Source organism: Phaenicophaeus curvirostris, chromosome 21 (assembly GCF_032191515.1).
Source record: "Phaenicophaeus curvirostris isolate KB17595 chromosome 21, BPBGC_Pcur_1.0, whole genome shotgun sequence".
Lineage (NCBI taxonomy): Eukaryota > Metazoa > Chordata > Aves > Cuculiformes > Cuculidae > Phaenicophaeus > Phaenicophaeus curvirostris.
The window spans coordinates 6,645,496-6,707,049 of NC_091412.1; the positions used below are offsets into that span (position 1 = coordinate 6,645,496).

General features: G+C 53.3%; 2 protein-coding genes across 3 annotated transcripts; both read left to right on the forward strand.

The window, feature by feature from the left end:
- Positions 1-13,015: 13,015 nt before the first annotated feature.
- HNF1B (HNF1 homeobox B) lies at positions 13,016-37,454 on the forward strand. Of its 2 annotated transcripts, none has more exons than XM_069874409.1 (9): positions 13,016-13,392; positions 18,599-18,798; positions 20,119-20,383; positions 20,816-21,057; positions 29,167-29,330; positions 32,509-32,641; positions 32,769-32,960; positions 33,679-33,797; positions 36,567-37,454. In XM_069874409.1, the coding sequence occupies exons 1-9, from the start codon at positions 13,055-13,057 to the stop codon at positions 36,585-36,587; spliced, it is 1,674 nt and encodes a 557-aa protein (XP_069730510.1). In that variant the 5' UTR covers positions 13,016-13,054; the 3' UTR covers positions 36,588-37,454. The 2 variants fall into 2 exon arrangements, with proteins under 2 accessions (XP_069730510.1, XP_069730511.1); XM_069874410.1 differs by having other exon boundaries at positions 20,197-20,383.
- Positions 37,455-47,809: 10,355 nt separating this feature from the next.
- DDX52 (DExD-box helicase 52) lies at positions 47,810-56,858 on the forward strand. Its single transcript, XM_069873892.1, has 15 exons — positions 47,810-47,904; positions 48,783-49,008; positions 49,867-49,991; positions 50,173-50,358; positions 50,608-50,751; positions 51,404-51,515; positions 51,796-51,868; positions 52,020-52,223; positions 52,599-52,689; positions 53,127-53,249; positions 53,468-53,618; positions 53,995-54,070; positions 54,893-54,964; positions 55,615-55,707; positions 56,268-56,858. The coding sequence occupies exons 1-15, from the start codon at positions 47,818-47,820 to the stop codon at positions 56,353-56,355; spliced, it is 1,851 nt and encodes a 616-aa protein (XP_069729993.1). The 5' UTR covers positions 47,810-47,817; the 3' UTR covers positions 56,356-56,858.
- The last annotated feature ends 4,696 nt before the right edge of the window (positions 56,859-61,554 follow it).

Here is a 61,554-nt window from a genome sequence, read left to right on the forward strand (position 1 = left end):
CTCTGTATCCAACGTGTGGTTGAGCAGCAGACACCGGGTGTACCCTTGCTGAGCGTTCCAGCAGCCGGCACCCAGTGTCAGGCTGTTCCGAATGGAGAAATCACTAGCTTTTTGCACCCCAAGATGCAGATGGGAGCTGCTGGGATTCTCAATAGTGCATGGCAATCCTTTTGTTTGTTTTAATAAAAAACTTTGTGAAGTCTCACCTAGCTCCTGAAACACCAAATGGCTTTTGAGGAAACGTGGACTTGTGCTCTGAGCAGCACTGAGTGCGCAGTGGAGGCAAACAGAGCTCAGGTGGTGGAATAAAACAGAACCAGGTGTCCCCACTAAGCTTGGTAACAGCCTGCCCGCTTGGCGTTTGAACCTTTCTAAATGACCACATCCAGTACTTCAGCCTGTGTAGGGGAACCTGCAGTGTCTCTCAGGCAGGAACGTGGAATTTTTTGTCTTTGGGAGCAAAAGTAGTTTCTTGGTAGCCTTGGCAGATGGCAATGTAAGTGGTGTTCTCTGTGAGCCCAGCTCGTAACCAGATGCTAAAGCAGAAGGTGTTCAGCACCTTCTGATCTGCTGAGCTTCTTCCACGATCTGGCTACTTTCCTTCCCTCGAGACCAGACAAGAATAGGACAATGTGTCTGAATGCCAGATAGAGTTGTGTTTATCTGCAGAGGGACTGAATTAGCTCTGAGTCAGGTTTTGTTGCTCCCTTCTGTAGTTTTCCCTGTGGACACTCACAGACTCCGAGTGTCTCAGGTGTTCATGTGACCCATCACCACATTACAGCAATAAGCACTGAAATGCCGGTTTGCTTAGAGTCTGGATTTTGTAGCCTCACCTCACACACACAGAATCACTAGGTTGGAAAAGACCCACTGGATCATTGAGTCCAACCATTCCTATCAAACACTAAACCATGTCCCTCAGCACCTCGTCCACCCGTCTTCAAACCCCTCCAGGGAAGGTGACTCAACCCCCTCCCTGCGCAGCCTGTTCCAGTGCCCAATGACCCTTCCCGTGAAAAATTTTTCCTGATATCAAGCTTGAACCTCCCCTGGTGGAGCTTGAGGCCATTCCCTCTCATCCTGACCCTTGTCACTGGGGAGAAGAGCCCAGCTCCCTCCTCTCCACAACCTCCTTTCAGGTAGTTGTAGAGAGCAACGTTACAAACCGTCTGCCTGCCAAGAGGAGAACCTGAGATGGGTCTTGTACTGATGCCAGCCTTTCATTCTCTTGTAGGAAGATTCTTCCCCCTGGCTTCTGGGAACCCTGATCCTCTGGGGAAAAAGTGTGTGCACAGAAGATAGTGGACAGGTGGAAGCTGGTTTTCGCTTTGGCTGGTGGTACTCCATCCAGCATCTTCTGAAGGCAAGATAAATGCAACATCAAGCAGTGCTGGACCCATTATAGGAGGGTGGAGGGAGCAGCTACCAAGCTTCAGGCCTCATTTCTGTGGGCAACAATTAACAAGGTGGTAGGTGGGGACCCAGGTTAGTCATGGGACGCAGCTGTGCCTGGCCCCAGCCCTGCCGGCTATTTCTGCTGCAGCTGATGGCAGCTCTAGGGTTGCTGGAGCAGAGCTGGGATGGGTTCTCCTACCTTATACCAAGGTCAGTGATGGTTTGATATGTTCCTTGAGTGTCGGATGTTCATTTTTGGTGCCTGGTGGAGCAGTGTGGGCAACAAGAGCAGTGGGGGAGATGCAGCCTCCATCCTTGGTCAGGGACTGGTGAAGTATGAGGTGTTTGAGGCCAGTGAAAGGCAGCACCTTCCCCACCCCGGCCAAGGTTTTATTATCCTGCCTCTTTAGCGTGGTGTTTACAAGCCAGGCGCTTTATAGGTTTTCCTATGAATAGTTTCAAGGCGAAGGTAATTACCTTATCACACGCAGGATGATTTATAGCCGAGGTGGCAAGGGACATTCAGGCTCCACACCGGCTCCGTTTGAAAGACAATCTGCCCCTTCTTCTTCACGGGGGTCACTGGGTGGGGGGAAAACAAAAGGCCTTTAGTGCCCGGGTTGTCCCATCCCAGCCCTGGGATGTCTCCAGCTGCCGAACCCCGCAGGGAGCTCTTCCCTGGGCAGCCCCATGGGGTTCGATGGGCACAACGCAGCCTGGAGCAGCCCAGGGAGGCCGAAGCTGAGCTTGGAGCTCAAGTTGGATGGTTCTTGGTTAATCGCGTCGCCCGCATCGATGATGCTTGAGGGTTTGTGTGGCCTCGCTCGGCACCAACGTGTCCCCCGGTGGGCCTGCGCTGCCCTGGGCGGGGGGTGTCTTTGGGAACCCAACAGGCTCATTTTGTTGCTTTTTCTGGGCAAAACTCCTCTCTGATGGCCGCAGACCCCACTGGGGGGAGGGAGTTGGGGGGCAATGGCCCGTCTCCGCTTGCCTTCGCGTAGAGATCGGTGTTTTCCTTCCAATCCTCCCCCAGCTCCCCTCACAGCCCGGCCTGGGGGCCTGGGTCACCCCGGTCTGGGACCCCGGGGCTGGGGGGGGGGCGAGGGGGACCGAGCTGAGGCCCCGACGGCCGCCAGGGGGCGCCCAGACCCCGGGGACAGGGGGGCTGAGGGGGTGCGGTCTCCCTTGTGGGACATGGGGGGGGAACCCCCTTGTGGGGTGCATAGGGGTCAGGGGGGGTGGGGATCCTCCTTGTGGGGTGCATAGGGGTCATGGGGGCTGGGGGTCTCCCTTGTGGGGCACGTGGGGGTCATGGGGGAGGTGGGGGTCTCCCCTGTGGGGTGCATGAGGGATGTGGGTGTCCCTTTTGTGGGGTGGATGGGGGTCATGGGAGGAGTGTGGGCCCCCCTTGTGGGGTGCGTGGGTGTAATGGGGAATGGGGGTCCCCCTTGTGGGGCACGTGGGGGGGTGGGGGGCATGGGGGCATGGGGGTCATGGAGGAGGTGGTGGTCTCCCTTGTGGGGTGCATGGGGGTAATGGGGAGTAGGGGTCCCCCTTGTGGGGTGTGTGGGGTTCATAGGGTCTGTAGGGGTCCCCCTTGTGGGGTGCATGGGGGTAATGGGGAGTGGGGGTCCCCCTTGTGGGGCACATGGAGGGGTGGGAGTCTCCCTTGTGGGGCACGTGGGGGTCATGGAGGAGGTGGAGGGTCTCCCTTGTGAGGCATGTGAGGGTCATGGGGGTCCCCCTTACCGGGTGCATGGGGGTCATGGGGGAAGTGGGGGTCTCCCTTGTGGTGTTCATGGGGGTTGGAGGGGGTTCTGGTTGTAGGATGCAGAGGGTTCCCCCTTGATGGCTGCTTAAGTGTCGCGAGGCTCCCCGCTGGACGGTGCCCAGGGGTTTTAGGGGTCCTATATGGAGGGTGCCTGGGGGTTGTGGGGGTTCCCCTTCCAGAAAGCCCAGAGGTCGTGGGGGTCCCACCTGTATGGTGCATGGGGATCCCCCTTGCAGGGTGCCTGGGAGTGATAAAGGTCGTGAGGCTCACCCTCAGAGGGTGCCCAGGGGTTGTGGGGTCCCACTTGGAGGGTGCCTGGGGGTGATGGGGCTCCCCCTTGCAGGGTATGTGGGTGTCTGTGTTACACGGTGCCTGGGGATCGTGGAGCTCTCACTTGTGGGGTGCATGTGGGTTTTGGAGGTCCCTCTTGTGGGGTTCGCAGGGGTTGTGTGTTCCCACTTGTAAGGTATTTGGGGCTCCCTCTTGCAGACCATGGATATCTCCTGCCTGCGCTGCCACTGCGGGTCCCGCAGGGCTCCAGCACCCAGAGCCCACACCGAGAGCTGCCCTCCAGCATCCAAGAGGGGCGCGCAGGCGTGTTCATCCATAAAATGAACCTTTCTTCTGCTGGCACACAGCTCCGGGTGGAGCCGATGGTTATCGTCCCAGCTCTGCTGGGTGACGGGAGGGCTGCTGGGAGGATGCCCCTCAGGATGTGGGTGCTCTGGGCAGCCCCAACCTGCACGCGGTCGCTGCTGCCCACCTCCCTGAGCAAGGGGACGAGGGATTTCTCACCTGGTCCCTCCATGGGACGAGGGATTTCTCACCTGGCCCCTCCACGGGACCAGAGTGGTGGGGGCGGCAGTAGCACACGGGTCTGTGAGCAATGGGGTGGCGATGGCAGGGGTGACTTCCAGTGGCTGGGTCAGAGAGGAGAGGATGATCCTCAGTTCATGCCTGCTGTCTCTCGCATAAAAAATGGCTCTGTGCTATCTCGCAGGCCGTCCCTCCCTAGGACCCGCTAATTCGGTGATTTTTATCCCCTCTGTTTTCCTTTTCTCCCCTCCGCAACCTTCTGCCGCTCCTCCTCGGGGCGGCTCTGGGGTCAGGCTGATGGATGGCCCCCGGCAGTGCCCGCGTGGAGGAGGCGATGGCCAGCGAGGGGGCTTCCAGCGCAGCGCGACCCCCTCCAGTGGGTCTGACCCGGGCGTTGGACCAACCTCTGCACCCGGGAGATGCTTTTCCCTGGGGCTGGAAGCCGGTTGTGGGAAGGATCAGAGCAGGCAAGGTGGAGGGAATGGGGGAAGGAGAGCAGAAGGAAACCATGAGGTGCCCCTGGCATGGGCTGTGCCAAGTGGGGATGAGGATGGAGAGGACACAAGAGGTTTGTCGAGATGTGGGGAGAGGGGGGACATCCCTGGAGTCACTTCTCCCTGTGCCACCCCAGGGGAAAAGGAGTCCACATTGCCCTGGGGGGTCCTCCCACTCTCCCGGAGCCCAGACTGGTATTTCAGTCTAGACGCGCTGGTATTTTTTCAGTCCAGCAAATTTCCTTGATGGCCCAGTGGTGAAGCACGAGCACGCTTGGCGTGCTGGCGTGTGGGGCAGAGGCTGGGCATGAGCTCTGCTGCAGCCGCGGGGGACCAGGAGCCACTGAGGAGGCGACCAATGCTCCCGACACCCACTCCCAGGGAGGCAGAAGAAACATTTGTCCTGCAAGGGGAGGGAAAACTATGCAAAACTTGAAATTCCCTCATAAAACCGGGCTTGCGGGGTGGAAAACTTGCTGTATCTTGCTCGAGCGTTGGCCCGGGCTGCAGAGGGCTGCAACGGGCTTGTGTGAAAAGCTTTATTCAAGAGCGGCAACGGTCCTGTACGCATGGCAGGGTTGGGCTGGGTAAATACTTTGGGGAGCACGACCGACTCCGTGCCGCCGGAAACGTCGCGGTGACTCGAGGGTCAGTCTCGTCCCTCGATGCTGCGGGCACCAGGCTGATGCTTTTACCAGCCTGCCTGCCCCGTGATGGTCCTCGGCGTCCCAAGGGACCACAGGGATGGACAAAGGTGGCTTTCAGGACCCCGGAGGGAGCGGCCGTGCTTGGGCGGCCTCTGGGATGTGTGAAATTCAGCTTTCGCCCGGCTCCTTCCTGGAGCGGAACTGTTCTCAGCGAAACCGTCCCCGCCACCCGCTCTAATGGCTTTTCTATGTGCGCTTGCATTAATGAACGCGAGGCCCAACCTAATCGGAGGGAAGCCATGCAAGTAATTGCTTGAATTTTTAATTCGGGGTTATGATAGGGGAATCAAAGTCACACGGCAGCCGCTGAGGCTGCCTGCGGCTCCGCACCATTGACTCCCGCAATTTTGCTTTTGATTTTTGCCCTCCCAGCTCCCCCCATGTCCCAGCACAGACACCGTCGGGGGCTGGACCCTCCCGGGGAGGGCATCCAGTGGAGAAATGAATTTGGGGTAGGGGTCCCACCTGCAGCAGGGGCTGGGTGTGCTTGGCTGTGCCCTTCCCGCAGGTGTGAAGCCTTTTCCAAACCTCCTGCGGCCTTTGCTTCCCTCCAAAATCCCTCTCCCAGCGACAGCCACAGCTTCACCCGATGGCTCTGCCTGTGGAGAGCTGGGGTTCGGTTTTCTTTTTCCATTGTGGCAGCTCTCGCCCTCAGCCCAGGGAGCCTGGTGACTTCTGGCTGGATGCACAGTCATAGAATCATGGAATCACCAGGTTGGAAAAGACCCACTGGGTCATTGAGTCCAACCATTCCTATCATTCTTATCAAAGGGTTGAGTGATGCACGATGGGCACCTTTAACCGTGGGGTGAGACACCAGACTGGCCAGGGGTGGGATTGGGGTACCCGAGCCCTGCGGTGTGGCTGGAGCTCACCCCAAATCTTCCCCAAGGGATGGGACTCCTGCTCAGGGGGCAGCTCCTCCCGCCCCGAGCATCTCCAGGGCCACAACGCGCCGCCACGCTGCTTTTGTTTTCCCAGAAAACAACCCCACCTCCCGCGCTGGTTCCAGCTCGCTTCCCTTCCTCTTGGCCTTACAAACTAATCAAAAGTCAGAGAAACAGGCGGCTGCTCGGTAAAGCAGAATGGCATCTGCGAAATGCCAGCCTCGCGTGGGGAGATGGGGCAGCGGGAGAAGCCGTGCCGCGTTGGAGCCGTGCTCCGCCGTTGGCACCACCGTGCATGGAATGGATGGGGCAGCCCAGCTCCTCTCGGGGAGCCGCTGGCTGGCGGGTTCTGCCCCGTGACCTCGTGTTTGGGGTTTGGGCCGCTGTTGTGGTGTTCTTTGTGCCGCGATTCCTGGGCAGATAGCATTGTTTGCCCTGACACGTAAGCTAGTGACAACCTGCAAGAGCTCTGGCATGGATTCCGGCTGCGGCTCCCAGCCTGCCCCGCTTCCAGGGCCTTTTTATAGCCCAGTAGAACTTGTTTTGCTGTGGCAGTGATGCAGAACCCGAGTGTGGGCTGGGAGCCGCAGGGGGACACGCGTGTGGCTCGCGGTGGGTGCTGGGTCACGTTTGCAGCCTCCCTACCCCCAAACGCTCCCTGTGGCAGGACCCCGCTCCCTCATGGTCACTTGGCTGCGGTGCTTGAGACTTTGGGGGCTTCTCTTGACCTCCCTGGCTCTGAAAATGGAGGTCTGGGGTTTGGCAGGGATCTCGGAGAAGGTTGGAAACGTGCTGCCAGGGAGGGGACGCAGTGGCCAGGCCACCAGCACAGAAGGACATGCTACCATGGCCATGGGGACACGCAGAGCCCTGCCACCTGTCCCCCTGGCAGAGAGAGCTGGAGGGGTCCTGCCCGTGAGCGAGGGGCCGCCAGCACCCCTGTGCCCCCCCTGCCCAGAGCAGAGCCCCAGCAAAGGACGGGAGGTGAAGCTGGATTATGAAAGTGTTTCTTTGCTTTGCTTTTGAGAAAGGAAAACTTCAAAGGAGCCATTTATCACCAGACAAAGAGAGTCGCGAGTTATTTACAAAGTGTAAGGGAGAAGCATTAATTATCGGAGTGACAGACAAACGCTGCCGCCGGTGTCCTCCTGCCCCCCCCATCCCTGCAGCTCCCAGCAAGCCTCAGGTGGCACCGGTGCTGCTGTCCCTATTGCCGTGCAGTCCCCAATTCCTGCCTGCCTCCCCTCCGTCTGGGTCCCAGCATGCTGGCTGGCACCACAGCACCCACGTCCCAGCCCAGCTCGGGGTGGTGGGACTAATCTGAGGGGTGAGAGCAACCACACGTCTGCTGCAGCTGGAGAGACAACGCGGGGAGGTTCCCCGTCATGTCCCCGGGGCTGATGCTCTGCTGGAAGGCTGGGAGCAGGACTGCCAGCAGAGCCCACCTGGTGCCCTAGCCCTGCCCAGGTGCTCCTGTCGGGTGAGAAACCAGACAGGGAGAAATGTGGCAACTCAGAAGCAGCTGAGCAGCCTGGGAGCATCTCTCCTCATGGCAGCCCGGCTCATCCCAGCTGTCTGGGAAGGCCAGGTTTGCTCAGGATTTGCTTGGAGCTGGGGAACACATAGGTTTGAGAAGAGTTGTCTCTGACTGTCTCGCTCTGTGACCCCTTGGGCGCTTCCTTTCCCTCAGAGCCCGTGTACTGAGGGGGATGTTGGTACTGGTGGGGTCTCCGTGCTGGGAGCCAACAGCCAGGAGCTGGGCCACCAGAACCCTGCAACTGAGCCTCTGTCCCCAAAACTCTGCAGGAGGAGAGCGTTGGCTCTGTCCATCGTCTGGGCGGGACAAGACAAGAAGCAAGAGCATTTACATCCAAAACCAAAGCGTGTGGTTTAGTGATTGATAGGAACGGTTGGACTCGATGACCCGGTGGGTCCTTTCCAACCTTGTGATTCTGTGAAAGCGCCAACATCCCAGCCACCCTTGGGGAGTGGAAGTGACATCAACCCCACCGTCCCCACCACTTCTGCAGATATTGGGGTGACCAGGACCTGAGGGCTCCCTGCAGCCCTGCAGAGAGAGCTCCGTGCAGGGCGGGCAGCTCTCCCTTTCATGTCTGATCTCTCCCGAAACCACAGCTTCCCTTCGCCCCGCACGGGGATCAACCGCGGGTCATATTTAATAAAGGTGGGGATGGGAGAAGGCTTCAAAACATTACGTCACCTTGGTGTGGGAGAGGCGGAGGCAGGCAGGGAATGCGAAAATCTCAGCGCAAGTGGGGGCAGAGGAGAAAATATATCAGCGAGGGGATTTAATGGCCCTGTTTTGGTGGGAACTCTCTTGCCCACTGCCTACGAGGTCAGAGGCGGTGTGTCTGCACGCGCTCAGGCGTTAAATGAAACTGCAGAAAAAAATGAGACGCATATACAAAATGTGTAAGTGTGTCCGTGGCAGAAATCCCCCGGTGCCGTGTGAGTCACGGCTCTGTGTCCAGCTTGCCCACTGTGGTGGCTCCGGGGGGAGAAATCCCCACCGGGTCCCCAGGTCCCTCGGCTTCTCCATTTGTGCCCTGCCTGGAGTGAGGGTGTGCGCAAGGCTGTGCTGGCAGGGAAGTGGGGCGCCTGGCAGGGTGCCCCCACCTGCCTTAAGGCTTCCTTCTGCTCGAGACGCAGCCGCACGGTGCCAGGAGCAAAGTCTCCAGTGCCGCAGCCTTGCCCGTACTTGACCCCGTGGGGCTGGCCAAGGGACTGTGTGCAGGACGGGCAGCGGTGCCGCCAGTTCCTCCGCGGGTGATGCAGGAGATTGTGGCTGCAGGCAAGGGATTGTCTTGCCAAGGCAGCTGTGCCAGCATGGTTATTGCCTTTTGCTGACGTGATGGGCTTCTAGTTTTGTATTGGGGAGCTTCTCTGGTGCTGCGAGTGATGAGGGAGCAGCAGGCAAGGATGCCTCCAGCCTTGGGAACTGGTGGACAACCCCGGGTACCCAGACCCTCCTGCAACACGCGCGGGCTGGCTGCAAACAGTTTGGCTTTGGAGGTCTGGGGGGCAGAGCAGAGCACATTCGGCTTAAAAAGATCCCACCCTGTGCAGCTGTCCTGCGTTCCCAGCCACAGTCACATCCTGGTAAAAATTCAGGCTGATGCTCACACCGGGCTGGTGCCTTCCCCAGGCTGGGAAACTATGTGCTCCCAGCCCTGCAGGGCACCTATCGGCCCCCTGAGCTGTAATGACCACACTCTTCTGCTCGAGGAGTTAATGAGCTGTGCCGGACAACGATGGGAAAAGGCCGATTGCAGTGAGGCTCCTGACACCGCTCAGAGAATCTGAGCAAGGAGGAAGGGGGAAGAGCAATAGGGTGAGAGAGATGGACCAGAAAACGATATCCACTTCATTAGCCAGGTGGCTCCAAATGTGTGGAAACAGGACAAGGTCCAGGTCACCCACTGTGACAGAACATTATTATCATGCGATGCCATGAAGCCCGTGCAAAGACCAAGTCAAAGCTCACCAGCCCACTTGAAAGGGAGACGGGACCTTCTCGGAGCAAGAGCCAGGCTGTTCCCAGGCTTGTGACGGGGTGGGGGTTATCTGCAAGCAGGCACAGCCTGTGCCGGGGCGTCTGGGCACTCAGCCTGGATCCTGCTCGCCCCGAGCACCTATGGAGCTTTCCCCAAGCTCTGTCCTGGGCAGGATTCTGTGGAGGGGCAGTTGTGGGAGGACAGCCCAGGGGCACGGCAGGTGTAAGCCCCCGTCCTGGTGGCAGCGAGTTGTTGCTTAGGGATGGCAGCAGCTCTGCGTGGTCCCCTGGTGCCAAAGGCAGGTGGGTGGCTTGGCATCTCGCTCAGCCCCTGGGATATGGGGAGTTTCAGGGTTATCAGAGATCTGCTGTGGAGTGAAGGATGAGGGCACCTCTGAGTTCGAGGGACGCGGTGGGCACGTACTGCTCACTTGTCCTCGCGGCTGGGAAAGCCGGGCACAGGCGAGACGCTTGCCCGAGCACCCTGGTCCCTGTACCCTGTAGACACAGGGAGGCTGGTCCATTTGGGCTCCAAACTCCTTTGGGGCTGACCTGAGCAGGTCTGGCATTAGGAGAGGATCAAACCACTGGTGCCGGGCTCAGCAGAGCCTGGGAGCCTCCTAGCCCTCACCACAGGTACAAGCAGAGCAGGAGCTGACCCGGTGCAGGATGAGTGCAAAGGGGCCTTCGTCTCCACGGCTGTGCAGCCCCAAGCATGCAGAAACAGAGCTGGGGAAGATGCTTAGCTGGGCTGGGGGCTCCAGGATGGGAGCTAGGGGGAGAATTTGGAGGGTTTTTCAGTCCTCTCTTCTGTAGGTTGTGCTCAGCGTGCCATGAGCCTGTGAAGAGTCACACACGGCCATCACGTATTCATCCATAAACTCCCTTCCAAGCACACAGAGAGTTTCCTGCTCCCTTTGGGATACCTGCAGCCCTGCTCCACACAGCAGGAATGGTTTAATGTGATTCCACACCAGCTCCTGTGCCGCTCCTAACATGCTCGCTCCAGCAGATGGATGCAGCCTGTTCCCAGCTGGGTTGTGGGGCTTTTCCCTTCCCTCTCTCTGGCTCTGCTGGAAGCATTTTGCTGGGAGAGGGACCCACAGCAGCAGAGACCTGCAGCCGGGCTCCTGTGGGGCTCCACGGCTGCACCGCAAAGTGCTTGAGGTTTGCTATGGATGCAGGTGGCTACCGGGGTTTCCTGGGGGGTTGTGAGATGGGCAGTCAGCTACAACTCGGGGTAACCCTGTAAAAGCACAAATCTGGGCTGGAAATTCTAGGTTTAGAGCTGTCATCCTCTGCCAGGGCTGGTGTCTGGGTAGCAGCCAAAACCAGCAAGGGACTGGGCTTAAATCAAACCTGGCTTGAATATGAGAGGGGCACCACCACACTCCCAGGCTCCTCCACTTGTGCTGCGAGTGCGGTGGTGCCCCTCTCATCATCAAGCCAGCTTTGATTTAAGTGTATTTGTTGATTTTTTTGGGGGGGGACTCAGTGCATCTTCCACATCGGGAAAAGCAATTTGTGCTTGGATCCCAGAGTTCAGTGTGGATGTCTTTTGCTGCTGCTTCCAACCCCATTCGCTGCTCCCACCTCTAACGGCTGCTAGCCTCGATGGGGTGTTCGGGGAACACCCTGTGGGGTGTTCGGGGGACACAAAGCCCCCATCGAGGCTGCAGGGTCCCCTTTGCTGGCTTGCTGAGAGTCCTTCCACGTCACGCACAAGATCCCATTGGAAACCCCTGGCTTGGGATGCTCTCCTGGAGCCTCACCCGCTGTGTGCCAGGCAGTGGGACACCGCACTGTGGGGGATGCCGAGGGGAGAAATCTCCCCTGTGAGGCCTGGGGGAAAGTTTTCTCAGCTTGACCCCCTTCCAGTACTGGGGATGGTCCCAGAGGGAGCTGGACCCACGGCAGGGTGTGGGCAGAGGGTGCCTGTTACCACCCCAGGGCGGCTGGAGCAGGTGATGCTGGAGGGGAGAGCACATCCCCATCCCCAGGAGGGCAGGCAGAGGGATGCTCCTTGGCATCTTGGGGCTGTCGGGGCCAGTGATGCCCGTGATGCCAAAGGAAAGAGTGATTCCCCATCCCCGGGAGCGCGGGCAGAGGGATACATCCATCCCCATCCCTGGGGGTGCGGGCACAGCGGTGTCGATGCCATCCTAGGGGTTTTGGGGTAGGTGGTGCCTGTAATTCCAGAGGGGAGAGCATGTCCCCATCCCCGGGGGTGCAGGCAGAAGGGTGCACGTTGTCACCCCCGGGGATGTCAATGCCTGCGATGCTAGAAGTGACAGAACATCCCATTCCCCGGGGGTGCGGATAGAGGGATCTCCGTTTCCATCCTGGGGCTGTCGATGCCTGTGGTGCTGGAGGGGGCAGAACATCCCCATCCCTGGGGGTGCGGACAGAGGGGACGGAACATCCCCATCCCTAGGAGTGTGGGCAGAGGAGAGAGTGTGTCCCCATCCCCGGGGGTGCAGGTAGAGGGGGGAGCGTGTCCCCATCTCCGGGGGTGCGGACAGAGGGGGGAGCGTGTCCCCATCCTCAGGGGTGCGGACAGAGGGGGTGATGCCCGTGATGCCGGAGGGGAGAGCGTGTCCCCATCCCCGGGGGTGCAGGTAGAGGGGAGAGCGTGTCCCCCTCTCCGGGGGTGCAGGTAGAGGGGGGAGCGTTGTCCCCCTCTCCGGGGGTGCAGGTAGAGGAGAGAGTGTGTCCCCATCCCCGGGGGTGCAGGTAGAGGGGACAGCGTGTCCCCATCTCTGGGGGTGCAGGTAGAGGGGAGAGCGTGTCCCCATCTCCGGGGGTGCAGGTAGAGGGGAGAGTGTGTCCCCATCTCCGGGGGTGCGGACAGAGGGGGCAGCGTGTCCCCATCCTCAGGGGTGTGGACAGAGGGGGTGATGCCCGTGATGCCGGAGGGGAGAGCAGGTCCCCATCTCCGGGGATGCAGGTAGAGGGGAGAGCGTGTCCCCATCTCCGGGGGTGCAGGTAGAGGGGTCAGCGTGTCCCCATCTCCGGGGGTGCAGGTAGAGGGGAGAGCAGGTCCCCATCTCCGGGGGTGCGGGCAGAGGAGAGAGAACATCCCCATCTCCCGGGGTGCAGGTAGAGGGGGCAGCGTGTCCCCATCCCCGGGGGCGCGGACAGAGGGGTGATGCCCGTGATGCCGGAGGGCACAGCACGTCCCCATCCCCGAGTAGGCGAACGGAGGAGCCCGAGCATCCCCGAGGGCGCGGGCAGGCGGCTGCGGTGCCGTCGGGAGAGCCCGGAGCGGGTCCGCGCCGCCGCTCCTCCCGCGGGCAAAGTCCGTCCCCGGGCGGGCGCTAAGGGCCGGGCCGGGGCGGGGGCCCGGAGGAGAGGCTTGGGCCGCGCTGATTTGCATGAGATAATATATGGCCCTAATGGAGGCGGCGATGGGTTGTTAGCGAGGGCGGAGCGGCCGGGGCCGCGGGGAGGCGCGGGCCGAGGGGACCATGGTGTCCCAGCTGAGCGCCCTGCAACGGGAGCTGCTGGGCGCCCTGCTCAGCTCCGGGGCCACCAAGGAAGGGCTGATCCGAGCCCTGGAGGACATGGTGCCGCCCGCGGGCTTCGGGGTCAAGCTGGAGAACCTGCCGCTCTCGCCCGGCGGGGCCCCCGACGGCAAAAACGCCTTCCCGGCGCTCGCCAACGGGCACGGCAAGGGCAAGCTGTCCGGGGACGAGGGCTCCGAGGACGGCGACGACTTCGACACGCCGCAAATCCTCCGCGAGCTGCAGGCGCTCAACACGGAGGAGGCCGTGGAGCAGCGGGCGGAGGTGGACAGGATGATCAGGTACCGCTCGGGCCCCGCCGGGGACGGGCACGGGCACGGGCTGTGCCCCCCGGGGCTCCCTGCCCTCCCGGTGGCCATTCCCGGGGCTCCCTGCCCGGTGTGTCCCTCCCGGTGCAGAATCCCGGGGCTCCCTGCCCGGTGTGTCCCACCTGGAGCGGCTCCCGGGGCTCCCTGCCCGCCCCGTGGCTACTGCCGGTGCCCGGTGGCCGGTCCCGGGGCTCCCTGCCCGCTGTGTCCCACCCGGTGCCGGCTCCCTCCCTGCCCCGTGCAGACTCTCGGTGCTCCCTGCCCGGTGCTCTGTACCCTCTGTCGGTTCCCAATGCTCCCTGCCTGCCCCGTGATTTGTCCCGGTGGTCCCTACCCCGGTGCTCCCTGCCCGGTGGAGGGTCCCGGTGCTCCCTATCCCACCGTTCCCTATCCCGGTGGCAGGTCCCGGTGCTCCGTGCCCACCACACAGTGACTCCCGGTGCTGAATCCCGGTGTCCCCTGCCCGGTGGCGGCTCCCGGGGCTCCCAGCCCCGTGTCCCCTGCCCTCGGTGCCCTCGCCGGTGGCGGGGACCGGGCAGGGATGGAGCCCCCGGCTGCCTCCCCCCCGCCCCGTCGGGTCCCTCCGCACCGAGAGAGGAAACATAAACTGCAACACGTGGAGCCCGGGCTGTTATTAATTTATTTCTATAAATCATCAACAGAAAGATACACAAAGGGCCGCGCTGAGGGCGAGCGGGGTGGTGGGTTAGTCGTTGCCGGGGCTATAAACGGGACGGGGAAGGAGGAAAAACCCCGACGGCGGCGGCGAGCTGGGCTGCTGCCCATGCCGGGGACGCGGAGCCGGGCTGTGCCGCTGCCGGGGCTGCCGTCGGGGCTCGGAGGAGCAGCCCCGGGCTCCGCGGTGCCCGTCCCGTCGAGGCACAACCGGCTCCCGTGCGAGGTCGATTGTGGTTCCCCCGGGATGGAATAAGGATCCTCGAGGGAACGTCCCTGTGTGGGGCAGGGGTGCTGCTGTGTCCCCTGCTTCTCACGCTGCAGTTTTCCGATCTTGTCCTGATGCCTGGAGCTCCTGATCTGGAGCACGGCACCCATCCTGCCTGCTGGGCTCAGCCCCCCAAGCTGAGCCGGCCCCGGCTTTTGCTCCGGAACAGCCCCCGTGCCAGGGCCCAGCTGAGGATGGGGACACACCACGGTGGGTGCGGTGCACCCAGCTCCGAGCTGGCCCCGGTGCTGTCGGAGCAGACCGAGACGGTGCCTTTTGCAGACACCTGTGCCTCCCGTGGGGCTGGGGCACACTGGGGGCCCAAGGAAAAGGTCATTGGGCACTGGCAGAGGCTGCCCAGGGAGGTGGTTGAGTCACCTTCCCTGGAGGAGTTTAAGGGACGGGTGGACGAGGTGCTGAGGGACATGGGTTAGTGTTTGATGGGAATGGTTGGACTCGATGATCCAGTGGGTCTTTTCCAACCTGGTGATTCTGTGATTCTGTGTGAAGGAGAAATCATTGCAGGCCTTTTCCTATTCCCACCCCTCCCGCGTAGCACCTCTGGGTGCTCCTGCCTGTCCCCCTCCCCGGCTGCTGCAGCCACCCCCGGGGGGGCATTGGGGGTGCAGAGGAGGCTCAGCCCCGGCATCGCTGCGCTCCCACAGGTGTTTCTGTGCAAAGTTTGCCTTTGGTGCAAACAAGAGCAGGCACATGTCCCCGAGGAGCCTTTGCAAAGAGCTCGTGTTTGCTCTAAGAGAGGCCTTTGTACTTGGAGAGGGAGCCAGGTAGGGCAGTTGGGAACCATTTATTGCAGCCACACACTGGGGCTAAACCCCCTCTGCTCCCACTCCCCCGGCGTCTGCGTCCTGACTGTAGGACTGGCTTGGTCTCAGGATATTCCTGCGTCCCTGGAGTTGAATTTTTTTTTTTTGGATGGCACAGGCTAGAGTTGCCCATCTCAGTGCTGTGGTCCCAAGCAGTTTGCCCTGGCTGTGTTCTCCTGGGGCCTGTTCCTGGCTCCCAAAGGGTTTTCCTTGGTGTGGGTGGGAGAGGGGCTGCGTGCTGCCCCGCGAACGGAGCTGCTCTGGGTGCTGGCGCCGCTGCTTCTTGCCCAGCCTGGCCAGAGGGGTGCCAGCAGCACACAGAGCCCCACGCCGGGGCGAGACGCCCCACGGCTCCCTCCCTGCCCCGATCCACCCAGACCCCGCTCGGGGAAATAACATATCCTGCGATCAACCCGATTCTGGGGACCACAGGAAAGCCACCAGCCCCTGGGGACCCAGCTGGATGCTCCAACGCTGCCCCGAAAGGGGAGCGGTGGGTGCAGCAAAGCTCCCCGCGCCGATTCCCTGTGTGCACAGGGAGATGTAGATTAGATAGATCATTTCTGTAGGGAGCCCGGTTTATAATCCATCTGTATAAATTCTTGGCATATTTCTCGGAGGATGTGGAGTGTATTTACCTGTTTTCAAGGCTGACAAAGGGGGTGAGAGGGTCCAGGGATCCCTGGGGAGAGGGACAGGCTTTGTCCCTCGCTTGGGCATGAGGCTGGGGTGGGAAATGCGTCTTTCTTACTCAGTGTTGGCAGCTGAGCTTCATTGGGGTTGATTTTGTGCAAGAAAAACCCACTTTTCCTTGATCTTGGTGGAGAACGACCGCGGACCCAGGGCTTTAAACTGGTTTTCCAGTATTACAAAGCACTCTGGGGTTGGGTTTGTTTTTTTTTTGTTTTTTCGCATGTAAAATCCTGGTGAAGATTGGACAATTAATGTGGGTTTTTTTTATTTTGGTGACAGAATAAAAAAAAATGAGCTTGTGTTGAATCAAAAAGTTTTCCTCTGGCTTTTTAGGTTAACCAAAAAAAGAACAAAAAAAAGAGGCCAAACAAACACTCAAAGGTTTCATTTTGGGTCAAGTCCAAACATTTTGTTTAACATGAAACAAAATGTTTGGGTTTGGTTTCAGGTTGTTTAACCCTTTTGAATACGGTCAAGTTGATTTGTAAAGAAAAATCGCGGCTGAGAAATATAGAGCCAAATAATCATTTTGAAAGTGTAAGTGCAAAACATGCTGGAAATATCGAGATGAAACCTTCCTTAAAATAATAAAATGGAGGAAAATTTTGGATTTTTTTTCCCCAATTCTCATATATTTTTTTTTACCCAATTTGTGTATTTTTTTTCCACCTAAACCACTTCCAAATTGTATATAAATTCAGCAATCATGCCTGTTAGCCCCAAGTTATTCTTTTGGTGTTTTTAAAGTGCGCTCTGTTGCACTTGCTCAGGATTTAACTCTGGGAAAATGGTGCTCTTGGCTTAGTTGTGAACCAAACTGCTATTAGAAATGATAAAGAGCTCTGTCCTATTAACTTATTACTTATCAGTAATTAGTAGGATCAGTTAGGTGGCGTGAACTGCTCATGACAAAGATCCGTGCGAGCCCCTCGGCTTGGGTGCAGCAGCCAGTGGGCTCTGCTCTGCTTCACCTTCCTGGCCAGGAAGAAGCGTGTGGAGAGCAGCTGTGATGGAAGGACATTTTCTTCACATCCTTCTTCTTGGCTCCCACCTTCTCCTTGGGGCAGGACGAAGAGCCAGAGCCCCAAATCCCCCTGTGCCGTCGCCATTCCTGCCGATTCCCGGTGCCGACCGGCTTCCCCGCGCCGGGAGAAGTGCCCCTGCCTGCTATCAGCACCAACATTTGCCGCGGGGGCTGCAGATCCGATGGCTTCACCACATGGTTTTGGGTCAGGAATGAGCTTTGCACCTTGCTTATGCCAGTCAGGGGTCTGGGCTGCTGGGAAAACTGGCGTTGGCGTGTGTCCGTGCGGGTCTGTGCAACCATCGCCGCATAGAGGACCCCATATGCGCAGTGCGGTTCCTCTGCCTGGAGGATACAGGATTTGGTGCATGGACAACATCTCTGGAATGGCTCCATGCTCCTTCCCAGGGTCTGACCAAGCCCCTGGCCCCGGTCGGGTACTTTTTCTTTGGATCCAACCAGCTTTGTTTTCACGCTGCATTCAGGACAAAAAGTAAGAAATCTACTTGTTGGGGTTTTTTTTTCTCCCATGACAAGTTGAAGGATCCAAAATAAGTAATGAATTGGGAAAGCAGTCGGACGGTTATTCCAAGTGCAACATTAGAGTATCACATTATTTGAGTGCATGACTGTGACCAAGTTCAGGCTCCACATAGATTTTTCAGAGTTAAAGCCCTTCCTTTTTGTCCAGCGTCCTTCTGTAGTGCAGGATAAACCCAGGGGTCTCAAATACAGCACGGGTGTATCGCCCTGTTCCTCTGCCGTCGCGTTGCGCTTTCGTTGGAGCTAAAAAACAGACAACATTTTGTTTTTTGTCTGTAATTTTATTTATTCCCTAGACCGGCGTTAGCTACCCCAAGGACACCAAAGTAACGCAGATTTAGGAAATACTCATTTTACACCTGGATCCTGCCAGAGACAAATTCAAGTGTTAATAGAAATATTCAAGAATGACTTAAAATTATCAGAAGGGAGGTTGGATTTTAGTTTTCCAATTGGGGAGTTGCCTGGGTTTGTGTGCCTGGTTTGACCTTCGCTTCTCAGCCTTTCGCATATGGCCCGTATGCTTTGCTGTCATGGAGCGTGGAAATAGGGTCTCTTTTAAATTCATATCGAGGTTTTTAGATAATTATCCCTGTGGGACTGGAAAGGAGGAGATAAAGCAGCAAGCGTAGTGGGTGACGATCAGTGGCCGTGCAGGAGTCTTTGCTGGCCAGGGGCACGGTGTCGGTACCACATCTGGGAATGGGGCACAAAAAGCATCTCCACCACCTCCAAACTATGAGTTTTTATTTCTTCAGAGAAATATCCATAGGGTCTTCCTATATCCAAACATACGTGTGCATTTTTGCATCCCATCGTGTGTGAGTATCTTCAGAGAAATTGCAGCGAGTGTAAACCAGCAGCAATTAACGGATGGGCTGCGTTTCTCCTTGAGGGATCTGGAGGTGCTTTACCACTATTAATAAGACCTCCATGTGCCCCGTAAGGACACTGTGATCCTCTTTACTTCTCCTGGTGGACGATTCTGGGGGTCTGGGATGGCAGTTTGGGAAGGATCTACAACCAAGGGATCTTGTGTCCTTCTGAAACAGATACAATAATAATAATAATGGATTTCTGTCATGGGAAGAAGTGAATACTGGCTGCTTTTACCCACCAGGAGAGAGTAACCTTTCGTTTCTCTCCACACAGTGAGGACCCGTGGCGGGCGGCGAAGATGATCAAGGGGTACATGCAGCAGCACAACATCCCCCAGCGCGAGGTGGTGGATGTCACCGGCCTCAACCAGTCGCACCTCTCCCAGCACCTCAACAAGGGCACCCCCATGAAGACACAGAAGAGAGCCGCCCTCTACACGTGGTACGTCCGCAAGCAGCGGGAGATCCTCCGGCGTAAGTACCCGTGCCGGCGCTCGCCCCTCGGGGCTGTCGGGGGGAGCTGGGGTTCCCGCATCCCGGGTCTGCCTGAGGGTACCCACCGTGTCCAGAGCCAAGCAAGAAGCAGCTCCCTGCCCTCTTCCCCCAGCAGAGCCTCCGGAATCGTGGCTGCCCGGAATCTTCTCCAAAACAGTTTTACGAATCAAATTAATTTAAGGCACAAGAAAACAGGGCGAGAGCCCCTCTTGGTCCCAATAGCACTGTGTGAGTTTCCCTAAGCCTATCAGCACAGCTGATTTTTTGTATATTTATATTCATTAGACCTGGAAAGGCAATTAATGATTACACACAGTTAGATGCCTTTTCCACCTCTGCCCCCTTTTCCTCTCTCTGTTTCTCGAGACTGCTCATTTTCTGCAACGACTTGCAAAAAAAGTTGAGAGACAGAAAAAAAAAAAAAAATGAATTGCTCCTATCTGTATTATTGCCTTGGGCTGTTTAAACTGCAGATGATTTTTACCAAATGCACAGACCATTGCTTCTGTGCACCTCTCCCACCCACCACTGGTGCCCTGTGGCTCAAAGCAGCCCTGTTTTCGTCTGAGCTGCAGGTTGGGGCACTGACACCCCCTTAAAAGGGCTCTGCCCCCCTTCTCCTAAAGGATGCGACATCCAGCAGATGGGAAGTGCAGAAAAGGGTTTAGCACCAAATACCATTGCTTTGAAAACACACCTTGAGATGTTAGAGCAAACAGAGCCTGCTCCAGCCTTGCCCTGCGTCACAGGGGGAAAAGCTATCATAAAAGGAGGGAGAATTCCCCTGCAAAACTGAGAATAATAAAACCCTCCCATTAATCTCCTTTTACTGCTGTGGTGACAAGCAGCGGGTCTGAGGCGAGGTGGGGAAGGTCACCTCTGGTGCCTGCCCGGGTACGGGGCTGGCATCCCACCGCGGAGCTCTGGGCGAGCAAAGAGACCTCTCGGGGGGCTTTGAAGTTGTCCTGCATGGCTCCTAGCTTGCAAAAATCCTCCCGAAACAAGTGCACGCCAGCAGAGACCCTGGCCATGAATATGCATGCCCTGCACATGCCTCCCCATTAAACACCATCCCTGAGGGGTGGTAATAATTCCAGCGCCAGTGTGCAAGCTGGCCCCTTCCCTGGTGTCACACAGCTCCCGGGAGGCAAGGAGCCAGCATTGGGGTGCACCGAGCCCCCAGAAAAGTTGCCATGGGCTCAAGGTGCTGCGGGAGGGGGCACGGGGTCACCTCTGCGCGGGACGGTGACTCCGAGCCGCGGCTACAGGCCAGCTCACGTCTGCTCCTTTCTCTTTCAGAATTCAACCAGACAGTCCAGGGTTGTGGAAATATGACAGACAAAAGCAGTCAGGATCAGCTGCTGTTTCTCTTTCCAGAGTTCAATCAGCAGAACCAGGGGGCTGCCCAGCTCGACGACGCCTGCTCCGAAACCCCTAGCAAGAAGATGCGTCGCAATCGCTTCAAGTGGGGGCCGGCCTCCCAGCAAATCTTGTACCAAGCCTACGACCGCCAAAAGAACCCCAGCAAGGAGGAGCGCGAGGCTCTGGTGGAGGAATGCAACAGGTAAATACGGTGCCTGCCACCTTCTCGCCTGCACTGCAGCCTTTCTTCCAAAAATTGCATGCAATGCCAGGCTCCTGGCTCACAGCTCTGGCTGCCAGCTTGTGGTGTGGCTTTGCTGAGCTGCTTGGCTTCTTTTTACCAGCTTGTGGTGTGGCTTTGCTGAGCTGCTTGGCTTCTTTTTGCCTTGTTTGCCCCATGGGGCCAGGCAAGCTCCATGCTGGGGCAGGAATGCCGCGGGGATACTGCAGGGATGCTGCAGTGTTGCAGCAGTGTCAAAGCGGGGATGGCTTTTGCAGTACAGTTGTGGTTGGAAAGAGCAGGCAGGCTTGTAGGAAGGACTTAAACGTCCTCAAATTCATGCATCCTCTTGCTGGTGTTGCTGAGGCTCCCCCAGCAGCACCCTTGTTCCAACGTGTCCCCTTGCACGCGCAGGGCCGAGTGTCTGCAGCGAGGGGTGTCTCCGTCCAAGGCGCACGGGCTCGGCTCCAACCTGGTGACGGAGGTCCGCGTCTACAACTGGTTTGCCAACCGGCGGAAGGAGGAGGCTTTCCGCCAGAAGCTGGCCATGGACGCCTACAGCTCGGGCCAGCCCCCGCACAGCATGAACCTGCTGCTGTCCCACGGCTCCCCGCACCACAACCAGCCCAGCGCCTCGCCTCCCAGCAAAATGCCAGGTAAGCACTCGTGGAAGGTGCTCAGGCAGTGACGTTGGAGCAGTTACAGCTACCTATTCTGCTGGGAAAGGGGTGCTGAGCCCTCAGGACCGTGTATAAGAAGCCTTGGGTGGGAAGGTGATCACCCCAGTCCTTGCTGCCCCTTCGAGGTGTTGGAGATGCGGAGAGGAGCAAGCACTGTGGCTGCAGTGCTGTGGTCAGACAAGCTGCACGGTGAGGGCTGGGTTTCTGTCTTGCTGAGGATAAATTGGCATTTGCTTGGTTGGTTGAATTCGCCGGAGTCCCCGTGCAGGATAGATGGGTAGGGGAAGGCTGTATCTGGCAGGAGAGCCTGCTTTGTGTGTGGGTCTTGGGATGCAGCCCACAGAGAGCGCTGGTTTTGGAGCAGGGATGCACAGGTGATGTTGCAAAGCTCAGAGAAAGATGTGGCAGCGTATCCTGGCCTGGCTGCAGGGCTGGAGCTGGCCCGGGCTGGGTGCGTGGGGCTGCATCATCCCCTTGCTGGAGCAGGTGGAGGTGGATGAAGAAAGCTGATCAGGGGAGGTAGAGCTCAATGCGACCTCTGCTTCTCCACACCGTAGTCCAACCCTGTTGTGTATATAGCAACGAGCCGGCTGGGGGAGAGCAAACCTACTGAAAACTCCTGGGGGATTTAAGCAGGAGATAACGCCACTGCGGAGAGGGCTGCGCACCCGGAGAGGCTAATCAGGGTGGTCGGAGGTGGCATAGGTTGAGAAGCATTGTTGGGAGAACAATCTCCATTGTCCCCTTACCCCTGCAGCCAAAGCATTAGCCCCCAGAAGACAAGAGTGGGGTCAACATGAGGGTTGTGTCCCTGTCACTCTGCTTACCCCACCTCAGCTGTGGCACCAGCACAGCCCAGACAGAGAGGCTAAAACCAACCACCTCTTGGAAATGACCCTGCCTGGCTTGTTACACACACCCAGCTCATTATAGAAGTAAATTAAAAGAAACTCATGTGGCAGAGAGTCCCTGCGGGAAGGGCAAGGTGCCTGGGGAAAGGAGGCTGAGAGCTGGGGATGGTGCCAGCCTGTGGCTGGATATTGATCCTTGGGTGACAGCAGGCGAGGGCATCCCCCAGAGCGGTACCCAGGGGATGCACCAGCGCTGGGTGGGTGCGCAGCATCCGACCTGCGCTCACCCGCAGGAAGGACACGCAGCGTCCGACCCAGCTCCCGGGTGCTGCTCTTCCCATAGGGCCAGCCAGCGGTGACCAAAATGTGACCCTGCCCCAGGAATGCCCCACACAATGGTGGGACGGGGAGGACGTTTGCCCTCCTGTCACCGGCTGATTGCTTACAAGGTGCCCTACAAGCACATTGTCAGCAAAATCAGCTGTTTTCAGTGTCGGCCGGCGGGCTTTACAATACCCCACCAGCATGCAGCCCCGCGTTGTCATGGCGTTGTCTCCCCGTGCATGCTTAATTGACAATTAAGCCAGGGCTTTGAACGAACCCCGCTGCCTTTGATGTGTCCCCGTCCTGCCAGCGCGCATGCAGGCACCCCACGAGAGCCTTTGTTTTCTTCTATTAGGGGACTGCAATTACTGTAACCGCGGGCATTTATCTTGGGGTTGGAGGGCTGTTAAGCCCCAACCTTTATTTTCCCCATCGGAGCAGTGGCCAGCAGGAGCCGGCCATTGCTATAGGGCCGATGACAGCCTATTTGGAGGGGCTTTTGAGCAGGGCAGGAGTGATGGCCGCGGCGGCGAAGGGCCCCTCCGGAGGGGTCAGAAGGGCTTGGCCACGGGAATTTGTTGGTGGCCGGTGCTCGTATCCATTGGCTTGGCCAAGGAGGAGGAGATGGGCACGGTGAGGGGCATCACGAGGGTGTAGGGCTGGCTTGGGGATGATGGGCAGGGGCAGAGCCCAGCCATGACTTCATAGAATCATAGAATAGCCAGGCTGGAAGAGACCCACCAGCTCATCAAGTCCAACGATTCCTATCAATCACTAAACCATGTCCCTCAGCGCCTCGTCCACCCGTCCCTTAAACACCTCCAGGGAAGGTGACTCAACCCCCTCCCTGGGCAGCCTCTGCCAGGGACCAATGACCCTTTCTGTGAAAAATTTTTTCCTAATGTCCAGCCTAAACTACCCCTGGCGGAGCTTGAGGCCATTCCCTCTTGTCCTGTCCCCTGTCACTGGGGAGAAGAAGCCAGCTCCCTCCTCTCCACAACCTCCTTTCAGGTTGACTTGCTTCAGAGTCACTTGAACTAAGCTGGGTCTGGCGGGCTTGCGGCTCTTGAAACATTGCTGGGTCTGTTGCTGCTAAAACCTCCTCCAAGAGATATCTGGGGACCCGTTGCTTCATCAGGGCGTGGGGCAGCGCTGGTGGGACTGGTCCCGCTGCCTGGCTGACTCCATCTGGGGCTGGACGTGCTGGGATTTGAACTGCCCTTGCACCGTGCGCGGCAGCGTCTGGAGTGCTCAATGCCTTAACAGCTTAATGACGGCGCTGGGCTGCTGCCCGTGTCCTACCCCCTCACTGCCCCATCCCCCGTGATGTCCCCCAGCAGGAAACGATGGGGCTGGCAGCATGGGGTAGCTGCAAAATCGCTCCTGTGCCCTCAGACAAAGAGGAATCGCCTGCTCCTCAGGACGTCAATGGGGTCTTGCGAAAGGGCATAATGACAGCCGGGCAGGGATAAGAGCTGTAAAAGTCAAACATCCTCATGGCCTCTTCTTGGGGACCCATCTGTCAAGCCTCAAGCCATAGTTTTTAACTATTTGGAGGTAAATACTTAAAGCCTGTCTATCTAGGAGGCTTCTCTCAGACTCTGGACTTTTCCCTTCCTATGGGGTATTATCAGCAATCTTGGTTCCCTGTTTGATTTGAAGGTCACTCGAGGCTTTATCTTGGTGCTGTAGACTCTGGCTTATGCCATTTTTATCTTCAAGAGCCCTGAAGACAATCAGCGCATTGATGAGATTAGGTGACGCACCGCCCCGCTCGCCAGCCGCCCCCCACCTCCCGCCCTGCATACAAAGGGCTGGTCGGCGCCCCTCGGACCCCACAGAGCCCCGTCCCCACTGCTGGGGGTCCCAGGATCACCTCCAGCCCCAGGGAGCAGCAGGGATCCTGCCCCAAGAAGTAGTCAGTACATCCATCCATCTATCCATCCATCCATCTATCCATCCATCCATCCATCCACCCACTCATCCATCCATCCATCCTGCTCTGCAAATATCAGAGTAGCAGAGTGATATCAGAGCAATCATGTGTGTGTATATATATATATATACACACATATATGAATGTACATTATTTATATATATTCTTAGATATCTCTATAGCCATAGATAACAAACATAATAACTCAGTACCACCCCTGAGATTCCTCCTGGACCTAAAGGGCGATTTAAGTGTTCTAACTTTTTCTTAAAGAAGAGCCCTTCAATAAACCCTTGGTCCAGAGGTTCTGCAGTTTATATCTGGATCCTACACATTGTTTCCTTGGAGTATGTGCTGGTTCTGGTTGTGGATGCGGTGCCAGCGGTTGTAATATTTTACTGTTGGGTGCATTGTGGGGCTCTGTGGGTACAGTGCGCTGTTAGGAGCTTTTCCCGGTTTTATGGGGGGTAATTAGGACTTTATGACAGCAGCGAAATGGGAGGGTCCAGTCCCCATAAACAGGTTTATAATGGATATAAACTATGCACCTCTGTAACTCAGCAAGATTAACACTTTAGGGACAATTTGAGTGGCAGCCCAAAAATCAGAGCTGCCCTCGGTGCTGCCTTTGGGAGGATGAAACAGTCCATAACTGACGCAGATGCTTTCATGATGCCAGCAGGTGCAGCAGCATCACCGAGACCAGTGTGACCACAAAAACTGCCCCAGTGCTTTGCCTTTCTCCCCTTGCCGCTCGGCTCCTGGTCCATGCTGGTGGCTGCATCCTTACGGCCGGGTAGAGCGGAGGCTAAATCTTTGTCGCCGCCGGAGTCAGTGGGGATCTGGCTGTGTTTTGGGGTTGGGCGTCGTCTGATTTGCAGGATGTTTGCAAAACTCCAACCAAAAGCACAGCCTGGTCCTGGGATGCTGCTGCTGGAGGAGGTCGGGGTGTGCTGTGTGGTGGCGGCAGGGGCTCCTGCTGCATGGGAAATACTTAAAGTATAGTGAGTTTATTTGTAAAAAATCATATCAATATGACTTAAGGCAGAGGAGACCCAAAGGGCTTTCATTGCCAAAGACGCAAGGCTGGTGTGTACCTAGAAAATGGCACAAACCTGTGATGAAAACAGATATTGATTGCTGCCCTAACTGCACCCCAAGAGCCAGGTTGGGGAATGGGTCTGGCACCTCTGAGAAGCCGGGGGGTGTTGGGGCTGGCTGCAGAAAGCCCTGGGTGCACGGGACCCTCTGTGCCCGGGGGGCTGGCACGTCGCCTGCCCCCATCGGCTGAGAAGTGGGGTTAAGGCTACGGGAGCCAGACCCCGCGGCTTGTCTGGAAACATGGGAAAGCAGTAAAGCATTTCACGGGCGGTGCAGCTCGGGGCCCGCACAATGGCCGGGTCCCATAAACAGACTTTTATGTTATGGCTGTAGCTCCAGTAAAAAAAAAAAAAAAAAAAATCCTTAACAAGGGCAGGCTCAGCGGCCAGGGCCATTCCCTGTGATCCCCGTCCAGGCTCCTCTCTCGGGCAGCCACAGGGAGAGGCTGAGGAGGAATAAATCTCTTCGCATGGGAGCCGCTTCCAGCTGCGGAGGCGCAGGAGAGCAGCAGGAGAACAGTCACGTCGGGCTTCAATGTCTGTCTGAGCCCCTGCTCGTAAACCCTGGGGCTGCAGAGCCCCCCACTCGCTCATGCTGGGAGGAAAACTTCACGTCCTGGTGCTTTCAGCGCTTGGCCCCACCTGGCAGAGAGTGCTGAGGAGGGTTTGGTGGGAAGCCCAGGCGTGGGTTAGCTGCACGTGGCATCCCAAGATAGAATCATAGAAGCACTAGGTTGCAAAAGACCCACTTGGTCATCGAGTCCAATTATTCCTATCAAACGTTCAAGATGTTCAAGACCAGGCTGGATGAGGCTATTCGCAACCTGATCCAGTGGGAAGTGTCCCTGCCCATGGCAGGGGAGTTGGAACTGGATGGGTTTTGAGGTCCCTTCCAAGCCAAACCATTCTATGATCCTGGTGCTGTGCAGAACACAGACCTGCTGCTGTGACAGAGCCCAAAACCAGGACAACGGTGGCCAGCAAAGTGGCTGGGGAGGAACGTGCACTTGGGGAAGAAGCCTAGGTGGCTGTCACCCAGGTAGATACTTTAGGCTGGGCTGGAGCTTGATGTGTTCGCTGGGATTAGGGTGCCAGGAGGAAAGGTACCCACCATCATCGAGGAGCTCTGTATATTATAGCAGCGACAACAGCAACAGCGATAATGCCTTGTGCTAGTTTCCAATATTTATTATCTAATCTACCCAAATCCAACCCAGCTCTGAGAGTGCATAAGTAACAATAATACCCATCCCATTCTAGGAATGGTAAAAACTCAGCCCAGGATAGTTGGTGGCTTCCTAAAGGGCTACAAGGTAACTATGACAGGAGGCTTTTATCAAGCAGTTTCTGGGCTTTGGGGATGCAGGACTCCCTGCCAGCGCAGCCCCTGCCTCTGCAGGAGCAAGGTTCTCAGCAGGACTGGCCGGTGGCACCGCTGCCACCATCCCCAGAGCCTGGCCTTGCCCTCCTCGGGAGAGTTTATCTCCATCAAGACTCAGAGTCTTCAGTGGTTTTATCTAGAGACCCAAAATCTCAGTCACCAGACTATCTGAAAATCTCAGCATTGGTTATTGTTTCTCAAACAATAAAAGTCTTGTCCTTGGGATTGCAGGGAAAAGCTTGCTTTTAACCTCTCATATGTTTTCAAAGACACTTTCATGACTCTGGGCATCTTGGCTAGTGAGTTACAAGCATCCTCGTTGGGTAAAGTGTGATTTGGGGATTAAAATGAGGTTTTTTTCCTTCCTGAAAGCCTCACCGAACCCAAAAGAGATTGGAGATTGAGCAGAAACTCTGATTTTCTTTCCAATAGGAGCCGCCTGTGCTCCTCGTCTATCTTTAAGATCATACTCAGAAGAAAGGGCTTCATTTTATCTCCCCTCCCATTGTTTAACCAGCGCCGCAGGATCTCAGACCGGCAGCGGCTGAAGCGTAGTCTGCACGAGGCCAGGACTGCGGGGAAGAATGTGTGTGACAGTGCCCTAGTTGAGTAATGTTTACCCTGTTCACGGCAGGGACGTCCACTAGGACCAGCAAATATCCACCTGCCAGAGGACATTCTTTTATTATCAGGGATAAAAGGAGTTTGCTGGGAAATGATCAAGAACCAGACATGGTGGGGAGATTCCTATCTGTGGGATGTGTTTAACCAGCTGATGGGGAAAATTCGGAGGCTATTAAAGGGTGACTTCGCCATGGTTTTGGTGGAGGGTGTGTCTAGCCATCTGCACTTTGGCAGGTGCTTTTGGAGCTTGTGGAAAGCTCCTGGACTCAAGTTATCATTTCTTTCCTTTTCCTTGATTCAGAAGTATTTAGGGTAGCCCTTTGAGCATCCCCTGCTGAGCCAGCTCGCATCAGCTCTTCCCCTCTGGCACCTGGGAGAAGGCTATCTCAAAATCCCAGGAGGGAGCTCCATTGCCAGTGTACGTTTTGTAGCTGGGGGTGTCTGTGCTGTGTTGGGATGGCTAAGAAGCCACCAGCATCTTCTGCAGGTGATCATTTTGGGGAGCCATCCCCAGTGCCCCTGAGCGGTGGTGGGGGTCACGGGCAGATGATGCTCTTGGTGGTCTCGGTCATGAGGGTTGGGTTTAGCCAGTGTGGTTTTCTTTCCCAGGAGAGTTCTGGGCTGTCTGTCTGTCTGTCCACTGCTTCGATCCCAGGGCAGTTCAGTGAACCCAGCCACAAGCATGGTGTCGGACTCCTTGTAATAAATGGGTTTTCACCGTAGTTGTCAAGGCAGCCTTGTAAAAGACGCTTTTGTTTCCCGTGGATTTTCCTTGGTTAATTATTTGTGATCTGTAGATGCCTTTCCATGACACATGGCTGATCATATGGTTATCAGTGCAGGGCATTTTAGCCAAATTAAATATATTTGTACAGAAGACCTGTGCTTGAGCCAGATTTCCCTTGGTGGAGGTGGGCTGTGGTCTGATTTGGAGGCTTGTGTGTCCCTCCGTCTTCCTGCAGTAATCTGTTAATCATACACTGGCTGAGAGGGAAATCGGATGCAGAAATTCCCGAGAAACAAGTGAGAGCTGTTGCTGTTTAGAGCTGGGCAGCGCTGGGCTGGCCAGGGGCTGCAAGGAGCAGGGCCAGCCTCGCAGGTGGAAGAGCTGGAGGATGCAGAGTCGCTCCCTGTGGCTCAGGGCATCCAGGCCAGTGTCCGAGAGCTTACGGGACATCATAGGAATTTGCATGATGGATGGAAACTGTGCATATTAAAGCATGAGAGATGCTGATGGGTGTATTGGCTCTTGGTCTGGGTTGGGCTCCCGTGGGGGCAACCCTTTCTGTCCTACAGCATCAGGGCTGCATGGAGGCTGCAGCATCCTTCACCATAAACTTCTTGTTAAAAATTCAGAAGAGAGGGTCTGGGAGAAGCCGGGAAGGATCACATTGTCCAGTGCCTTTCCTTCCATCTTTCTTCCAAGCGATAGGGGACAGGACGAGAGGGAATGGCCTCAAGCTCCACCAGGGGAGGTTTAGGCTGAACATTAGGAAAAAAATTTTTCATGGAAAGGGTCATTGGGCACTGGAACAGGCTGCCCAGGGAGGTGGTTGAGTCACCTTCCCTGGAGGGGTTTAAGGGACGGGTGGATGAGGCGCTAAGGGACATGGTTTAGTGTTTGATAGGAATGGTTGGACTCGATGATCCGGTGGGTCTTTTCCAACCTGGTTATACTATGATTCTATGATTATTCTGATTCTATGATCTGTTGTTCAAGGGTGCTGTTGAGGAGCTTGCACATGTGTTTGCATCCTCACGCACACCGAGGGAAGTCCCTTTGCAGGGACTCTTTCGGAAGGCGTTGGCGCAGCCAGGACACCCTCGCCAGGGTGATGGGTGATGCCAGCGCCTGGTGTTCTTTTTCAGGAGTCCGGTACAGCCAGGCAGCGAGCGGCGAGGCGGCATCCTCCGGGACCATCAGCCACCACGGTGGCGGTGCCATGGTCACCACCAGCCAGGCGGTCCTCCAGCAGGTCTCCCCAGCCGGATTGGACCCGGGCCACGGTTTGCTCTCACCCGACGGTAAAATGGTGAGTACACCTGGCCTATTGTGGCGGCGGCGCTGATAAGATAAGAGGGCCCAGCGGGCAAAGCAAACACGCTTTCCCCGGGTTTCACACGCGGCCCGCGCTGAACAATGGGGCATTGTGGGGCCGCGGCGCGGGCGCGCGACTGTCCCCGCCACCCGCCTCGAAGGTGGCACTTGGCCCCCCCCACTGCTCCCTGATGGGCAACAGCGTGTTTCCCAAACGCACCCGTAAATCTGATGGAGCTCTGTATCGATTGCAGGCTTTGCACATGGGATGAGGGGGCTGGAGAACAGGCCTTATGAGGAACGGCTGAGAGAGCTGGGGGTGTTTAGCCTGGGGAAGAGGAGGCTGAGGGGAGACCTCATTGCTCTCTCCAACTACCTGAAAGGAGGTTGTGGAGAGGAGGGAGCTGGGCTCTTCTCCCCAGTGACAGGGGACAGGATGGGAGGGAATGGCCTCAAGCTCTGCCAGGGGAGGTTCAGGCTGGACATTAGGAAAAAATATTTCATGGAAAGGGTCATTGGGCACTGGCAGAGGCTGCCCAGGGAGGGGGTTGAGTCACCTTCCCTGGAGGGGTTTAAGGGACTGGTGGACGAGGTGCTGAGGGACATGGGTTAGTGATTGATGGGGATGGTTGGACTTGATGATCCTGTGGGAGGATCGCTGTTTTCTCCTGTCAAGGGCATGGGTATTGATAGAATGCTCATTTGTTATTTTTTTCCCTGAACCCTCCCAAATGTTGGGGTTTTGCCAGGGAAGCTCTTCACTGCGTCTCCCCAGCCTCTTCCCCACGTGCCTGGGGCTCTGCAGCGAGGCCTTTGCTGGGCAGAGCTGCAAACGCCGCTGCTGGCAGGCAGCAGAGACGGGACACTAGCATCCCCACTGGGTGCCTGGCACCTCCCCGTGCCACGTGCTGCAGGGCCATTGTGAAAAAAAAGCAGTTATAAATGCAGGGCTGGGTTTGGTTTCTAATGTCCAAGCCTGGCTGGTGCAAAGCCCTTTGGAGGAGGGCATGAAGGAGCGGGGCAAGGAGAGGGCACAGGGGGAGAGGGCAGGATGGGACAGGAGAGCACAGCCTTTCCCTGGAACAGGCTGGCAGAGGTTTGCGTGTGGCCACTGCTCTTCTGGGAGGAGGGTTTTTCAGCTGAAAGCGAAAGTCAAACATGGCACTGAGTGGCGGGGCCGAGCCTTCTCTTCCCAGGTTTTCACTTCCGTTTTCGGAGGGTTGGCATTCTTGGGCCGTCACGTCGGCCTCCTCACAAAGCTGGGTGGCTGCAGAGGGGTTTGATGTCTCCTCCGCTATGACGTGGCTTAATTTTGCCTTTCCTTGTGCCTTTATTTATTTATTTATTCATTAATTTTGCCTTTCCTCTGGCTCACAAGGGTCTCCGTGCAGCCCCTCCGGCTCGGACGCTGGCTCTGTACATCCATGCATCCCCCCATCGAGCAGGGGAGATATTCCAGAGCAAAACCCCAACCCTCCCAGCATGCTATCTCCACCCTGAACGCACCCATATCTCTTCAGGGGTGTGTTGAGCCTTATAACCCTGAGCCTTGAAGCCATAAAATGAGTCAGGAATAAAGGCAGCAGCAGTGGCAGGCACCGAGTGCCCAGGGTGGGGGTCTGTGAGGATGAAACGCTGCCGAGCTCAGTGACAGAGGCTGCCAGCAAGGAAATGCAGCAGATTAAACTGGGAAAAGCAGCGTGTTGAAGTGCAGTAGGCAGAGTCACGCAGCAGGGAAAGCCCTGCTGAATTATCCCTACTGCACAGGTATTGCACGGTGCCATCCGGGACCACTCTGGTCCTCAGCAGCATAAGCGGCTCTGCCAACTTATCTCTGATCTTTAAGCAGGGCTAGCTAGTGCTTGCTAGTGATTTAATAAAAATATGCTGTGGGCTGTGGTTTCTAATAAGTAAACATGTGCCTTTAGTACCCGACACGAAACCAAAAGCTGCCAAGGAAGCTGCTGAATGGGAAGGAAACCTATTTTTTTTCAGGGAGGAACATTATAGAAACTGCAGAAAGCTTTGATGGTTCGCTCTCCTACGCTCCAGTGTTGTCCTTAGCTGTAGTGGTGCCAGAGGGTCACCCCCAAGGATCCAGTGTCTGTAGGGTCTTTTCCAGTCGTGCAGTCTCCAGAGTATTTATTTTGGGTGCAAGCACTTTGAATCTGAGCCCCCGCAAAATGAGCCTGGGCTGCAGGTGAGCAGTGTGTGCTCACAGCATGAGCTGTTTGGCTTGTGTAGCTGAGTGTGGTGTGACCTGGCCTTGAAGAAACTTTGAAAGTGGAAAATACCGGATCAGGAAATATGAGTCACTCCCGGGCTTTGGAATTTATTGATGCATTTGTTTCAGTTGCAATGAGGCTGTCTCCAACTCACACGTGCAAAATAAACAGGGTGCTCAGACTGGTGTCCAGAAATGTCACATGAAGAGCCAAAAAGATGGCTCTGAATCTGGGTGGAGGTTGCTCAGTGCAAGAGGTCTAATGAGATGATTAGGAGAAAGTGCAGTGATTAAAGAAATAAGGCACTTAGCCCCCTGTTTGTCCTGGGTGACCAGCTCTGGTCCTTTCAGCACGCTCCGAGTGCCCTTGTGTGTCTGATCCCTGAACACTGACCCAAAATCCTGGGAACTGGCTGTGGCTGAGTGCCCCGACTTTGTCTCACCAGTATCCTGCCCATCTGCAAAAGCGATGACCAGGAACGTCGCTGCGAGATCCTTTTTATCTGCTTTCTGTCTTTTTTTCTTTACCTTCCTGTGTTTCTATTTCCCACTTTCCCCTACAACCGTGACAGTAAGTTAATGAGTGTTGAGAGTCCTCAGCTGTCCCCAAGGGCAGGAGCTTGGACTTGGGGGACAGAATGGGAAAGGCTCGGGATGTGCCATGTCCCGGCGCTGTGCTCCAGTGGAGCTGGAAGCCAGTGCCAGCAAAATTCTTCCTTGCCGCTGCTTCGCTATTTATTAACATGAGGTTCAGGCATCCCAGCCGGGGTCTGCAGCCCTGGGGTGGTGGGAGCTGTGTGGACAGCGAGGCTGTGAGCCGCTTGCTCCTTGGGAGGGCACTTTGCTGATGCCCCCTGCGCTGCCCCCAGGGAAGCAGGCAGGGGAGGGGGCCAGGAGCCCTGCCCGGCTGCGTCTCTGATGGTGGCTCTCTGGTCTTGCTCCTTGGCAGATCTCTGTTTCGGGGGGCGGGCTGCCCCCGGTCAGCACCCTGACCAACATCCACAGCTTGTCCCACCACAACCCGCAGCAATCCCAGAACCTCATCATGACGCCGCTCTCAGGAGTCATGGCCATCGCGCAGAGTAAGTGTGATTTTCAAGCTGATCTCCACATCCCGCATGGACTCTTCCCTCCAGCGATAGGGAAGGGGACACCCTGACTGCTTGCACCGGTGCTGACGTCCCTGTTCTGCTCTCTCCCTACTCCCAGGTCTGAACACCTCGCAGGCACAGAGCGTACCTGTTATCAACAGCGTTGCCGGCAGCTTGGCAGCTCTACAGCCAGTCCAGTTCTCCCAGCAGCTCCACAGTCCGCACCAGCAGCCTCTGATGCAGCAGTCGCCCAGCCATATGACGCAGCAGCCTTTTATGGCCACCGTGACTCAGCTGCAGAACTCGCACAGTAAGGGTCCAGGTGGTAGCTGCAAAGGGAAGGGCCCGGAAAACGACTTCAGATGGAAAACAAGCTCATGCTCTCTTCCCGCGCTCCCCTGCCCGAGCTCGTGCCCTTGGCTGCCGCCTCTCTCCCACCAGTTCCAGCTGGTGCAGGGCTGGGAGCGGGATGCAGGGTGGTGTGGGGTGGCCCCATCCTGCCCCATCCTGTCCTTCCCCCATGCCACCTGCCGTGCCGCATCTCCTGTAGCGCTCCACTGCTGCCCTGCAGGTGGGCTGCAGCCCCCGCCTCTGTTTCGTACTTACTCTATTTGTCCTTCTGCATTTTTATTGCTAAAACGTGTATTTGGCCAAAGGAGGTGGCTGGGCCTGTTGCACTCCCTACAAAGCAAATGCTTGCCCACTGTGCCCTGACGGGATCAGGATTCACCCCTTGGGCTCATCCATCATCCCAGCCCTGCAGAGGGGTTAGAGAGCTGCTGGTGTCTGATCCAGCCGCAGCCCTTCAGTCCCCGCTGATTTCCCTGGGCGAGCTGATAGCTGAGAAAGCGGTGGCTTAGAGGCAGGTGGTATTGCTTTCCATGGCTGGTTTTATCTCATTTGCATCTCAGTGATGCTCGTTTCCACCCCTGCGACCTGCCGTAACACAGCACTTGGCTGCTTTGCCCTGGCACGAGGGCTGCGGGTGGCTTTTCCATGACAGCTGCTTGTCTCCTTCCTCTCCGCAGTGTACGCACACAAGCAGGAGCCTCCCCAGTATTCCCACACCTCCCGCTTCCCCTCGGCGATGGTGGTGACGGATACCAGCAGCATCAGCACGCTGACCAATATGTCTTCCAGTAAGCAGGTAATTGCCAAGCAGACGTGGCCAAGGGTGCGCGGGGTGGGTGTGTGGAGAAGGAGCAGGGCTGTTTCTTCCCTGGAGATGGGGCTGGAGGAGGGTGTAGCAGATACTCCACCCTGCTGTCTGTGCTGAACCCATGTGGGAGGCTGGGGGTGAGCACTTTGGCACTGAAATCCCCACCCCAGCCCCTTCACGGGCTCTGAAAAACCTGCTTGCAGGTGGCACGATGGGGATTTAGGTGATGGGGCAACTGTGCTGGGCAATTTGGACTTGTCATGGTGATAGCAGCTGAGCTGTGCTCATCCCTGGGGCAATTTCATCAGTGTTGGAGCATCCTACTGGGGTTCAAATTGGGCTGAGAAGTTCAGGACCAAGCAGGTTCTGCTGCCTTTGTGCCTGGGGTGAACCAGTGGTGGTTGGAGTTGAGTGGAGGAGCCAGTCTCCGATGTGTCTCTACTTCCCCAGCCCATAAACCTTTATCCTCTGCCCGGTGCCGGTGTAAGTCAGGACTTACCCTGGTTCAGATCAAGTGTGCAAGGCCTTCTCAGACAATAGTCCCTTTCTAAAAGGCAGCTCTGGGGACTGTGGGAAATATGTGGCCCTTATTGATCGCTAGATAAATAAGAGAGAGCCTTGAACTTGCATTCAGATAAACTTTCTTACCGAGGTTTGACAGGGAACAGGAAAAAAATGTCTGCAATGACCACAGAGTAAATATGACATGGGATTGCTGCGAGATACCCCCACCCAGGGATGCCGGGGGGGGTGAAGGAAGGGGCTGGGGCTGCAAAGGGGACAATTCAAGTGAGTGGCTGCTGGCAGGATTGAGGTGCCCAGGAAGAGGTGAGGAATGCCACCTCTCCTGGTTTGGGTTGAGCTCCTACTCTTTGTAGTGCTTGGGGTGACCATTTATCTGCGCCCGTGCATCTCTGTCCGGGAGGTGGTCAGGCACGGCCGCGCTCCTCGGAGAACCATTTCCTCCGCGTGGCTTTATCAGCCCATCTGCTGTGCGCTCAGCCCGAACTCCCCCTGATTAATCGTGCTCTCCCACCACGGGCAGCCTTTGATGCTGGGCTCGCCAAAAGGAGCTCTGGGCACGCAGGAAATACCCCTGGCAGGGACATATTGCCCAGCGATCCCCACTGCCTGGCCAGGCACTGCGATCAGCCTACCTTGACGCCGCCGCTGCCCGGGGTGATGGCGGCTCCCTCAATTTTCCTACTCCATCATGCTTTTGCACTTTAATTAAAGCAGAAGGAGGCCTCCAGGCTCATGAGGGGGGAGACGGGGTCTGGGTCCCTGCAGCTGCTGTGGTGGACGGGTGTGGAGCACACCCCTCCTATTATCCCCCTGTATATATTCAAGCTAAAGCTGGAAAAATTTATCCTTGAACATCGATTTTTTTTCTCTGTAGTCATAGAATCATAGAATCATTGTCACTTGTTTCTTGTTTCATTAGCAAGGGGTGAATGAAGTGCTACAGAGGCAGCACAGGGGCCCTGCAAATGGTACTCGCTCCCCAAATGGCTCAAACACCTTAGTGTTTCGAGGGGATTTGGGTTTCTGTTGCTGGCTGGGGCTAACAGGGGCCATCACTTGGCTCCCCCACACTTTGGGTCATTGTAAGGTGAGCACCGCTGGGCACGAGGGTGCCTGGTAGTGATGGAGTCTGCAGAGGAGGACAGAAAGGGCGAGAAAGTCCCTCGGATCCCCAAGGGATTCGCTGTTTTCAGAGCACGGTTTGCTGGGTGAGAGCTGGGTGCTGCTGGTGGGAGTGCCCAGATAAATCCAGGGGGTGCACAGCCCACATGAAACCCCAAATCTGTGGGCTGCACTCCTTGAGCAACCTCCTCTTTGCAAGAGGAGAGGCTTCCTCCTGCAAAGCAAAGTTGCTGCCATTCCCTCTTCACCCTGTTCTGTGGCAAAGCCCGGCTGCTCCTGGTCCTGCTGGTGGGGATGGAGGCTGGAAGGATGTCCCTCTTCCCCCCAAGTTGTCCCTTCACAGCCCAATGCTGCAGATTGCTTATCAGATGTTGTTGTTTAGACCTGGAAGGGGCAAATACCTCCTGGTTCCTTTGACAACGCTTGAGGCCGAGCCACCATTTTTATTACGTTAGCAAACACCTGATAGCCGCGGCCCGGCCCTAATGACATGTCACGGGAGGCTCCTGGCGTCTCCTTATCTCTGGGTTACGATGTTTGCCGTGCGCTCCAGCCCACAAGGTCACTCACAGCTCCCGGCCCCCACCCCAACAGTGACCGGGGGACCCTGGCTGGGGGACCCACGCGAAGGGGCTGCTGCGGTGGGACGGATGGGGCAACAGTGGCTGCTCATCTCCTTCCCTGGAGGTGACAGCAACACCAGGGGACAGCGATGACCATGGTCCCTGGCCCCACTCTCACCCAAATGCAAGCTCCTGCGCTCAGCCTTATGCTTGGCTGCTCTTGGCAGCGCTGCTGAGCTGTGTGGCACAACCTCTGCAGCAGCCTAGGCACAAACAAGCCTTGTTATTGTTGTTGGTGTTGTTGTTATTATTATTATTATTATTATTGTTATTATCTGGTTGCAATATCTGGCTCCAATAGTATTTTTCCACTGCCTCCCCCTCAGGGGTGCTGGGGAGGGCTTGGGGCCAAGCAGGGCTCATGCGACACCATCACCGTCCCACGTGATGATGCCTCCAAATGCTTTGTAATGCCCTTGGAGATCCCCCTGCAGTGCTGCCTTCACCTCCTGCCTGCTGGTCACTGTGCTGCTCTCTCCCTCCCCAGTGTCCTCTGCAAGCCTGGTGATGCTCCACACCTCGCTGCTTTTGCACATAGCAACGGGATCTGATTTTCCACAACATCCCGCTGGTGACCCGCGTGCTGAGCCCGGGGAGTCGCCAGAGCGAAGTCCAGTGCCACAGCGAGGAGCCCAGCAACCTGAAACGGAGCCGGAGGCTAGAGACTCCCCGTCGCCCTTCCGTGCCTCGCTGGGGATGAGCCCGGATTTGCGGGGTGCCCGCCTGGGACCGTGCCTTTCCTTCTCTCCACGCAGTATTTCCAAGACGCGTCTTGGGGATTTTTTTTTCTTAAGTATTTGCCTTCCAAGAAGCCGTTGGCTCTCCTGAAGAACAAGGAACAAGCTGTACTGGGAACTGGCAGAAGGGGAAGATGGATAATATTTAAGTTATACTCCTCCACCCGACGGACTGAGAGGGACTTGGGTCTGTTACTTGGTGTTTGGAAGGAGGAATTGCATGTGCTGTTGAACTGAGCCAATTAAACTGTAAATAGAGGTACAGTCTGCTCCATCCTCACCTTTCCCTGCTCCTATACATAAAGATTTATATAAAAGAAGTAAATTTTGTCAAATGGATGTAAACTACTGTAATTAAGTGCAATTCCCCCATCTGTATATATTGTTCCCGAATCTCTTCTCTCTCTCTCCCTATTTTTTTCTTTTTTTTTTTGTAAAGGTCAGAGCTGAGGATGTGTTTTGTTTTGTATTTCTCTTCTTCCTTCAAATGAGTTAATTCAAAGACCTGGGCCTATGCAAGGACACTGGTTGGGCAGCACCGGTCTCTGCTCTGTGGGAGGACAGGCACACGCGTGCCCTCTGCATGGTGAGATCCCATGTGAAGGAGGAGTATGGGATGAGCTGAGTGGAGCCCCAGCCAGACCTGGATGATCCACATAAGGACGACTGCTGTTATGGAGACTTCTGCTTTTGGGGACTCTGAGATGGACTGGGGTGGGGAAGCACTCAGCGGCCCAGCTGACACATCCAGCCCCTGGGAAGTGTTTAGCATTGGCAGTTTTCAAGTGAGCCAGTAGCATTTGCTGCTACAAAGGTAAACAAGGCTGCAAGAAAGTTCTGGTTGGATCTTCCTCAAACGGGATTCAGAGGCTTCCTCCCTTTTCTCCCCTCCCTGGGGCATGGAAGGGACTGGGACTCCAGTTACTGACTCATCTTCTGCCCCGTAAATGGCCAGTACGGGTGGCTTATTTTTCACCATTAGCAGGTTGATGAGCCTTGTTGGCTCCATCCTCATCAAAAAACACAGTGCTCTCCTCCTCGTGGTGTCTCCTCTGAGCTACAGATGGATGGGCACTAGGCTGTGATGTGAACACACTGGTTGATGGCCCCACTGGCTGCCTGCCTTGTCTCACCTGGAAGTGGTTCTTGGAGGAAAAGCTTTGAAGCAAGATGTGCTGCTTGTGAATGAGCCCAGCTCTGCGGTGAGAACACATCCCAGCTGGGCACCTGCTAAGGACACCACACTCCAAGCTCTCCAGAGCCCTAAAGGGCTTTAGGTGCCCAAGTCCTACTTCCCAAAGCTGCGAAAGCTGTAAGAGGCATTTTCTCCTCTCCTGTGAGACACAAGCTACTCCATACCTGTATCCCCTCAGAAATGGATCCGGTAGTCTCCAGCTGTGTACATTTTTCTTAGATTTTGCAGCGTGTGCCAACTGCTGAGAGTGATTTAGAGGTGGAGAGCAGCAGAGGTGCCTGTGGACAGATGACCACTAGGCCGGTAACTAAAAAGAAAAACACTGGATGTTTTCTCTGGGGCAAGAAAGGCTCTTTTTCTTTGTGTTTGTACAATTTCTAGCGCAGTGGGACCCTAACCCTTGCTGGGACTAATAGGAGTCACCCTGTGGTGAATAAGTCATCATGAATTGGACACCAATATTCAGAATGACATCTAATTTAATGTATACCATAATTAAATACCATTTCTTCTGACTCATTGCTGCCACGCGGTCTGTAACTTCTGCAGTCCTCGTCTGCCATGGGTTGGCATGCATTGGTCCAGGAGGCAGGCTGGGGCAGCGGCGCATCCATCCTGCTCTCCCTCGCAAGGCTGATCTAGGTTTCTACCTGCCTGAACATAGTGGTGAGTCAGGTGTTTCATATGAAGCCCCAGGTGTCATCGAAAAATAGCCAGAGGCTTTAGGAGGCTAGGAGACCCGTGTCCTCACCCTCCTAATGACACACTAATGATGTTGCCCTTAGTCCAGCACAGTTTATTCCTCATCCTCTGCTAATTTTAGCAGCTGAGTGTTAAGCAAACCAATTAGGAGCTGACTGCCAGACAAAGCCAAACTCCATCCAGTTTGGATACTGAGCCCATGGGCCAGTAAAGCACAAGGGTGAGGCAGGAGGGTGCGTGGCTTTTGAAGATCTTTGATTGCAAAGAGCTGGCATAGCTGAGTGACTTGGAGCACATCAATGGGAAAGGGTGGCCCTGCTGAAGGGGCACTATGGTGGGGCTTTGGTTTTAATCACCTTCAGAAATGCCTGGTTTGGGTTTAGCACCTGTTTCCTTTTTTTATTTTTTGGAAGTTAGATGTGGGTTGCTGTGGGACAAGCTTTCAGAGCGGCAATCTGCGGCTCACCTTTATAGCTGGAGCAGGACACCCTGATAAAACCCTTTCCATGGAGTTCCCTTGTTTATGTGATTTTCAGTACCCCAGAGGAAAAATGGAAGCACAAAGCTGAAAGAGGATGAGAGGCATGAAGACTTCTCGGTGCCTTTCATGCAGACTCAGAAGTGATGCTCTCTTTTAGCAAAATCTGGGGAGAAAACATGCAGGTTTTAGTCTGAGATCTCCTTTGCACCTTACTGCTCAGCAAGTCCTTTCCAAAACAGCTGAGCGCCAGGCTGAGCCCTTTTCAAATCCTGAGCCCTTTTCAAATTTAAATATTGCATTTCTACTGGGCAGGGTGGAAATGACTTGGATTCTTCTACCTATGCTAGCAGAGTTTTGCTCTGTGAGGGGCTCATGAAGCTGAATGGGCAGAGCTTTCCCCAGCTGATGCATATCCAGCATCAGGTTGAAATGATCCTGCAAAAGGATGGGTGATCAAGCAGGCAGGAGTGGGGAGAGAGGCACCATATAACCTGCTGCATCTGAATGACTTCTTGCAGGGAAGCAGTGCCTTTGGGGGCTTGATTTTTACACTGGCTTTAAGACAGAGATGGATTGAGGGGTTTGAGATGTGAAAACGGTGTAAAGTGCTGCTCAGTGAGTGGCCTGGTCTCTACATGGCTCTCCAGAAAGCCTTGCAGAGAAGGTAAGAGAGAACCTTGGGGGAAGGAGGCTGAGATGCAGCCCCACCAGAGAGGGACCTGGAGAGGGAAGAGGGAGTTGAATCAAAAGAAAACTGGGGTGGGGATGGGGGGGAAGTCATACTAACAAAGGTACTGATGGAGGTTACTACCATGGAACAGAGTGTGTGGTAGAGCAGGCAGGATAAAGTCGATAATATGAACAGAACAAATCATTAAGAAAAGATGGTATTTACTCAAGATATATGAACTTATAAAGTTGCCAAACAGCTCAATGTGTGCTGCCACCCGCTCCTGGGCAGCAGGAGATGGGAAGGCAGAAAGCATGATGGGTTTCTTGAGGATGCTGTGGATGCTACACACCCTGACATGGTTATGGGGAGAAAGATTCCCCTGATTTAGATTTAGTCTCTAGCTGAGGAAACCTCTCTGCCCAGAGAAGCACCACCCAAAACTGCTTCCCTGAGCAACTGGGCTGGGGCTGTCCCTGCCCAGACCTCACCTTGCATGAGTGAAGCACTGGGTGGGATGTTTGTTCCTGTAGATGCTCTGGCTGTCTCATCAAGTTGTTGGAAAAGAAAGTGTAATGCCAAATGAGGCTCCTGGAAAATATTATTTTTTTTTCTCCTGTTGCTCTTAGGCATGTTGTGTTTGTCAGCAATGCAGCTGTTATGGAGCAAAGAAACTAACAGATACATGACAAAGGTCATTTATGACCTGTACAGTTTTACAGGGCTGGGTGATTATTTTGCCGTTCAAAGCTGCTCGCGAGGGAATTCCTTGCACGTGAGGATGTGCAGGCTGCCATGAGGCTTTATTGGTTACTCTTTATGTTCATAACAAACTGCAGCCTCCTTCAAGGCAGAGCACAGGGACACTGCTGCATTTAATTTGAAGTGCAAGTGTAGGTGGAAAGGGAAAGTCCCCAAAATCTCAGTGTTACCGAGGCCAGGGGATAACATTCAGGGTCAGGGCTGTCGTGGCTCTCTACGATACAAGGACCTGCTCTCTTCGTGGGGGGGTGACTGCTCAAAGCTCACTCGGTTTTGATGATCCTTCCCCAGCCAGGATGTTGTGGATGGGCATGGGGAAGCCCCAAGAGGCGAGGAGGTGGGATGTGGGAGGTCTGGGCAGGAGTGTGGCCTCTCCTTTATCTCCAGAGGAGAGCACAGCCTGGTGACACCTGCTTGGATGAGTAAAGCCTGTGCCCTGGCTGCCTCCCGTTTGCACTGCAGCACCAGTGATGCTGCTAGTGAAGTCACTGGGTCAAAGCCAGGTTAGCACCGCCCTTGCTGCCTGCCCCAGAGCTGCAATAGGGCTTTATCAAACCGCAAACACGAGCCCTTGGTGTGGGGTTGCAGCCATCCCCAGGGAGCAGGGCTCTTTGGTGCTTACCATCTCCATTATCTGTGGAGAGGAATGGAGCCAGGGAAACCCCATCTAGGGCCAAACCCTGCATGTGGGCTGGAAGGGATGAGGTACTGAGGGGCATAGTTTAGAGATTGGTGGGAATGGTTGGACTCGATGATCCGGTGGGTCTCTTCCAACCTGGTGATTCTATGATTCTATGCTATCTGTGCTGGGCTCTGCACGCCCTGGTGCATGTTGTCAGCCTGGTGGTGAAGCAGACCTCGAATCCGGAGCCATGCAGGGCTCAGCAGCCATCCCAGTGCTAGCCAGCTTCTGGCCCTGCTGTGGCCAGTCCAGCTCCCATCGGCTGGCATCGAGCATTTCCTAAGGAAAGCCCAGGTCCTCCCTGTGGAGGAGCAGGCGTCCTGCTGGCTGTAAAGGCAACAGCCTCTCCAGGGGTACAGAAATACAGACAAGCTATTTCAGTAACTTTAAAAATGTCATTTTGCGCGCATGTCAATGTAACGCGCAGTTGCACAACAGCACCCAGCTCTGCTGCGCAGTCTTTCCAGACTTGTTCTGCCAGTCCAGCCAGATGGCCTGATCTGCTGGAAATTTCGGCAGGAAAACCAGCGGCAGCGGGGTGGGGGCTGTGCAGAGCCTCGGCTCTGCTGGGGCTGCGTTCCCCGCCACGGCTGCCTGCACCCCATGGACCACTGCCCAGCGGTCCCAGCGCTGCCTTCCTGTGCGATGGGTCAAAAGGGAAAGCATTGTCCGTCCCCTGCGGCCAGCAAACACGCTCTGCCCTTTGAAGCCTTTGAGTGGATTTGGTCGGGCTGGTGGTGGAGTTTGAGGAGTACACAGAGAAGAATGCAGAAAGTGCTTGTGTTGGGAGGCTGGGCTGTTTGCAGACTTTGCCAGCTCCCTGCTGCGCTGTGGTCTGGCTGCTGGAGCAGGTATACAGAGCCAGAGGGGTCACCGCGCCAGGCAGGTGGCAGCTTACATTGATCCTGTGCCCTGCTGACATGAGGCTTCCATGATGCATCTGCAGGAGGTCTTCAAATCTGAAAAGGTTTGATGAGGGAGAGATGCAGGCTAAAATGACTGGCAGCAGCAGAGAACGGCACCACAGGAGTTTACTGTCCTAAACGAATGCACTGCTGCCAAACACTGTAGCGTGCTCTCCACAGCTAGAGATAACCTCACTCTCTGCCTGCTCCAGCTTGTCTCTGATTTTTCAGGTGGCTCCAGCTGGTGCTCCATTCTGACCTCCCACCAACAGGCAAGGGATGTGCAAATCCAGAGCTTGTCCAACATCAATGATCTTGGGGAGCCTCGATATCCCACCATCCTCCTGCCATCACACGTTCAGTGCTCCATATCCCACACTGGAGAATCCAGGACTGCCCCTCTAGGTGCAAGCATCACCTATTCCATGCCTGCAGCCCTGCACACCTGCAACAGCAGTCTAGCCAGCAAACCTTGTGGGATGCCTCACACTGCTTGCTCTGCAAAGGATCTTTACAGGCTGGAATCAGTCACTTGCTTTCTCACTGCGAGTGCTTTGAGATCTCCTGTGCAGGTGAGATGCACAAGACAACTGTGCTGGGTTCTTTGGGGATGAAAGATGGACGCTTCAGAGAAGGAGCCTGGTTTTACTGCACGTGGTCAGGTTAAACATCTGGTGTGAGTACTAAGCCACAGGCTGTGTTACATGCACCAGGGAGCTGGGATAGCGACTCCTCGTTGCAGACAGGTGAACAGCTAAATACAAATCCATGGCCAATGTTCCTAGAGGCAGAGGAGGTTCCAGGACTTGGCTGCTCAAGCTGGTACAGGCAGTCTGGCTCCCCTCAGCGCTTGTGGGTTGTGCATTCATTTAATCCTGAAGGATGATTCTCCTGTTCTATAGATGGTGAAAGACCATCAGGTCCTGCAGCAGCACTGGGGCAAAAGAATGGGATGAGGTGCATGAGCTGGCAATGGGAGTGCTGTGGGGGCCATCAGCATCTGGGGACGAGGTCTCTAATGCCCTGGATTTTATTTCTCTGACTCAGTGTGTCAAAAAACCTCACATGTGCACTAAAGAGTTGTCCCATCCCTGTATGCATGTAATACAGAGCCACACAGAGCTTGAACCTCAGGCACTTCACTTTATCTTCTAATTCCAGGAACTTTGATTTTTACCTTTACATTCAGCAAAATTAATTCGCATCTCTGTAATTAATTTGCTGCTCAAATGGATTCTTAATTACAGATAAATCACAAATCTACACACTCAGCTGTTATGCTTTTCAAGTAATAAAAGAGATCATTTGTCTTCCTCAGATGAACAGAGACCAACTAGCACACCATTTCCCCCTTTATGAAGAATTCATTTGCCTTAGAAAGAAAGTCTTTAAAAAAAAACATTGCAAGGATTTCTTGAATGGGGGATCAAAGCTCCCACACTGCTGGAAACCATTTTTGCTAAATAAGATGTGGGTAAAGGGGAAAAAAAGTAAAAGTTTTTTGGTAGTGGTTGGGATTACAACACCCTTGGGAGGGAGGACTTGGGGTCAAGAAGTTGTGACCAGGTTAGCAACACAGGGAACAGAAGGGGATGACAAAGGAACAGAAAGTGGAAATGGACAGATGAATGAGGAAGCATGTTTCTCTGCAGAAAGAGAATGGATGCTACATCAATTCATACTGAGAGCTAAAGGATGAGGGCCTGTTAATGGATTGGGGGACACAGCAGGGATCAGAGGTCATGAGTGCACTCAGCTGGGCTAATTGACTGTTATGTGCATATTAGTGATGATAATGCGGTTGGATAGTGGGACGTGGGGAGCAGATATGCAAAAGTTCCACTGACAATGCTGTCCTGTAATTCCTGTCTTACACCTGCTAAACAAAAAGCATGCTGGCCTTAGCTGCTTTCCTTGGGAGGGGAGCCTGTGGCTTCAGGTGAGCATCTCTGACCTGATTACATGGGTAAGGAAATTAATTCATGCACTCACCAGATTTGCTTTGCAGTCTTATGGGGTTTTATTTCAGTCCTATGTGTTAGGCACGGCCCAATGATCTGACCAACACATCTCCCCTGGGCTGTTTCCACATGCTTACAGAGGTGCCTCGAGCACTGCTGCAGGACAAGGGCTGCTCCAGGGTTGGGAGCTATACACCGTCTACCTGCACCTCCTGCAGTCCCAGGGTCTCTCTCGCAAGAGTGACAAATGAAAGGGGAAAACCATACAGTCTGAGCTCTCCCCCACATCCCAGTCCAGTCTGCAGGCGTTCTGCCAGCAGCTCCAGCCAGAACAGGGCTCATGCTCACCCTCCTCTGCTATAATTTTCTGCCAGTCCCGGTGCGTCGGAAGCACCGTGTTCCCCAGCATGTACGAGCAGGTGCAGGGAGGTAATGTGAAGACCATGAGATGGTCCAGTAACTACTGCATTCACCCCATTTGACTGCGGCTGTGGGGCACTGACGCCCCCTTAGCTGGCACAGGTAGCTGTCTCTTGTTTGCTGTGATGCAGATGGAGAGAGAACTCCCTGGCAGGAAGCACTTTGCTTGCTCTTTGCTGGTTTGGATCAATTATAGGGAACAAAGCAAGTTACCCTTTGCCGTGCGGGATTTCTGCAGTGTGCACCTGAGAGGGGTTGTTCTCTGAGAGGCTTTAGGTCACCTTGCTCAGCAAAGCAGGAACAACACAGAAAAAGAGTGGAATCAGCTCTGGTCAATCCAGACAGAGGATCAGTTTTGGAGGTCAGGTGCAGTTTTGAGCCGACTTTTGTGGAATTGAGCTCCAGCCTGGTGAGCACTGCTAATAAAACAGGATTGCCCAGGTTACATCAGGCTGCTGGAGCATTAATCACCGCTGGGCTGAGCCGAATGGCCCACGCTCCTCCACCACCGAACCCTGCAATGGCCTCGCTGGTCATCTGGTGTCAGTGCTGACTTGGCAATTAGCACTGAGTAATTGATTGAGCAGCACCGGGGAAGCAAAGATAAGCCCGATGCTGTGATGAGAGCAGTTTTGCTTTGCATTAAATTCAGTTGCTCCGTTTTTTTACTTCACTGACTTCTCCCTTTCACCCTGACACAGGACATGACCCCTCACAGCCTGGCTCCTCCAACCACTCCAGAGATGATGACTTCGGCATAAGGCAGCTCGGCCCCCGTGGCCCCACGTGCTGGAAGATAGGATTGTGCTGCCAGGGACTGCTCCCACCAGAGAGTCCCACGCTTCTGGCACACGAATTGCTGTCCAGTCAGTGCCTGGCGCTGCCGCCTTGGGAGCAAGGCTCCTTACACAAAGGGATTTCCCAGTCGACTGATGAAGAGAACAATCCTGTTTCCTCACTGTTGAATCTGCTGACAGCATTTCTTGGTGAGTGATGGATATTGGAGATGATTTATAGTTCTTTGTTACACAAATGCCTCCACATTCTTCCCCATCCTCTCACAGCAACCATCAGTCGCTTTTCCCAGTGGAAAAGCAAGAGCCTTAGCCCGGGAACAGCCCGAAGGATGTGGCGTCAAGTCTCTCTCCTGCACTGGCTTTATTCGCTGTAAATACGCCATCAGGGACACCAACGAGGGAAATGCCAGCGCTGCCCGCCCAGCTCTCCATGCGGCTGCTTCCACCCGTCTGCTGGGAAGACAAAAGGTTGGCAAAGAAACAGCGCTACAAATCAGGCAGAAGGGGGCTGCGGGGAAGCTGGCCTTTGTGCTATTTTTCATCTCAAATTTTGTAATTAAAGTAGAGGGTGTTGCAGGATGAAGAGCCATTGCCTGTATCTCTTAGAGTGCTCAGATTTTGTCAATGTAAACGCTTAGCCTTTGAAACTTTTATTACAGAAGACAGGTTTTGTAACGCTGTTGTTGCTTAATTGGATTTCTGTTTGGTTTACTTTAGGTAAACCAGGAAAAAATATCAATATTGTTTGATCTGATACAGAGTAGGAGAGTTCCCTGTACTACGGGGTCTCACAGTTTATCGTAATTAATAAACTCATGAGTTAAATAACTTCAGATTTCAATCTATGCATTTCTGGATCGCTCGGAGCAGCTGAGCCAGTTCCTGGGTTGCTCCTGCCACTGCCTCTAGCAGGGTTTTTTTTATTTCAAGCGCAGTTGGGAGATTGGATTGTATCAAAGGAAATCAGGGATTAACTAAATTAACCAGGCACATTCCTGGCTTTAATTTTGGTGTCACTGGGACTGCCTACTGGCTTCACCAAACATGCTGACATAGTTCGTCTTAAAATCGTGAGAGTAGCAGAGGATTGAGCCCTAAGTAATTTTTAACAAAATGAGGTAGAGTCAAGTGAAGAGAAAACATCCCTGTGTGTTCACAAGAAAAGGCAGAGCTGCTTGTTGTGGATCACAAATGGAACTCTGTCAATCCACAATGAGACTATAAACTACGGGATGATGTAAATACATGGATCTGTTGGAGCGAGTCCAGAAGAGCGCCATGAAGATGACCCAAGGGCTGGAGCACCTCCCATACAAGGGCAGGCTGAGAGAGTTGGGCTTGTTCAGCTTGGAGAAGAGAAGGCTCCAGGGAGACCATATAGCAGCTTTGAGTACTGAAAAGGGCTACAGGAAAGTTGGGGACAGGCTCTTTCCCAGGAAGAGCAGGGATAGGACGAGGGGGAACAGTTTTAAGGTGAAAGAGGGGAGATTTAGATTAGATATTAGGAAGAAATGTTTTCCCGGGAGGGTAGTGGCATAGGTTGCCTGGAGAAGTTGTAACTGCCCCATTCCTGGAGGTGTTCAAGGCCAGGTTAGATGAGGTCCTAAGCAACCTGATCCAGTGGGAGGTGCCCCTGCCCCTGGTGGGGGGTGGAACTGGATGGGCTTTAAGGTCCCTTCCAATCCAAACCATTTATGACTCTGATCCTACGATTCTATGATCCAGGCAATAAAAAGTGCTAATAAGCCGCTGTTTCACCTCCTCAGAAATACCTTGAGCCTCCATTTACATCTCTGAGAGGCAGAGCAGTAGTGCCTAGCTGAGCTGGTGATCTCTGCGTGACAGCACTGTGATGGATAGAGGTCATCCTCCAAGACAACTAATGATACTGTAAATCACCAAAAAACAACCAAAGGCAGAAAAAAAAAAAAAAAAGAACAGGGTAATACTGAAAACGCCAGCAAATAAAACTCTCTAAGGCTTGGAGTTTTAGAAAGCAAGGACCTTTTATCAGGCGTGGGCAACACAAGGGAGCGATCTCTATCGATCGTGTGCAGTGAGACAAGAGCCGGGAACAGATTTCTCTCCTACCTGCTTATGGATAAATTCTCCCAGAATTCTATTACTTCACAAGGACTAGTTTTGTTGTTATGAACTTCACAGCAGTCCACTGTTAATTTGGAGCTTTGTAGACCCCGTGCGGGGTCTGGAAGGGGCCAGCCAGGAGGAACCCACAGCCACACAGCTGCCACGAAGCCCTGGGGCTGTTGGGACAAGACCCACGCACCGGCTCGGCTCCTCCCCGTGCCCCCGCCCGGCGCGGCCCAGCGCCTCGTGGGGCCGAGTGAAGCCTAGGCCGGGCGGTTGCCATGGTGATGGGCCGCGCGCAGCCGGAAGTGCGGCCGACTTCCGGTGCGGGGAGCAGCATGGAGGCGCAGGAGCTGTTTCGGCGCTTGGGGGCCGGCGCTCGCTTCGATGTGCGGCGGTTCGGAGAAGACGCCAAGCGGTTTGGGGTGCGGGAGAGGGAGAGAGGGAGCTGGGGGTTCCCGGAGGGTCCTGCACTTGCGGCGCAACAACCCTGTGCAGCGCTACAGACTAGGAGAAGTCTCCCTAGAAAGCTGCCCTGAGGAGAAGGGCCTGGGGGTGTTGGTTGACAGCGACTGAACATGAGCCAGCAGGGGCCCAGGTGGCCAAGAAGGCCAATGGCATCTTGGCTTGGATCAGAAACGGCGTGGCCAGCAGGTCCAGGGAGGTTATTCTCCCTCTGTACTCGGCACTGGTGAGACCGCTCCTAGAATCCTGTGTTCAGTTCTGGGCCCCTCACTACAAGAAGGATGTTGAGGCTCTGGAGCAAGTCCAGAGAAGAGCAACGAAGCTGGGGAAGGGGCTGGAGAACAGGCCTGATGAGGAACGGCTGAGAGGGCTAGGGTTGTTTAACCTGGAGAAGAGGAGGCTGAAGGGAGACCTCATTGCTCTCTCCAACTCCCTGAAAGGAGGTTGTGGAGAGGAGGGAGCTGGGCTCTTCTCCCCAGTGACAGGGGACAGGATGAGAGGGAATGGCCTCAAGCTCTGCCAGGGGAGGTTTAGACTGGATATCAGGAAAAATTTTTTCACAGAAAGGGTCATTGGTCCCTGGCAGAGGCTGCCCAGGGAGGGGTAGAGTCACCATCCCTGGAGATATTTTAAAGAGGGATCGATAAGGTGCTCAAGGACATGGTTTAGTTCAGATAGGAATGGTTGGACTCGACGTTCTAACATGTCTTTTCCAGCCTAGTGATTCTATGATTCTGTGATGTTGGCCCCTCAGTCCCCATCCCTTCACCTCAGCGGGGACCTTGGGGCTGCCTGGCCAGGCTTCTTCACCGTTTTCCGTGTGCTCTTTTCACCCCAGGTGATAAAGGGCAGTGGCAGCAGTGTCTCGCTGGAGAGCCTTGACTTCTTCGGGCGCAAGGAGGAAGTCCCTCTGGGATCTGCCGAGGAAGACGGGGAGCTCGCAGAGGTAAAAGGTGAAGAGCAAGAGGAGGATGGAGCAGGGAGAAATGCTGGAGAGGCATCAGGAAAGAGAAAAAGAATGACAGAAAGCAGCAAAGGGAAAAGAAAAAAGAAAAAGACACGAGGTAATTATATACGCGTACCTGTGCCCCTGGTGAAGTTCATGCTTCGTAGTAGCATAGAATCATAGAATAGTTTGGGTTAGAAGGAACCTTAAAGATTATCTAGTTCCAACCCACCCACCATGGGCAGGGACACCTCCCCCTGGATCAGGCTGCCCAAGCCCCATCCAACCTGGCCTTGAACCTCCAGGGATGGGGCAGCCACAGCTTCCCTGGGCAACCTGTGCCAGTGCCTCACCACTCTCATGGTGAAGAAATTCCTCTTTACATCTAGCTTAAATCTGCCCCTCTTCAGTTATATAATCATGGAATGGTTTGGGTTGAGAGGGACCACAAAGCCCATCTGGTCCAACCCCCCTGCAGTGAGCAGGGGTATCTTCAACTGGATCAGGTTGCTCAGAACCCCATCCAACCTGGCCTTGGATGTTTGCAGGAATGGGGCATCTCCTACCTCTCTGGGCAACCTGTTCCAATATTTCACCATCCTTAGCATAAAACATTTCTTCCTAATACCTGGTCTAAACTTCTCCTCTCTCAGTTTAAAACCATAACCCCTAATCCTATTGCTACGGGCCCTGCTAAAAAGTTTTTTCCCCATCTTTCGTATCAGTTCCCTCTAAGTATTACGGTCTCCTCCAAGCTGAACAACCTCAACTCTCTCGGCCTCTCTTCATAGGGAAGGTGTTCCAGGCCTATGATCATTTTTGTGGCCCATGCCAACAGGTCCATGTGTGTCTGAAGTTGTCATTAACTTTAGCATGAATGAGAGGAAAAGAGTTCTGAGGTGGACTTTTCTACCAAATAATTCTTGATTGTTTTTTCCTAATGGTAATTTCAATTTTTGTGAACTTTCTGAAACAGCGTCCATACCAGAGTTGTCAGAAGGTAATGGAATAAAGTGGATGTCCTCTCTGGAAGTAAAATTCGAGGATGCAAAAGACAAAAAACCTACTGCAGAAAAACTTGAACGCTTGAGAAGAGAAAAGGTGAGACCGTGAAAGATCACTTGGTTTCTGTGATTGTTTCATTGGAAAATTGAAGTTCATTTGTGGTAATTTCTCTTTGGAGGGAGGTGACCAAGTATGGGGAAAATAACTAGAAGGTAAATCAGTATATGCTTAGTTTTATGCTGTTAAAGAAAGAAAGGGTTTGTCTTTTGCCTTTTAGATAAACCGCTTCAGAAATCGACACAAGATTAGTGTTCAGGGAACGGATCTTCCTGACCCCATTGCCACGTTTGATCAGCTTCAAAAGGAATACAAAATCCACCCTAAAATCATGGAGAATGTTCAAGCTGCTGGCTTCCAGGTCCCAACACCAATCCAGATGCAGGCCATTCCCGTTATGCTTCATGTAAGCTTTCCAGTTCTGCATTTCGTTACAGGGAGCCTGGCAAAACTGGGAGAACGGTCTCTCTATAGGGTTGTGGTTGGCTGCAGAGCTTTAGAGATGTGTCAGCTGCATCAGAGGTCAAAACTTAGCCATTCCAATATTACCTATTTTGTGTTAGTTTGTAGAATTAATATTTATGTGGATATGATTTTTTTTTCCTCCTTTTTTTTTCCCTAGTAAAATATAACACATTTCTTTATTTTCTTGAAGGGTCGAGAACTCCTAGCTTCAGCTCCTACTGGCTCTGGAAAAACACTGGCCTTCTGCATTCCTCTCTTAGCACATTTGAAGCAACCTCGTAACAAAGGATTCAGAGCTCTGATCATATCACCTACCCGAGAGCTTGCTAGCCAGGTGTGTGTTCAGGGGAAAAATTGTTGTGTCAATGTATTTCACAGCTTCCACCCTGAATCAGTAAAATAGCAGCTTAGTAAATGTTTTTTTCTCCTTTATTACCCTAAGATATCAGAAAAAGTTGATTTGAACTTTTCTTTTAAATCTCTCGTCTTCTGCAAAATAGTGACTTGTCTAGAATCTTGCTCTAATCTAGATGGGTAGATGAGAGGCTTGAGATTTTTTGATCATATTTTAAAACTGCTTGACACTAAGGTGCTTTTAATACCGACCTTCATATTTGAGATTGCTCCAAGAGATTTATCTGTTTGTCCCAAACACAGAATTTCAACAAATAACTTTATATTGAGGCTTTGTTATTAAACTGAAATAAAAATTAGCAACTAAGGGCAGAGTTCCATTTTTGCTTTATATGGAAGAGGAGGCTTATGAGAGCTACGTTGTTAAAATATGGTGGTCAGACCTATGAGAGCTTTCCAATGACTAATACATTTTAGAAAGCTGCATTTTATTAAGCTAAGAAAACGAGGCAGCTTTCTCTTAGCACTGAAAGATGTTTGAAGCTGTGTCTTCAGGATTGTCTGCAGTTTTTTCAGTTAGAAAAGCTCATCAGCTCAGTGTGAAAACCTAATCTCTGCTGCTGCCTCTTCAGACGCATCGGGAGCTGGTGAAGTTGTCTGAGGGGACAGGCTTCAGAATACACATGATCCACAAGGCCACTGAAGCAGCTAAGAAGTTTGGATCCAAGTCTTCTAAGAAATATGGTAATTGTTTTAGCTACTGAAGTGCTTCTGAGAATTTCAAAAATGTCACTCACTTTCCTCTTCTGGCCTGTGTGGTTTTAAAGAGATTGGTTAATGCCACTCAAGACATGCAACCTATTGCTCAACACTAAAAAAGGAGCTGACGTGGAAGAAATGGGAAGTGAGCCTGAGGGTGGCCCTTGTTACGTTGTACCTCTGGCAAATGGGATGGAACTTGGGTTTCTCCAGGCTCTGTTAATTTTGTGTCTTCTTTAATGTCTTGCCTTTTTTTTTTGTGTAGATATACTAGTTACTACTCCAAACAGACTTATTTATTTGCTGAAACAAGATCCTCCAGCGATAGACTTGACCAGGTACTGAGAGTCTTGATCAAACCTGGCTTTGCTACTAGCTTTGCCTCTGAAAAGCAGATGCATGCATCATCCTTGCATCTAGGATGGTCTCTTAGAACTTAGCCTTCTCCATGAATGGCTCCTAGTGAAAAACAAACCTCTCTGTTCCTAGTGTAGAGTGGCTGGTGGTGGATGAGTCGGACAAACTGTTTGAAGATGGGAAATCGGGGTTCCGAGACCAGCTGGCCTCCATCTTCCTGGCGTGCACGTCCCACTTGGTGAGAAGAGCCTTGTTCAGTGCAACCTTTGCACGCGATGTGGAGGAGTGGTGTAAGCTCAACCTTGACAGCGTTATTCTGGTGTCTGTTGGAGCAAGGTTGGTGTACAGTTCTGCTCTAACTTGTGTGATTGTTTTTTTTTTTCTTTTTCCTGGGCAAATCATTTGCTTTCTTCGCACCATGAGACTGGGTGGTCAGATGTTTCTGTTGTTCGTCTTGGTGCTGCAGGTTGGTTGTCTCCAGAAAACATTGTGTAGGGATACGGATCCTCCTTGCATACTGGGGAAAGAGTTGTTTTCTTTTACCCATTGCTTTATCATCAAATAAACATTAATCTTAGAAGTGTGTACTGGTGAAATAAGTCTGTTGTGGAATAGTTCTCATTCGCCCAGTAATATTTTATGGGGTGTAGTGTTTATGAAAATGTAAATAAACTTAATGGTAGCACAGTTATGTTGTATTTCTGGTTTCAGAAACTCTGCAGCAGAGACGGTAGAACAAGAGCTATTGTTTGTTGGATCTGAGACAGGAAAACTAACGGCAATGAGAGAGCTTGTTAAAAAGGTATTTTGGAGAGATTGAGCTCTTTCTGCTTATACTTCACTGAGCTATGTGTTCTGTCAAAGACTCGTCATTTCCTAAGGTGAAAACTTCTCTGTGACACGTGTTAAACCATTGTCCAAATCTGCTGTACAAGAAGAAGAATAAGTACCTACTCATGAAAACTGAGAGCATTCCCCATTCTTGGTTATTTATTTGAGTCTTGCTTAGGAGCAGTTTACACTAACTGTCTGCTTGATTTTACTTGGCTACGTAAGTGGGTACTTCACATTGGGTAGGAAAAAGAGTCTGTGGATTAAATTGCAGCCCAACACTGAAGTCGGGAGCTGTTCAATCAAAAGCAGTGGGGCTGAACTGGCTTAGTTCTGACTCGCAGCAATTTGGCTAGTCAAAAGAAATATTCTCTGAGATGCAAAATAGTAAGGCTTATTGTTTTGCAGGGCTTTGCTCCTCCGGTCCTTGTTTTTGTGCAGTCTATTGAGAGGGCTAAAGAGCTTTTCCATGAACTTATTTATGAAGGCATCAATGTGGATGTCATCCATGCAGGCAAAACTCAGCAACAGGTAGGAGGATAGAATTTCTTCTCAAATACAGCACTCTTACCTTTACCTCTCTTTCTAAACTAACTTCAGGTAACTTTGACAGTAAATTACCAAAGGTTTTTGTTCAGAGGATTAGCTTTGTTTGTTAATGTCATGATGACTTTCAGGAAACAAGTTCACTTTCTTTCTCAAATTGCTAATGAGACTGTTTCCAAGTCCCTTTTTTCCCTTTTTCCTAGAGAGATAAAGTAGTGCACAGTTTCAGATCTGGGAAGATCTGGGTGCTCATCTGCTCAGCCTTACTAGCTCGAGGAATTGACTTCAAAGGAGTGAACATGGTCATTAATTACGATTTGCCAACGAGTGCAGTGGAATATATCCACAGGATAGGTGAGTGATTGTTCACAGATTATGTTCTTTTTCTCGTTTCCTGGATCCTTAATTTAGATGCCCTTTTGTGTGAGCAAAAGTCCTGAAACCAAGCCTCCTCTGTTGCTGCAGCACTAACTTCTACACTGCTTGATTCAGGTTATATCTGGGCTCAACTTCCACTGAAACTGCATTACTTTTTGTCAGTCTTCTATGAACTTTAAATACATAGATACTTCAGACGTACTTGCGCTTCCATTCAATAGGAGCAATCTTTGGGGATCAGTTGCTTGGTAGTGTAGTAATGCATGTTGGGGGGCTGTGGCTGTTAAGAGGAATAGAATAAAATGAGGTGTTTAAAGTAAAGTCTCTACTCTTTGCAAAATTTGTTTGGCAGGTCGTACTGGAAGAGCAGGGCACAGAGGAAAAGCAGTCACTTTCTTTACAGAAGATGATAAACCTTTATTACGGAGGTAAATTTAAAACATGATACTGCGAAAATGGTTTTTGTGTATTGTTTAGTGCTCTGCTGAACCATATGGTTGTGTCTGGTATCCCACACCTCGTACACACAGAGTTGCCATGCTGTGGAGATCCCACACTGCTGGAAAAAGCTGTTAGAAATAGAGAAAGAACTCTATCAAGGTGGTGAAACTGCATAGTGGTACCACAGTATGGGAGAGACAATTTTAGGGTTTCTTTTTGAAGCCTTTCACTAATGCAGCCCGAGAAAAACGCACATCCTTTCACTTCTCTCAGTCATGTTAGCAGTAATGACAATGCGATGGTTTGCTTGGTAGCACCTTTAAGTGAGACTCAGTTATTCTGATTTGAGCCTCCTTAAAGGGCAGGTTCAGCTTCTGTTACAACTGACTTTGCTCCTGCTCTGGTTTTCCCGAACCAGTTGCTGTGTAGGAATTATGACTGCCTCACGCTACACTTTAGCCTTTTTAATCAGTTCTTTAACTCATGTCCAGAACTACTTGGTATGATTGTCTGTTTTGGCACGTTGCTTTTTTTTCATCTCCTTTAAGACTGTACACACACAGAGTTTAAGTTTGTTTAAACTGCCTAAAGGGCATATTACTTTCATTTAAACTTTTTGTTTCTTCCTAACCGTACTTCACGCTTGCTTCTATGTCTTTATTTCTGGCTTTAAATAAACCACAACAGAAAAAAAACAAAACAAAAAAACCAAACAACCAGTTATTGGGGATTGCTGCTTCCCACAGAAGCAGCTTATCTGTTGTCTGAGCACTCACTCGAGTTAATCTCTACCCTGTTTTCCTTTCTAGTATAGCTAATGTTATCCAGCGAGCTGGCTGTCCTGTGCCAGACTACATAAAACACTTGCCCAAGCTGCAAAGGTATGTTCATTTTGAACACATTACCAGTTTGTTTCCCATTTTAAAAGCCTGCATGAGTGGTGCTGGGTGCATAAGGGTTACAAAAGAACTAGTTATTTGCAACACAGTTGCAGTTTAGCTGCAAAAGGAATTTTACACAGGTTGATTGTGGCAGTTTTTTATCCAGATAGAAATGGAAACAAAAAAAAAGTACTTAACTCCAGGAAAACCTCAAGTGGAGAATTTTACTGTGAGTTCCCTGAAATCTGCTTTAGACTCCCTAGGTCCATACTCATGGATTCAGCTTCTGATGCATGAAAGAAAGTCCTTCACTCCTGAGTTACCTTTAGAAAAATTGATGCAGGGATATATCTGTATGGATAATTGTTTTAATTAGTTCTTGTTTTTACACTTTTTCATAACTCCTAATAGTTTCTAAAATGAGAAATCCATATATAAATGGTAAACATTTATTAAAATAAAGTTTGTTTGAATGTCTTGGAGATCATATGGCTGAACTAATCTTGGGATAAACGACACTGAAAATTACATTCAGACCCATAAATCCCTAACAACCAGTAAAAATCTTCATTAACTGTTTTATTTCCTTTGCTTGCCAATTTTTGACCTTTAAAATAATCTACTCCTCCTTCACTAAATGTCGTTCTCAGCAAAGAAAAGAAGAAATTAATTAAGAAACCATTGACAAGAGAGTCCATTTGTACTACTCCTCAGTGCTTCTTAAAAAAAGCCAAAAGAAAAATGTAAGTAGTTTTTAATCAAGGGGAGGGAAAGAGATTTACTGTTTATCCAGAGAAGGCCCAGCATGCTTCCTCTAAAATGACGAATAACTTGAATGTACCACCCAGTCATAACGATTTTAGTGACGGTGAAATTTTGGTGTCGGTACCTGTCTGTTAAAATTGGATTAATGCTATCAGTTTGCTGTACGCAGTGCCGTGTATCAGGTGATAGCACGTGGAGTTTAAACCACTGGTCCTAAAGCCAGAGTTCAGACTCAGCTCTCGTTTAACAGAATCCATCTGCTCCTTTCTGGAAAAAGGCTTGTAACCCATGAAATATTGATACAAGAAGGAGATTGTAAGTTGTAATGGCCGGAGCTTGCAGAAGATTGCCATGTAGCCATGTGGTATAGTAGAAGTGGTCAGAAAAAAACCAGCATTGCCCATGGTTTGAAGCGTTGCTACCAAAGGATTTGTGTTCAGCTGCATTAACACGCTATAAACCAACTAATGTCTGTGTCACTGCTGTGTACTGCATTTATAATGTTCAGATGTCTTGATCTCCACTGTGTTTCTTGCAGGAAAACTACAAAGGAGAATATTAAGGAGACAAAGAAAGTTAAAGAAGATAAAGCCAACAGTAAATTACAGGCTGTTTCAAAAAGCTGAACAGCATCTGCCTACTTGTCAGCTGGTGCGAACACCTCTGTCCATGCTGGAGAGCAGGAGAATGAAGATAATGAGAAAGGGGAAGGGGGAGGAATATTTCTTATGTTTCCTTCTGGGTGAGGATTGACATTCACACACAAGAAAGTCTCTACTGTAGTACTAGCGCAGGGTTACTGAATGCTTCTTATAGAAGCTGAAGAGTGTGCTCTTGCAGTAAACGCCTTGTGTTTCTGAACAGTGGTTTGAAAATAGCATCTGTTTGTGTTGCTGTCCCCCAGTTCTGTACTACTCTTTGAAAATACTGTTGGTTCTGTGTTCAGATCATCTCAGATTTGTCAGACTTCCAGAAGATTCAGTGGCAGAAAACACACAAAGCTTACACTTAGGCTTGATAAATCCATCTATCAAAGACTTGCCTGGACACTTGAAAAACAGACTAATGCTACTGGTATTTTGTGTGAAAGTAAAGTCTTGTGCCTCCTACCTTTTTATAATTATAAAATAATTTGAAATAACTAATAATTTTAATGTGATTTCTGAGACCGATCAGTTGCTTATCAAGAAGCTGATACAGGGGCCTTGCTCAGGATTTGCTCCCCTGTCTGGGAGTGCTTATTTTACAGCTTCTGAGGTTTCTGGCTGGCAGTGACCATGCCATAAGTTAATATTTCTCAGCCCAGGCACCTTCAGCAGCAGCTGGGTCTCTAGTCAGCCCTGGTGGTGGGTTCCCTGCATACCCTCTGATGTTTGGGCCGAAAGGTGGCAATTTCTCCTTTTTGGCGAAAAATATTTGCTTTTAGATGCCTGAGGTTGATTCTATCAACACATGGCCTTAGTTTTAAGAGAGTTCTTGAAGAGAAGGCAGGGCCTCTCATCCCCTTCAGCCCTTTGTCCTCTCACATGGGGCTGGTCCATGGTCATGGGGCTGTGGCCATAGGGCTGTGGCCAGGGCTGTGGGGCCAGGACCATGAGTGTGGGGCTGGTCTGTGGGGCTTGACTTCTGGCCATGGGCCAGTCTTTGGCCATGGGGCCTGTCTGTGGGGCTGGTGGGTGCCTGTGGGGCTTGACACATGGCCATGTGGGCCAGTCTGTGGCCAGGGATCTAGCCTGTGGCCGTGGGACCAGGCCCATGGGTGTGGGGCTGGTCTGTGGGGCCAGTGGGTGGCCATGGGGCTTAACCTGTGGCCATAGGGTCAGTCTGTGGGCATGGGTCCTGTCTGTGGGGTTGGTGGGTGGCCATGTGGCTTGAAATGTGGCCAGGGGAGGGTCAAGCTGGACATCAGGATGAAATATTTCATGGAAAGGGTGATCGGGCACTGGCAGAGGCTGCTCAGGGAGGGGGTTGAGTCGCCTTCCCTGGAGGGGTTTAAGGCACGGGTGGACGAGGTGCTGAGGGACATGGTTTAGTAATTGATGGGAATGGTTGTACTCAATGATCCAGTGGGTCTTTTCCAACCTGGTGATTCTATGATTCTATATGGGCCAGTGTGGCAGTGGGTCTGGTCTGTGGGGCTAGTCTGTGGCCACGGGGCCAGGGCCACGGGTGTGGGGCTGGTGGCTGGTCTGTGGTGCCGGTGAGTAGCCATGGGGCTTAACCTGTAGCCATAGGGTCAGTCTGTGGCCATGGGGCCAAGGCCACGGGTGTGGGGCCGGTCTGTGGGGCCAGTCGGTGCTCGCGGGGCTTGACCCGTGGCCATAGGGCCAGTCTGTGGGGCTGATGGGCGGCCGTGGAGCTGCACTTGTCGCCATGGGGCTGGTCTGGGACCATGTGGCCGGTGCGTGGGGCCGGTGCGTGGCCGTGGGGGTAGGCTGGCGGTTGTGGGGCGGCTGTGGGGCCGCCGTGGGGCCGGGGCGGGCAGGGGGAGGCGCCTGAGCCCCGAGCCGGTGCCCGCCCCGCCCCGCCCCGCGCCGCCCCCGGAAGCTCCGGGCCCGTCTGACCCGCGCGGAGATGGCGCTGCGGCCCGGGGCCGGCGGGGGGGGAGGCAGGTGCGTGTGGGGCTGAGGGGACGCGGGGGGAACGCGGAGGAGCTGAAAAGGGTGAGGGGGGTTGTGGGGACACGGGGGGCGGAGATGGGGGGGGTGAGGGGGGAGACGGGGGGGGATAGGGAGGGGGGCAGAGGTGGGGCTGAGAGGGGCACGGGGAGCAGTGATGGGGGGCTGAGGGGGACATGGGGGCAGGGATGGGGGACAAAGATGAGGGTACTTAGGGGGCAGAGATGAAAGAGAGGGGGCGAAGGGCGACACGGGGAGCAGAGATGGGGAGGCTGAGGGGGGTATGGAGGGGCAGAGATGCGGGGCTGAGGGAGAGAGATGGGGAGCTTGGAGGGAGGTGAGGGGCAGGGATATGGGGCTGAGGGGAACACGGAGGCAGAGATGAGGGGATTGTGGGGACACCGGGGGCAGAGATGGGGGGGCCTGAGAGGGACAGAGAGGGGGGGCTGAGTGGGACATGGAGGGGCAGAGATGGGGAGGCCTGAGAGGGATAGAGAGGGGGGCTTAGGGGGACACGAGGGGCAGAGATACGGAGCTTAGGGGAACATGGGGGGCAGAGATGGGGGGGCTGAGGGGCACACGGGGAGCAGAGATGGGGAAGCTTAAGGAGGCACAGAGAGAGGAGATGATGGGAATTGGAGGACCGTGGAGGGGCAGAGATGGGGGGCAGAGGAGAGGAGGGGGTGGGGGTGGAGATAGGGGAGCTGAGAGGCCTTGGGGGGCTGAGGTTGACACAGGAGGCAGAGATGGGGTTCTCAGGGGGACACTGGGGGGCAGAGATTGGGGGTTGTGGGGAGGAGGGGGCCAAGGGCAGAGATAGGGGAGCTGAAAGATACGAGGGGACTGAGTGGGGCACAGAGGGGGCAGAGATGGGAGGGTTAAGAGGGTCTCGGGAGGTCACAAGGGGGCAGAGATAGGGGGAGCTCATGGGTGGTCAGGGTGCAGAGGTGAGGAGGAGACTCAGGGCATGGGGCTCAGGGTGCAGGTGGGATGTGGAGGCAGAGGGGCCAGGGCCCGGAGGGACGGTGTGTGGGGTCCTAGGGTTGGGTATGTAGGTTGCTGGGTGAGGTGTGGGGGGTCTTAGACAGGATGTGGAGGATCCTAGATAGGGTACGTAGTGTCCTGGATGAGGTCTGGGGTCCCAGGCAGGGTGTGTTGGGCTCTAGGTAGGGTATATTGGGTCCAGGGGAGGATGTGTTAGGTCCCAGGTGCTGGGGTGGGGGCCTAGGTAGGGTATGTTGGGTGATGGGTGGGGTATGGGCATCCCATACAGGGTGTGGAGGCTGCAGTCGTGGTTGTTCTGCGGTTCTCTGGAGTGTATTTGCCTTTTGGGAGCCCACCTTATCCCCCAGCTCATCTGGGCTTGGGCAGTTGCAGCCTACTTGCCATCAGGCTCCATAGCTGCAATCTCAACTATTGGGGTGGGAAGGAATTTCAGGATTCCAGCATCCCTGTGTGGATGCTGAGGGTGGCGGCAACCGTAAATATTGCTTGTTGTCAGCAGGCAGGTTTGGGGCCACTGCTTTGGGTTATTGATTTCCCCACTTTCACACAAAGAACACTTCAGCGGTGAAGGGGGCTTAGGGTTGATGTCAGGGGAAGGAAATATCAGTAAATGAGCTGTGTGAACATGTCATTGTGTTTCTGGAAAAGTTAGGAAGCTGTATTTGCTGCCTTTGAAGACTTAGTAATTATTTTTGTAACATAGATTCTTGCATGCTGTTTATCTGTTGTCCTACTTCTAGGGAGGCTGGGTAAATTTTGGATTTGACAAAGGGAGTTTAAGTTGAGTTCTTGGATATCTGAAGCCTACAGTTTTGTTGGTGATATTGGGAACATGAAGAGGGGAGGTCTGCAGTGGGATGACCTGCACCTGGGTTGGTGCTGCCTTGTGTTGGCTCTAGGATACTTAGGAAGAAACAGGCTGAAGCGTATATGTCTGCCTGTGCATGCTGTGGAAGGGAGGGAAGGCTATTTTTGTGTTTCCCTACATGTGTAAATCTGAAATAATTCTTGTGAGGATTTGGCTAAACCATCCAAGCTCTTTGAGCTGCACTGCCTGCTCAGCAATTTAGTGGGAAGGTAACAAAAGTGGGGAGTCGGCAGGCTATAGATTTTGAAAAAGAAAAGGATTTAAAAATCATGGCTTCCTATTGCAAGTAGCTTGATTTCTTTAAAACTGAAGTCTGGAGGTAGAGGAAAAGTTCTGTTCTCTGTGGTTGTGTGGGTTCTCGGCCTTGTTTCACTTCAATTTGTTGTGGATTTCTGCCATTCAGAAAAACTGTGACAATCTGTTTTGTGCTGATAGCATTGTGCTGATAAAGAATCAAGGGGTTTAAAAATCCACTTGCAGACAGAAAAATGTTACCTGTAGTTTAGAACTTTTATAGTGAAGGAAGTATACAGAAAATGAGTTCCTTCTCTGTGCACTCCTGCACTGCGATGGAAGCTGTTTGTTTGTTTGTTTGTTTTAAGCTCCATGTTTAAGATACTTATCTGATGGGAATTTATATTGCTACTGTAAGAGACGTGTTGTGGGGCAATTGTTTTGTTGTCTTTATTTTATTGTGCGCAGTGTATCCTATATATTAAACTTTCATCCTGTGTTACCCAAAGCGTTCTGACTGTTTGCATCTACCTAGGTGGTAAAGTGCTTCTGCTGTTGAGAACAACAGAGGTGTTTGCATTTAAACCATTGTGGAATTAATAAGGAGGAAGAAACTATATTTAAATAGCTTGCTTGATAATAGTCAACTAATCGATATACTTTAAACATTGGGGGTCATAAAAGTTTCCATTGTCTAGAAAGTACATTTGCTCATTTTAGAGTGTATTCAGCTGGCTATAAATGTTCTTTCAGCCCCCCTGTAGTATATTGGTCCTTACAGATGGCTTAATTTATCATGCTCATCTGTTTTTTTCTCTTAAAAAAGAGAAAGGGACACTGTTCTAATTTTGTCTGTTTATTCTTAATTCTCTTGTCAGTGTTGTTATTTTGAGATAACTTTAAAATGGACTTTAAAATGTTTTCTCTAAATGCGAGCTCCTTCTGATGTTGTTCCTGTAATGTATGATTGCTGAGTCCCATGGTTTTCTGTAGCACTTCAGGTAATGTAGGAAATACTTGCCTCTGCTGGCTTTCTCAGCAAGGAAAATCAGTTGGATGCCTGATTTTTCATTTCTTTGGAATCTCCAAAAAGTAGTTCA

Bases quoted from the DNA above. Each gene is read 5' to 3' on its own strand.
- DDX52 (XM_069873892.1), top strand. From the start codon at position 47,818: ATGGAGGCGCAGGAGCTGTTTCGGCGCTTGGGGGCCGGCGCTCGCTTC. The intron at 49,009-49,866 runs GTAATTATATAC...TTTCTGAAACAG, and splicing joins AAAAAAGAAAAAGACACGAG to CGTCCATACCAGAGTTGTCA. The intron at 52,690-53,126 runs GTATTTTGGAGA...ATTGTTTTGCAG, and splicing joins TGAGAGAGCTTGTTAAAAAG to GGCTTTGCTCCTCCGGTCCT.
- HNF1B (XM_069874409.1), top strand. From the start codon at position 13,055: ATGGTGTCCCAGCTGAGCGCCCTGCAACGGGAGCTGCTGGGCGCCCTG. The intron at 13,393-18,598 runs GTACCGCTCGGG...CTCTCCACACAG, and splicing joins GAGGTGGACAGGATGATCAG to TGAGGACCCGTGGCGGGCGG. The intron at 21,058-29,166 runs GTAAGCACTCGT...GTTCTTTTTCAG, and splicing joins GCCTCCCAGCAAAATGCCAG to GAGTCCGGTACAGCCAGGCA.